The sequence below is a fragment of the Copadichromis virginalis genome, linkage group LG23, assembly GCF_057382275.1.
Source record: "Copadichromis virginalis isolate Kocher_CV1m ecotype Utaka linkage group LG23, C_Virginalis_male_GT1.1, whole genome shotgun sequence".
Taxonomy (NCBI): Eukaryota; Metazoa; Chordata; class Actinopteri; order Cichliformes; family Cichlidae; genus Copadichromis; species Copadichromis virginalis.
Genome location: NC_140639.1, coordinates 28,901,611 through 28,973,699, shown reverse-complemented (window position 1 = coordinate 28,973,699; position 72,089 = coordinate 28,901,611). Strand labels below are relative to the sequence as shown.

The 72,089-nt window shown below is 42.8% G+C and overlaps 1 protein-coding gene across 1 annotated transcript; it reads left to right on the top strand.

Moving 5' to 3' along the window:
- Nucleotides 1-14,940: 14,940 nt before the first annotated feature.
- prox1a (prospero homeobox 1a) lies at nucleotides 14,941-58,431 on the top strand. The gene is made up of 7 exons (XM_085448349.1): nucleotides 14,941-15,369; nucleotides 18,315-18,736; nucleotides 18,927-19,550; nucleotides 19,908-21,134; nucleotides 25,253-25,360; nucleotides 37,519-37,713; nucleotides 56,326-58,431. The coding sequence occupies exons 2-7, from the start codon at nucleotides 18,386-18,388 to the stop codon at nucleotides 56,509-56,511; spliced, it is 2,691 nt and encodes an 896-aa protein (XP_085304475.1). The 5' UTR covers nucleotides 14,941-15,369; nucleotides 18,315-18,385; the 3' UTR covers nucleotides 56,512-58,431.
- The last annotated feature ends 13,658 nt before the right edge of the window (nucleotides 58,432-72,089 follow it).

Below are 72,089 nucleotides of genomic sequence, written 5' to 3'. Positions count from 1 at the left end.
AACGCCTGTTAGGCGACAGAGAAAGATGACCTGCCAATTAAATACTTTGCAACTTTCACACTTTGACTTTTGTTTATTTTTGCCTTTTCTTTTCTAGTTAGGTTTTGGAACCAAAGCTTTCTTTTACAGGAAGATTGTACTTTGACTAAAATCACACATTTTCAAAAATGGCAGGCAGTCTTCCAGGCAGTCAAAGGTGACCTCCTCCAGTGTGCAACAATCCTGTCCACCATTTCCTTGAGTTAACATGATCATGCATGCCACAAGAATAATCACCAAAGTATATTTCCTCCAGTCTCAAGGCCATGCTACACACAAGATTTGTTCCCACTGAGTGATAAGAGCATTAGTGGGAGGAGACCTGGCTCAGTCTGCACTCCAGTTCAAACTAAGAACTGTGGTATATGGGTTCGTTTGCTTCGTGCATGGTGTATGGTCCCAATTATTCTAGGTGAGATGCATGGCAGTAACCTGTGATGTCAACATTACAAGAGCACTCAGAAAGTGCAACTCCCCCCAAAAGGCAAGGGCCAAAATCTTAGGATATCATATTGAAAAGCTCTGTCCGTGCCCTTTCGTGTGATACATTACTTGATATGGTTTCTTTTTTTTTCAAGGTTATCTATGAATTGGGTGCTAACAAGGTCACATGCTTCACCAACCTATGTACTTATGTCCCCCCAAGGTCCCGCATATGACCTTGGGGGGACATAATATAACGTTTTTGCTGAATTTTACATTTGGTGTGACCTTGACTCAATTTTCACCAAAGTTAAGTGAGCTGGAGCGGTTTTTGGTATTTACCATCACACAAAATTAGAAAATGATAATTGTGGATGCCAGACTGCTAACTAACAGACACACAAACAAACCAACAGAACCAGTTACATCCTTTCTTCAGCGGGAGAACAAGGGATTTCAAGTGGACTCATAATATACCACCGGACATAGCAGGATCACCCTGAATCTAACTGGATTGTAAGGCCTCAGAGGTAACGCAGATGGCAGAAGTGAGGATGCAAGGCAGGCCTACTCGCAAAGCCAAGGAAACAGCCACACACAAACCCCCGCTACCCCTGCAAGCATTTTCCTCACCGACACCATTTTGTTTATTTTGTCCACAAAATAAGCAAACTTGAGCTACAAATTGCTAGAATGTTACTATGTTTGTGACTGCTGTGAGATAATTATAAAGGAGACCTGGATACAGCCACTCATCCTGGACGCTACAGTACAGCTGGCCGACCGCTCCACCCACTGTTACGACAGGAACAGAGACTCCAGCAAGCGCAGAGGAGGGGGCCTTGTACATAATGAGTGATGCACTACTGGTAAGATCATTCTCAACCACCGCTCTTCTCACTTGGAATTAATGTCTGTCATGTGTAGACCCTTCTAGCTGTCTAGAGAGCTCACAGTGGTAACCATAACTGCTGTATATATATGTCGCACCTGATGCTAACATTAACACATCTCTTTCCCATTTGTACAAAACTATAAGCAGAAAACAGCAAGCTCACCAAGATGGAGTGCACATCACTGTTGGGTATTTTAATCAAGCTTGCCTAAAAACTGTGCTTCCCAAATTTCAATAACATGCACAATGTCCCACCAGAAAGAAGAACACACACTGGACCACATCTATTCCAACGTAAGGCATACAAAGCCTACAGAGCCCATACCGCTTCCACAGTTATAAGGATGGGTCAGAGTTGGTCTAAGGGTTCAGTTTCCCAGCTAAGGGTTGCTTTGCGCACACAAAGCTGATTGATGGTGAATACGAAAAAAGCTGCAGGACTTAATGGTGTACTTGGCAAGACATTAAAAGCTTGTGCTGACAGGCTATCAGGGGTTTGAACCATGATTTTCAATCTTTCCCTGACTTGAGCTACCATCCTATCTTGTCTCAAGTCAACCGGTATAATTATAACAGCCTAAACAACTACCTAACTTTGACCCATATGTCCATATCTCCATTGCCTTCCACTTAGAATACCCAAGGAACTACATCACAATGCTCTTTGTTAATTACACTCCCTCCTTCATCATAATCATCCCATTTAATGGATGACAAGCTATCTCACTGTCTCTGCTTGGATTAAAGACTTTCTTACCAACTGTTCACAAATTTACAGTTGCTGAGTCCTTAGCTGCACCACTTTACCAACACATTTCTTAAATTTGCTAAAAGCTCTACTGCAGCTGGGGTCACATCTGTTTGCCATGAGTCAGTGTACAGAGATACAGAAGGTGTCTGTGTGGTGCTCACCAGTAAAACCAAGGTGATGGTCAAAGACTACAGAAGTCTCGTGAATGATCTCTTGGGGTCTGCCAACTTTACAGCAGTAGTTAAAAATCCTCATCAGAGACCGCATCTCAAGTCTGGTGTTAGTGGCCTTCTACTGCTCCATCATTGAGAGTCTACAGATGTGCTGCATCACAGTGTGGTAAGCTGGAAAACTGCAGAGGGCTATCAACCATCAGCTGCCAACTGCCCTCGCTCGAGGACATCTCCAGCTTTCAGTGCCTCAGCAGGGCAAAGAAAATAACCAAAGCCCCTTTCCACCCTGGACAGCACTTCCTCAACCTCGTACCCTGTGGCAGGTGGTGCAGGTGCCTAAAGAGCCACACGTTTCTTCCCCCGGCTCATCAGAAATCTCGAACGCTGCAAATAAAAGAATGCAATACTTCTTCTGCAGTGAACACGGTCCCCTGAAAGCCCAGTCATGTCTTAAATATGCAAATGTGTGTCTCCTCTTCATACTCTTTTTTTTTATATTATTTATATATTATTATATAGTTTTAATGTGCAATGACAATAAACACTTCATTCTAGTCACTAGGTGGGATCAAACAACTTGTCAAAACCATAAAAATGGCTACAGATAAGGCATGTCCACATGTTACTGGCCTCATATATTGTTCTGTCTCTAATTAACCTCTCATTCAACTGGACTTTTACTCTTATTTTTTAAGGGCTTAATATCTCTTTTCATTCCCTGCATGGTATCAAAAGTTTTCCGTCTACCACTCCAATATTTTCCCATCTTCCCCACATTAAACACACAAATACCCCCCCCCCCCCCCCCACACACACACACACACACACACACACACACACATACCCTTATACACACATACTCATACTCAAACACACCGTGCCCAGCTCAGTCACCTGCACTGAAGGTAAATGGAGTGTGAGGTTTTACGGCGCCATGATTGCGGGGTTTGGCTCGGGAGGAAATAAGTGTTTCGTTTGTTTATGTACTATCAGACAGCAGGTGGCGGAGTCAGCACACTACCTCCCGACCTGTAGCGAGGGAGAGAGGTGGACAGAGGTGGAAGCAGGGATGGTGAGTCGAGGGTGGGACTCACAAAACTTAAGCCTAAACATCACTGTGACAAGAAGGAAAATACCCACCGGAAACATGGTGGAAAACTGACCCCACAATCCACGACACACTGTCGCAGAATCTCAACAAAAAGGGAATGTGAAGATAAGTGCGTGTCCATCTGGCAAAGAAAGTATGCGTGTGTGTCTGTGTGTGCGCTATTCGTGAATGCGTGTGAATCAGTAGGGGAGGTGCGAGGTTGTGAGGGTGAGGGTTATCCCACTGTGTCACAGAGAAAGAGTAAAACAGGGAGGGAGGGAGATCTCTTGCATGTGGAAAGAATAGGGAGATGAAAAATGAACGATAGATGAGTGCCGTGCGAGGTGGCTTTGTTCTACTGAAGGGCTGGGTTCGCCAGCAGATGAAGAGCTAACTCTTACCGGGAAATCACAGCTTGGCACAAACCTCTGTCTTTCATTTTTTTTGTGCTCTTTATTTCTGTTCCTATCTCTCAGTTTTTCTTTTACTTTCTGGTCTCTTTGCTAACCACTTTTAATTTTTCTTGCCCTGTCTACGTGTATTAATTTAAACTCATCTTCTCGACATCGCTATTCTTTCTGCCCTCATCCCAGTCAAACTCCATCAGCTTGTTTGTTCTCATTTTAATCTTGATCTGTGCACATCCGAGTCGACCTATCTTGCCTATGATCTACACCATTTTTTCTCTACTCAGAAACCAGACTTTTAAACTTGTTCATCCAAAGGTAGCCTCTATCGATCCCTCCACTCTTTTCTCCTGCCTAATCTGTACTTCCAATTCTTGCTAGAACCATTAAAGTGTCCACAGAGTCTCATTTATGGATGTACCAATTCATCTTTGCCTCTCTTTGTACAAATTCTGATACCTAAACTCACAGTATCTGGTAACACACAGTACCAGTCCAGTAGGTGAGGCAAATATTATGCACCAATATCATGGTCTGACAGGACATATTTCACATTAGAAAAATCACACGGCACACCACCAAACAAAAATGTCACAAAAAGCATATTGATATTTTTTCCCTGTCCACCAGGTGTAGCAGAATTGGCTCGGGTTGTCCCCAGTATACCTTTTTTGCTTTCTTCTGACCACTACACATGCTGGGGCCTTCATCTGGGTCAGAATTTTCTCCAGGACCCAGGTCAGACTGACTACTTTTCCTTTTCAAATATTTATCTATTACTATTACTCGCTGCGTCATCTCGCAGCATGAGTATTATGTAATTTCTTCTTCATCTTCTTCTGTTTTACTGGCAGTTGGCAACCCATTTCATTAGAGCAGGTAGTTGTACTGCCTTCTAGTGGAAGAGAATGTAATTGTTCTGTCCGTTACTCACGCCGATTGCTTAAAGTACTAATCAGGTGGAACCAGATAATCTTTCACGGCACACCTGATCATTTCTCTGCACAGTGGTTGGGGAACACTGGTCTAAACATCACATGGGAAAATTTTGTTTCACATCTGTGATTTCTCACTCTTATGTCATACAGAAAAAACAAATTCGATTTAAGTAAATTGGCTGTAAGAAACCTTTGGTTAATGACACAAATTCATATGCTACATTAGGATGTAAGCATGACTTGATATTCACATGTAGTCACCTAGACTTTACTAGAAAAGTTATTCATTGGCATTAAACCTGATAACAAGTTAAGTAAAGCATTAAATACTGAAAGCAGCTCTTGAAAATGTGCTTTAAACTCAATGCAACATATTCTTCTCTATGTTGGGACCTCTTTCTGAAACACCAAAATCCAAAGAAAGACTCCCCAACTCAGGAAGCTAGACATCTGCGCAGCACTTACCGTTATTCTGAGAAACCACAGCACTGAGAATTAAAGCTGCCCAGGTACACATTTAAACAGCAGGGGATCAATAAGTAAAGAAAATATACCAGGTGTCTTGACAGTGGGAAGAAACCATCTAGAAACCTTCACACATGAACAGTAAAAACCAAAGAAAACACAAAAAACAATAAAAATAAATTATTTGATTTTGAATACATGTTTGTTGTAGCTTGAATGTTCTCCAGTCATGAGTAGACGAGGTTCCTATTTAATAATTTCAGAAAGACAAAACTCATTGTCCAGATGAAATTTCTCTGATTAAAGTGAAATTAATGTAGAGATTAATAAATTCAAATATCCTTGTACTAAATAAAAAAAATTCATGGAACCTGCAACAAATCCCTCTGATCAGATTAATATAATTCCACATGCTAAATGAGGCTGGAATTAAAAGTAATGTGGAAAACATAACTCTGTAAATTGGTCGCAATGTTTCCTAAATGAAGCAACTATCAGTGTCATCAGCGCTGCCATTAATCACTGTCAAAGTAGCTACTATATTATGATAGATAGATAGATATGCAGTGAGATTTGCAGTAAATGAAAAAGGCCAACATAAAAAAATAAATTTAAAAAGCTGGAGTCACTGCGTTGGTAATGATGTGACCGTCAGTCACGATCTTAAAAGAATTCCTTCTAGACACGTTTACTTCAGCTACACTGAGCTTTACCATTTAACTATCGTGCTAATTCAGCTTATGTGTGTTACAGTTTCATGAGTGCCCATGCTGCTGCGTTTAATAACCTAAGAACCCCATTATTGGCCGTGTTTTTACCCCAAACTTCTCTGGGTAAATGAGAGCGCCGGGCTGCTTCGGATGAGCCCGAGGCCTTTCCTTGCGTGCTCGGTAAAAGGGGCGGGAGGTAAACCTATGTTATTCAATTTCAATTAAAGTAAAGAAGAAGAGGAAGCTTTAATTGATTGCCGCCATGCCAAAGCTCGCTCTCTCGCTCTTCCTGTGTGTGAGTGTGTATGAGAGAGAGAGCCATGCTGACTATAGACACACACACACACACACACAGATGTCCTACTTTTATCCTTGCTTGATTATACTCAGCTTGCTTCCTGTTTATGCTGGGGAACCAAGCGTGACATTTCAGATTACCACTGCATTTTATTTATTATAATTATATAATTGTACATGAAATGCAAGAAAAAAAATGTAATTAGTTATGTCTGCTTCGTGTTTTCTCTTGCCCCCCTCCCCACCCACATCTGCTAAATGACTGAAAAACGGCTCCGAACAGCGATGTGCACGAGATAAAAGAAACGCTGAGAGGTTAATTCATTTTTATCTGTTGTGATTTTTTATTAAATAAAAAGAAAAAAAGTCAACAAACTCAACCCAACTGTTTGTTTAAGCCTCTGTCCCTGTCCAGAGCTTATTCTAATGTGCCAAGGGCTATCATTATAATACCCCATGCAAATATGGCCATGGTATTACATCAAGTGTAGTTTGATCCCCAAAGTGATGGCGACTCAAAACATCCTGAAAGTCTGCCTGCCTGTTACATTGTTTGCAAAATGACACGGGTCAATAGGCAGATCTGAAACAGGGTAAAAAAGGAAGAGAGAAAACTGCTTTTACTAAGTTTGTTTTTGCTCTTTTTTTGTCTTTTTTATCCTTTGTTTGTTTGCATTATTTGTGCTGGGATTTTTCTATTCTGCACCTCCTCGTCCCTCATCGTGCTTTTTTGGCTGAGCTACAAGGTGTTAATGAAAGCGTTTCAGGCAAACATGTTGATTTTTGTTTCCATGGGGATCCAGAAGGCCTCACAATGTCACAGAGGCTTCGGCCAACAGACTGGCGAAAAGCACTGCTGTCTCTTTTTTTCCGCCCCTCTTTTATTCGCTGTTTCTTCTTCTCCACTCTCCACTCTCCATTTTCTTTTCTTCTTTTTTTTAAATGAATTCTTTCTGTTGGTTTAACTCTTCAGCCTCCCCCTCTGTGTCTCTGCCTTTACCGTTTGTTTTCGCTTATCCGTCTTTTTAAAGCATCTCTGTTTCTTTTTCGCTGCCACTTTTTCCTCTCACTCTTTTTTCCTCTTCCTGACCCTCTCTACTCCGCTTACCCCCTTTCTTCTTTTGTTGTCATTTATGTGTGAAGAGCACTGATAAATGAAGACAAACACAGCAGTGTCTGTGTGTGTGTGGGTGTGTGTCTGAGAGACGGACGCCAGCTCTCTGATAGCATTGTTAGCCTCTCCACCTCTCCTCACTCCACTGCACATCCAGCTACAGGCTTTCTTCCCCCCTCCTCTCCATCCATCCAGGCCCCGAGCCAAGAAGGCAGCTTTGGGGGCCAAGTCAGGCCAGGATGGAGGCTTCATTGTGGGGCTGCAGAGGGCGTTGGTGCTGGAGGATGAGGACCGGGGATCCAGGCCAAGTCCCAGACCCAAGACCCTGATCTGGCTTGCCAGTCAACCCACTAAAGGGCCTTCGTGGCTGGGCACAACATCAGGACAAGAGGGGAGGAGCTGGAGGCTGGAGGTCTCGGCAGCGGTAATGGCGGTGGCTAGATTAAGACCTTCTCTTAGAATCGGCACAATGGAGAAGGTCTACAGCGAAGCTCCGCGCAGACACACACACACATGCACACATACACAACGCCTCTATTCAGCTTCGTCCATGTTGCTCATCAGAGGCAGAAAAGCATGAATAAATACATGAGCAGCGTAGAGGCTCCATAGGTCTGATAAAAAGAAAGAACACACATGAATTACTGGGACTGAAAGAAAGAATGGTAAATTGAAAAGAGGAACAGATGAATAATTTCGATGGTTTTGTACTACAGTAATTGTAGAAAAAAAACGAGGGGTAAGGAGGAGGATGAATTATGAAAATCCTCAGTTCCCCTGAGCTCACAAAATGGAATAATTAGGAAAAGTTAGGAAAGAGCCAGTTTGAAAATTAATTGCAACAACAAACTTTCTGAGCTGTGGTGGAAGTTATATCAGGGTTACTGCAGCACACACACACACACGGACACACAACACTGGCTGCTGATGGTTGTGCTCTTCAATCGCAACATGCAGCTATTCTTTAAAAATCTTACTAGATGGTCCCCTGCGCTACTTATGACAACTGTAATCATTTTAACACAGACTAGTTCTGTTGCAAGTGTTATCAAATCGGTTTCTAATTCATTATAGCAGATAATGCAGTGTTATTTGTGCTGCAGTTCTTTCTAAACATCTGCTACAACCAGCACAGCTAATATAATTAACAGCACAACCACTAGCTTCTGCATCACTAAGCATGAGAGTATGTATAAGAATATGTCATACATAAGCAGAAAACTTTTGTCTCCGCACCGGCTTCCTGAAGACATCAAGGTTCTGTTTGGTTTCTGTCTTTCTGGATGTTTCCTAATTTAGCCCACTGTCCACTGCCTGTGGTACTTAATGTAAGGTACACTGTAAACCCGAAAAGGTTAGAATTTAATTTAGTAGCTTAATATGCAAAATAATTGAAATTGATCAATAATAATATGAAGTAACTCAAATAGAACGAAATGTTTGATAAACTATTTGAGTCAGTAGGACTGCTTTTTATCATCACTTAATTTACATAAGCATTGAGGTTTACAGTGTGTAAATCATATCGATTTGATATGGACTTTAAAAGTTAATACTTTAAAAGTAATGCTTTACATATTAGGTCTGTTACTTCATCCTTTTTGCGCATGTATTTACAGCAACACAAGCTTTGTGTTTGTTCGCTGCTTGAGGTTGTCAGCCTTTATGTTCCTATATAGTTCTACCTTATATTTTATCCATCACTCATCTGTTTGTTAAAGCTATGTATAACATACAGGGTTTATCTAAGAGAATCGTCTGCTATGCTTTTAATGCTGCCGCCGTTCACCAGGAACAATCCAAACACTTTTAGGAAAACCGGATACGTGAGTTTCACGATGCTTCCGGTTGGTAGCATAGCAACTACAGTGGCTGCAGACATGTTCACAGAACTGTGGGACAATTTGACACACATTTTGTATGTAAAGCTTTATATTCCACCATGTATTTCAACATTTACCACATGCTTTTATGTTTATTACTTAAAAAATACAACCTTTTGAAATCAGATTATTCTTTTTGATACACCCTGTACTGTTTATATGTACTTCCACACATGAACACATTTTGCAATAGATATCACGTCCACAAGTCCATGTGCTCTAAAACACTAAACCCTCTACCAGCTTATGATTTTAAGCGGCTTCCCTTGTAAGATCTTGAGAACTTCAGAGTTCGGCAGCTGCACAGCGCAGAAGTAACTGAAGCTACGTGAGCATTTTAAGTGGTGCAGTCGAGTACATCAAGTCTTGTAACTATTCGATCTACAACCATAAAAATATACGTGGGGTTTTAACATTGCACAGTTACTCTACTTCCACCTTTTGTTTCTGAGAACATGGGACAAGTTTTAGTCAGCCATCTGATTCCTGAAGTTTGATCTTCTTCTCTGTGGTTACAAACTTCTGAGGCTAACAGAATATAATGTATAATATAGTATTTAGACTGGACAAACAACTTTGTGAGCCTATTCACACATGCAACATGAGAAAAAAAAAGCAACTTTTGAAGCAAAAGAAACGCAAAGCTAAGTGTGTAAGTTTTAGTGTAGACAACCACAAACTTAGGACAAAGCAGTTTAAAAATGTTAATATCTAAACATCTAAAATAACAGTTGCTACTGAACTATGGTTAATTCTATATAAGGATTATACTGTTGCTTGCATGTGCCACAGTCAACATGAATTGGATTAGTATTAGTTTAGTTTACGTTATGATTCCTAGTCGAATCTTAGGATATTTAGTGATTTAGGATAACATGAAAATCTACATTGTATTTGCAGTATATTATTTGATCTTTGGACCCATACAAATAAGCTGTGGTTAGCTTCTGGGGAGCCCCATTTCACAAATAACTGTCTAATACAACAGGGGTGACAAAGACTCTGAACCGGCCCACGTGACTGATTGGGAAATGTGAAGGAAGGCATAAATGTTGGCCTTTTAACTGTATTTTGATAAGTCTTAAAGCTTTTTCTTCTGATAAAGACTCCTCACATAGCTGTTGGTATTACACCAAAGTAATTAAGTCATAGATAAACAAATAAATGACAGCAAGGGTTCTATTATTCCACTATCTACTATAAAAATGTGTGTGTTTTTTTTTTAAACAATGCATTCAAAGAAAAAAACAACAGGACATTTTCAGTTTTATGATTTATGATTGAGTTTTTTTGTTTTATGATTTTTTTTCTCATATTAAAGATGTCTCTTCTTTGCAGTGTGGAAGTGGGAGCTTCACTGGTCTGGAGTTTGACATGCCTGTTACACATTATCATGTTGGAATTTGTATTTTCCTTGATTTAAACTGAACTATTAAGGCATTCAAATTAGAAATAACTGAAGGAATCCAACAGTTTATGACACATTTAAGGCTGTCTGCATCATTTCTAGTTTACCTGATGAGTAGAATAAAGCAAATACAGATAAATGCATCAACACTGTTCCTAATTTGCTCACTTTGGTGCAACTTTGAATATTTTTAGATGCATTACGAGTGGCAGGATGAAGAAAACACGTGGAAAGCAAAGCGAAGAGAGAGAAGATCAGAAAGTTCACAAGTATAAATAGACCCGCGGGGACACCGTGTGTTGCTTTATTGAGCACTGTTCGTTTCCTTTGTGCCAGCTAATGTCTGTGTTTCTGCTCACAGAGGAGAGTAGAGGAGCCGAGATACCTGGTAATGTCTGCAATAAGACCTTTTCACCACCTCTTACCTCTTCACCTATACTATACGCTACTTCTGTAGTCAAAGTGTGCGTTCATGCTCGCGTGCGTGTGTGTGCGTTTGCATCAGAGCTCTCTCAGAAAGGACCCTGGGACCCTCCTCGCCAGTGAGAGCTTTTAGCTCTTCTTCGCTAATGTCCTGAATAATGGCATCTTGATGGAGAGGAGAAAGAGGGAAAGGGTGAGGACAGGGAGAGAGAAAGAGTGCGTCGGGAGGAGGGGGGGGGGGGACAGAATGAGAAACCTCTGCATCCATCTGTCTTTACCTCCAGACCTCCATCAGTAGCAGGCCTATCATTATTCCCTCACTATGCCCTTCTATTTTCATTATTCCCTTTTTGTGTATTTTTTCAGCGTGATGATAATCCACATATATCTTGTTCTTGCAAAAAGACACAGTGCCAGTGTGTGTGTGCACATAAGGAGTCCTTACATGACATAGCAAGCCTTTTAGCAAAGTGACATTTTGATGACATTCAAGTATTATTTGGAAGAAAAAGGGACTATGCTGTTTTTAGCGACATTAGCCGAAGCCACTGCAGCAAATCCTCCAGATGCACCTTTAATAACTGCTGCAAGACAAAAAATCTACCTCTCTACTTAAAGTGCAGAGGAAAAAGATTATTTTGTGTGTGCGTCCCCCACTCCACCCACACCTTTATTCTGTACATAATTTGGATCTCAAGATCTAACATAAGTCCACTGAGCAGCAGATCTGATGTCGCCGCTCCTTCAGTCTGTGGCTGAAACAGAAAAGTGGAACTGGGAGAAAACTGTCTGAGGCGTGCGAGATAACGCAGGTTCCTCTTTAGTGCCAAAAAGAAAAGTATCACTTTTTCTGAACCTGTGGTAAATTCCATTTATTGCAACAGTTTTCTTCTTCTTTAGCATCACCTCTCACATTAAAGACATGTACTCGCTGCTCTTTGACGACAACTAAAACTACAGTTGTGCTGTGACTCACAGAGCCAGCTTTAACATGTTGGAGCTTCTTCCACATGTTTGCCTGCAGACTCTGATTCCTCCACAGTGTCTGAGATTTACTGGTTTCAGGCTGCCTCAGGTGGTGTTTTCAACTATTTCCCTTCCCTGCCGTGGATCCGAGCTCTAAAGGTGACTTGCACTGTGGGCTGTTTGACCACGACTTGTGTTTGGACAGTCAGTTTGGCTCTTTGGCTAAATCCTAAAAAAAAAAACGCAGAAACAACAATAACAAAAAAACAAGCAGTGGGGTCAGTTTGATTAAAAGCCTCAGTGTTGCTGTTTGAGTTGTAAGGTCACACTGGGATGTACTGAGTAAACTATAGAGACTGATCATGGTGACTGACCGTGACCGAAGCACACACAGACACACACTTTCTCTTTCACACAGTTCACACAACTTCCACCTCCTATCCCCTCTCTCTCTCTCTCTCTCTCTCTCTCTCTCTCTCTCTGTTTCACTCAAGTCTCTCTCTCTCTCTCTCTCTCTCCCTCATTGAGTCTTCTCGCCCGTTTGCGCGCTCCCGCTCTCGCTCCAGCACCAGGCGCGCACACAACAGACACGAGTTTGGGGGGGTCATCGCCACATCAGGCAAGTAAATAAAAGGGAAGTCAGCGAGTTAAACATTAAAGCGTTTATTTTCAACCCATCGCAGTGAGAAACATGTTTCGTGTCTGTGTTACTGCTGTGGGTTTAAATGACAGCACGCAATTGCCACGATACGCCATCTAAAAAATATATATTTGTATTACTATATTAGTATTTCTAATTATTGTATTTGAAATTCAACAGCAGCTTCTCTCAGTTTGACATTTCTCCCCCGCTGTTTACAGTTTTCAGCAGCAGCACCGTCCCCTCCTCTTCTGTAAGATAAGATCATCATTCTCCACCTATTCTGGCCTCACACTGAGGATTTTTATTATTTTATTAATATTTTATTTTTTGGTACAGGCCAAAAGGGGTTTTTTTTCTTCTTATCTCTTCAACTTTCTGCTCCTGTGTCCGGATCTCCCAGATTGGCGCAAATTCGCGTGCGCATTTTCTTAAGACAAAACAATAATGTGGAAGTTAGCAAACTTCTAAATGGCATCACCCAGTGCGCCGTGGCTCAAATAGGTCACAGCTTTTACAGCTTATTGTTAAGTGTGTGTGTGTGTGTGTGTGTGTGTGTGTGTGTGTGTGTGTGTGTGTGTGTGTGTGTGTGTGTGAGAGAGAGAGAGAGAGAGAGAGAGAGAGAGAGAGAGAGTGGGGGTTGGTTAAAAAAGGAGATCTGTGTGCTGTATTCTGGTCAAGTTCAGCTGCCGTTTCTCTTTGTGCTTAATAATGTGGCAGCCGATCATTAGAAAAAGAAAAAAGAAAAAATGAAATAAGAGGCCCTGAATGCCTCTGCACGCGAGGACAACCCGCATGGCACGAAACACACTCCTGTCTCCTCGGGGGGGATTTCTTTTTTCTCCCTCTCGCTGATTTGTAATTTAATATTTGTTTGTTTTCTGCATCACGAAGCTGCCACAGAGCGCTTTGAATAATTGCGCCACGAATAAAATGTCCACTTCTTTAATTGAATTAAGTGACGCTGAGGTTTAATTCTGGGGGGAAACTAAAAGGCGGGATTTTGAAAAAGCACCTTAAAAAAGCAACTTTGGAGATGCAATTTTTAGAGAAGGAAATCTTTCACACACGAAACGCGTAATAAAAAGAGAGCGCAGGAATCTCCAGCCTCGCCTCAATCTAAGGAAGTTATTTTTAAAATGTTTTTTCAATCGAATTCGTCTTAAAACGTTTTTCATTATTATTGTTATTCTATTAAACCAAAAAGTTAAATTGTGTGTCTTTTTTTCTTGGGTTTAATTCAGTTTTTATTTTAAGTCCTCCCCTGAGAAATGATGTAGACTTCCAAACAGTTTAATACGCACTGTATAAAATTAAAAGACTCATTTTGAGACTCTTAAAAAATCTCTGGTGTTTTTCATTAACCTCTTGTGATTCGGATTTACTCCTCTGATCTGTGGAAACGGTCAGTGAAGTTCCGTGAACCTCCACACTGTAGGAACGTGACGGCAGTAACAAACACACATCTCCAACAGATTTTTCTTTCTGCAAATAATTTACACAGCTCGTGGCTTTTTAAAGGCCCACGTGCGTGATTTAAGCGTAGAAATATTATGCGTTCGCCCCCCGTTATTCTGTTTTATTTACAACTCTGCCTGCTAGAGGACAGACACCGGCACAAACACAGAGACCTCCAGCTCTTAAGCCTCTGCTCTGCTGAAGTGCCCTTGAGCAACAGCGCGTCCCTCCCAGCTCCAGGTGTTCCCTGACCTCTGATCTCTGGATAAGAAGGGAGTTTTCCCATCAACCAGCAGTAGCGGGGTGTTTGTCTGAGTCTCGGTAACTTTCTTTACCCTGAGCGGTACAGAGGTCTCCGATTGCGCACGCGCAATTAAAGATGAACAAAAAGTAGTAAATGAATGTTTTGGTTTTTTTTAATGCAGACGATGAACGCAAAGAAACATTAAACGAATTAAAGCCAGTGTTTATTGAATCGTTAATGACACAGCTGAGAACATCCAGCACCAAACCAGCTGTCACTCAAACTCTTTTTTATTGAAAAGCAAATTATTTTTAAATCTTGCTATTAACCATATTTAATCAATAAAAGTCACGTGATGCCTTTTAGATTGAACTCAAAGTATACATTTATTCTAGAAAAACTAAAAAAAGGAACTTTTGGAGAAAGACTGGTGAACTGACTTTCAGTTTACCCGCCGCGTGCTCCTCTCTCCTCTCCTCGCTCTGGGAGCGCGCTGTTAACCGCGGGGCTCCTTATAAATAAAATCCACCGTCCCCGGCTCCCCTTCCTTATTGGTCAGGTGGAGCCATTACCTCACTGTGTCGGCCGGTGACGCAGCGTCTTCACGTATCCTTCACGCGCGTCTCTTCTTGTTTCTTCACTGAGAGTCTTGCCGTCGGTCAGAGACGAGCCGAGGAGTGCAGGACGGAGCGGGTGCGCTCGATACTAAACACTTCCCATCCCGGGAGGAGAGCGGCGCTCTCTCTCCCCCCTCTCGCGCTCTCTCTCTCTCTCTCTCATTCTCCGCATCTCTCCTATCGCTCTCTATCGTGCGCACACTTCTCCGCGAGCGTCTCTCTGTTGTCTCCCTCTCTCTCCCGCACACACAGACACGCTCACGCCCGCGCGCGTGCACGCTCTTGCATACGTCTCCACTTTGCCGTAGTAAATTACGGCATTGATCTCAACGGCGAGCGCGGATCTGTCTCTCGTGTTCGCCTCCCGTTTCTTTTTTTTCTCCCCTTCTCGACGGAGCGACTTGGAGAAAGGCTCGAGAGAGAGAGAAGTAAGTACAAACTCTTATTCTCCGTGTTTGTGTCTGCTGCCTGTTAGGAACACGCGTGGCTGTGAATAACCCGAGTGCAACTTCACTCGCACTGCCTCCAGTTCATGGACATCTTTTGCCTCACAGCTTCGATCCAGATGGCTCAGTTTAATCTCGGGACTGTTTTACAATCTGCTTCTGCTGAAAAACAAAACACAAAAACAGGCCGACTGTGAGGAAGGACTTAAAAAAATGATACATGAAAGTTTGTTTGAAATTTGAACTCAGACTCTTGGTTTTATTTGGTTTTGTCAGCGCGTGTGCGCGCACACATTCCCTTCTTTCGCGTTTTATGGCAGGTTGATGGATAATTTTTATTTTTGAAGGGGTAAAAATCCAGTTTCTTGTTATCAGTTTTGCAATTAAAGCCAAACGCGGGCGGGTTTCTCTCTTCTCTCTTTGCTCTTTATCCAGTTTATCCACTTTAAACTAAGAAAATAAACGGCGGGGTGAGTGGAAAAGTCCGTGTCGTGTCATGATCGTGGGCTAATGGTTGTTTGGAATATGACTAAGATCTCTGTGTAAGTGTCGTCCACAGTCTGTTTCCCCCTCGGACTGTGCACGGCTTCGCTTTCCGCTCAGAGCGCACACAGCGAGCTGCAGCAACAAGCTGTGATCGCCTTCACTTTTTAAGTTTTCCCCGTTTTTAACTCAATCGAGACAAAACGAACTAAAAGAAGGAACAAAACAAGTGTAATATTTAATTGTTTGTAAGTATTTATGATTTGGAACTATTACATTTAAATTATGAAGGCAAATGTATTTAAACGGCAGTTTAAAGTTAAAAAGTCACCTAGCGCTTTGTATTCCTTTGTGAATTGAAATCTAACATTTACACGTATTAATCACTAACTTCCCATTTCAGTTCTCAAATACAGAGCCACATATTCCTGCCCTTTAATTTCAGATTAAAACAAAAGTTTCAGTTTTGATCCAAAAAAGCCACACACACTCTCACATCTCCTTTTTCTCCACCTCACCTTCAACAGAAGCTCATAAAAAAAAAGAAAGAAAAGTTCATCCAACTTCTATTAAAATTCATCTGTGAGTAGATGAACCTTTGGAGCTGCTGTGTATTTCTGAGGTGTCCCTGTCTTCTGTTTGTTTAGTGTTTTATTAAAGCGGTCAGACCCGGGCACTCTCAACTTGAACTAAGACGCCAGTTTCAAAATAGGTTGTCGAGCTCTTTGGACCTCACTAATGTAAACTGTTTGTGTCCCTGTGTGTGTGTGTGCATGTGTGTGAGACAGACCACTGCACAGAGTAATGCTGAAGAACCAATAATGCAAACACAGACCAATGTGTGTATGCATGCGTGCTCAGTATATGTGTGTGTGTATCTGGGTCAGTCCCTGGCTCTGTGCTGAGGGGACGTGTTTTTCCTGAACACCTAACAGCAGCAGAACTGGCATAAGTCATATTCAAACTAACCATTCTCATTTGGTAATGGCACCAGCAGGAACACGCCGGGGTCTGCTTTGATCGGCTGCTGTTGACTGATGCAAAAGCATCTTGTTTCTCCGAGCGTATGCGTGTGTGTGTGTGTTTAGTCTTTTTAAATCCTTTCTCCAGCAGTGTTTGAGTGTATTTTGCAGATCGGCCTGAAATCGTACCCGTTTCTGGCCGATGTACGAACTGCAGAACTGTTGTTGTAAAGCTGGACACTCTTAATTTGTGAATCATTTCCCTAGTCTAGAAACTGAAATCCTTTGCAAAACAGATGCAAACACGTAACATGGGAAACACTGTCTGTGTTCACCAGTGGAGGTACAAGTGCAAACAATTTGCGCCTGCTTGAAAACAGACAAGCTGAAATTTTTTAATTGTTTTTTTTTCCTTCACAGTTTGAAAACTTTGTGGTTTGCACTCTTGTGCATCTCATTTTGTGTGATTCAGCTATGAGGCGACTTCTGTAGGAATGAAAAGCAACCTATTGCACAGGTAGTGAAAGCTCTGGGTGTTTCCAATGCTTCAGCAGAGAAACTTAACCTTTCACGGTCACTGTGCGTGCCCCTCTTTGTGTTTGCCATATAGCAGATAAGCCCCACTCACACATGGCAGTACGAGAAACCCACTTTTAATTATTCAGCTCATACAGCATGTGTTAATAACTTTTTTTTGTGGGGGGGGGGAATAAAATAATTTCACAAACAACTAAATTCACTGCAAAATACAACATAAAAATCAAAAAGAAGCAGAAAAAAAATCAGGAAGATCATAAAGTGAGGGGAAAAAAACAGGTTTATTTTCCTTCACAGTGGAGTAGAATGCCCTCTGTCAATACGAGAGAGCTTGTCAATTCTTCACAGCTTCTCACAAGATGCAGAAATCAAGGTTAGCCCCCAGGAGACGAGGAGGAAATGGGAAATAATTTTGGTTATTACAGGCAGGTGTTCCTTCTCTGCGGGAATATCTCCTTGAACTATTTTAAAGAGTGGGTTGTTTCTAGCTGTGGTTCCCTTGGCTTTTGGTCAAGAAATGAACCGTGTCCTGTTTTTGTATTTCTCCAACTGTTAGATCAATAAAAGAAAGAGCTTCTCCTCTTTTTCTTTAAATTCCTTTAATTATTGTGTACTCTGATGCTTCATAAAGACGACAGAGATAGGTTTTTCTTGTTTTTTTAACAGCAGATTCCTTTTTTATTACCTGTCGTCATCCAGTGTCTCTAAAATGTGTTAAATTTACATTGTTAGTGTAATTTTCTAATTCAAAATGAAAGTTTATTTGGAGAGAAGGCCACTGATTTTTTGTCTTTAAATATAATTACCAATTTCAGCGAGTGGACTTCTTTCAGATCCTTCCTGTCTGTAAAACCGGAGCCACGTAAGACAGATCAGAGGTGGAAATGAGAAGTTTCATTAACTGCCAGTAAAAGGTGTTTCCTCCTGTTTGTTGTTGTTGATCAGGTAACTCCTCTGATCCTGTGTGCGTGTGTCTGTGAGGACCCCTGGTCATGTCTGCTTAGCTGCCCTGCGTGATGCCTGATCATGACAGCACCACCCTCCTAACAAGACAGACCAAGCGCCGACGTGTTGACATCGGGGTGAAAAGGACTGTGGGTAGCGCGATATTCGCCCGCGCCAGAGACACCCTGATCGACAGAATGAACCAATCCCACGGCCCCGATCAGGACGACGACTGCTCGCTGGTCGGTCACAACCACGGGGCAACCAACGGTGACGGCGAGAAGTCGAACGTTCTGAGAAAGCTGCTGAAGAGAGCGAACTCATACGAGGATGCCATAATGCCTTTCCCTGGGGCTACGATCATCTCTCAGCTCTTGAAAAACAACATGGGGAAGAACGGAGGCAGTGACTCGGGTTTTCAGGTACAGAGAAACACACGGAAACAGGAAGTAGTTAGAAAATGAATAAATGTCACTATTTAGACACTGTTTCATTGAATCTTTCTCTTCTTTTACCCTTCCAATCAACCAAGAATGTAGTCTTAAGTCCTCCTTCATGGATCTGTTAAATTATTCATTGTTATTAAGTCAGTGCTGCTGTCCTTCATCACAGGGGAGTGGTGCTCTGTCCAGTGGAGGCTCAGAGATCCAGGCCGAGGACGCCTGCAGCAACTCCTCCCGTGATCGGGACAGCCCGTCTGACTGCCTCTCTCCTGGGCCTCCTCTGCCCCCTCCATCTTCCTCCTCCTCCTTCGGGCGGCCACCCCCTCCTACAACCCTCAACTCCCACGCTCCCTCTCAGCCCCTCTCCCTTTCCTCCTTCGAATTGGACCGGCTGTCCGACGAGCACCTTCGTGCCAAGCGCGCCCGTGTGGAAAACATCATCCGTGGCATGAGCCACTCTCCGCTGGTCCGACCCAATGCCGGCGACCACAACCAAGAGAGCAACCGCGAAAATGAGAACAGCAGCAACAACAGCAACAGCAGTAACGACAACAGAGGCGATGGCAACGGCCACAGCACCAGCAGTCACAGCCGGAGCGACTGCCCCTCTTCTCTGCTGAGCTCGCCTGGCTCGCGGGGTGGCATGGTTGGAGTCGGCGAGGTCTACAGGGAGAATAAGAGAAAGCAGCGCCTGCCACAGCAGCAGCACAGCTTCACCCAGCTGGTGTGTTCCAGGCAGGAGCAGAGGCAGGAAGAAAGAAGGCAGCTCAAGCTACAGCTGGAAGACATGCAGGTTGGTAGTTGAGTAGTTACTAAAATATAACAAATACATTGTCGGTCCCTTCCTCTGTAGTTTTTATGATTTAAAACTAGGATGTTCACCAGAGTTTGAGGGTCTAGGCACTGAGAAACATGAAGCTTTAACCTTACAGTCTAATAAAGGGCCATTGTCTTTTAAGCATAACAAAGAATCAAACTTTTAATATATTAATGTCGGCTCCTTTGCTCTTTACGACGAGAAAAATAAAATAGGTGATGCAGAAAAACATTGGGTTACTTATTAGCTGATTAGGTACAAAACAGCAACAAGAAAATATTTTATGTCATGAGTTGAAGAGGTTCTTCTTTACATTCTCTTTCCTGTGCTCAGAAACAGCTGCGTCAGCTTCAGGAGAAGTTCTACCAGATCTACGACTCGGAGACTGAGGAGGAGGAAGACAATGGCGAGAACGGTGAGCCTGACCGAGGCGGAGAAAGAGAGGAGGACGGCAACTTGTCAGAGGATAGCATCCGCTCTGACGGCCTGGAGGAGCGGCACAGAGAGAGGGGCCGACGTGGCCACGATGACCTCTCTGAGCTGGACCCGGGTCTGTTCCTGGACCGGGCACGGGCCCTCCTCCGAGAACAGGCCTTGATAGATGGAGAAATGGAGGAGGATGTGGACAGCAGGGAGGAAGAGGAGAGGAACGGGGAGAGGGTAATGAAGAGGAGGGGGGCGGTGGGGGCAGGAGGAGGAGGGGGGAGGCAGTTAGCCGAGACTCTGAAGCAGGAGCTGAACTGTGCCATGTCGCAGGTTGTCGACACCGTTGTCAAAGGCTTCTCCTCGCCCAAACAGGCCATTAATCACCATCATGGCTGCCACAGCACCACGCCGGCCGCGCCTTCCTCTTCCTCCAACTCGTCCTCCTCGTGCCCCCCACCTTTTGGCCCCATGCCCTCCCTCACCCCTGACTCTCGATTTGGTGGCGGCGCTTTGGCCCTCAGTCTGAACGGCGATGGCAGTCCCACTCCTAACTACCACTCTTCCAACCAGAGGCTGCACTGCTTTGGGGACGTGATTGTCCCGAGCCCGCTGGATTCGTTCGGCGGGTTGAGCAGCAGACTAAGTGGTGTGCCAATGCCCAACGACCAAACAGAAGCACTGCCTCTGGTGGTGCGAAAGAGCGGTGGAGGAGGAGGAGGAGAGAACGCCGAACCCTCTCTTCCCCCTCCCCCTCCTCCTCACCATCCCTCTCTCCACCCCACTCCCCTCACAGCTTCGCTCGGGTTTAGCCCTCCATCCTTCCGCCACCCGTTCCCTCTTCCCCTCATGGGCTACCCCTTTCAGAGCCCCCTGGGGTCACATGGGGGTGGAGCCGGGTACCCTCCGGGGCCCAAGGACCACCACCGGTCCTCTCCCGATTCGATGGACATAACTCGGGAAACCAGCCTCAGAACCAAAATGGCGTCCCTGGCGGGAGGCCATCTTGGTCACCATCACCACAGGCAGAGCTCCCCAAACCAACATGGCCCAGAGGGTCTGTCGCTATCCCTCATCAAGTCTGAGTGTGGGGACCTGCAAGACATGTCTGACATCTCGCCCTACTCTGGCAGCACTGTATCCTTTTTCCTGAAAGGTTTAGCACTTGTGAGTCTGTGTGAGTGCCTGTGTTGCCTTACATCTGCAAACGCTTTAGCGCTAGAATCAAAAACATTGTGTTCATCCAAATTCTGCACCGGCATGAACTGTAGGCTGGTTTTGTGCATTAAAATTAGCAACAATCTGCCTACTTGAAACTTTTAATAGCAACACTTAGGCTTTAGAGTGTGTGGCTGATGGACGGTATAGTCCCACACTGCAGTGCACAAAGGAAATGAGGGGCTTCGTCAGTAGAAAAACAAAGATAGGATGAGAACAACAATGAGATTATTTTTTTGTTTTTCACATTTGATCTTATTTCTCTTTCCCACATGAGTCACATCTTCAGTCAACACTGTCAAACACGGAGACATGTTAGAAGCAGCAGCAGCAGGACGAGGCGGCAACAGTCACATAAATTCTTTAATATCAATTAATCTGCATTAATTGGTTCCTCGTCTGAGCCTCTTGTTTCCTAGCTGAGTGGGGAAGATGAAACGGACGCGCCCGGTCTTGCAAGAGGGGGAAGATTAAACAGGTCGCACGCTGCTCTCTCAAAGCCCTTTTAAGTCCATGCAGCAGGTTTTGGTGTTTAAAGGTGCTGAGAAAGGCTTGTGAGCTCCCTCTTCAACACACACACACACACACACACACACACACACACACACACACACACACACACACACACTGTTACCACTGTCTGAGACACTATTGTGCTGTTAGGTTCGCTTTCATCACAAAGACTTTGTACATAAACGCTCAAAGCAAATCATATTTCACTTTGTCTGTGTGTGTGTGTGTGTGTGTGTGTGTGTGTGTGTGTGTGTGTGTGTGTGTGTGTGTGTGTGCAGGGTAGGTAAGACTTCGTACATAGGAGCTCAAAGCTAATCATATTTCAAAGAGCAGGAGAGGGGAACAGGCAAATGCTTGGCCTTACTGACAGACACTTTCTAAATGTGTGTTCTTCAACCTTGTGGGCACACATAAGGAGAAGTGTAATATCTCAAATGTACACTTTAGTTTCCTTTTTATGATTGTTAGCAGGTTGTTCTGGGACACTCCTACTCACTTTCATTTGTTGGCCTTCGGTCTCGGTGGCTCGACAGCTGTGTGTTTTGCTTCATACAAACACACATGCACAAACACATCATCTTTCATGGCGTGTGCATGGGGACAGGTGTTTGCAGGTAGCTGTTTATCTTCTTGTTGCTAACCTTTCATATGGAGAGGGCTTCTCCCAGCCGCTGTGCACACAAACACACACAGTGACTCACGCATGCATGCATGCGTGCAAACATGGGGGCGTGCGTGAAAAACACACGTTTGAACAACAAAGTGAAAAGAAAAATAAGACTTTGAACCTGATAAAATGGGAACTCCTTGCAGCTGTGGTGGGGATTTGATCACAGCGTCGTCTTCAAAGCCAATTTAGATGTTGCTTTAATTAGAAAAAAAAACAAAAAGAGAAAAATATTTGACACGTCTCTTGATCCTGCTGAGCCGTTTCATTCCAAAATGCTCTCCCATTCATTTGGCCGAGAAAAAAGAAAAATCTTTGAAAGTGGACATTAGTATTTCAAACATACTGAGCACCACCCTTCAAACCCTCCTCTCTCCTTTCTTTCTTTAAACTATTCACTTTTATAAGAAATTCATCGTTTTGAATTTGACAAAGCAGAGAGAGCATTCACCTTGGGCTCAGGCTCACAAACTGTTGCTTTAAATAACACAGGAAAGAGAAATAAGACCGCGAGGACACGTATGTCTGTTTGTCAAACATACACATAATACGACAACAGTTCATAAAACAGATCTCATAAAACAGTCTGTCATGAATTTCAGTACGCAAATATAAAATAATAAAATCAGGCCATGAGAAGAATTTTGGATATTTGAGGATTAAACTCAAACAGTTGAGCTGCATTCAGTGAAAAAATGTATGTGTGCATGTAAGCGTCCAATTCTGATAGCTGATTATCCTTACACTTGCAAATTACACACCCATCCGCCAGCCTACTTAAATTATTTGTCATTACATACAATTAACAAATAATTACATACAACATTTACTGTGCAAATTTGCTGAAGCAAACAGGAATGAGCACCAGATGTGCCACCAGGCTAACACTTTGATTTTCCTCGGGTATAAATCTAAAGCATACTCGTGTCATGTATCCATCCTGATTGATTTGGAGTGGTGTTGCCCAGTTTTGGAGAAAGTGTCCACCTTTTCTTGAACATAATTGCACTCAACCAACGATGTCTGCAAGTCATGACCTGGTTAGCTAGAAAAAAAATCCACAAATCCTGCTGTGAACGGTCACATTTCTCAAATTTGCCTTTTTTCATGTTGTTTTCTGTGTCTAGTATAAAGCAGAGTAGAGACGACATGGTGAATGCAATCTTGGTAGCTGTAAGGTCTTAAGAAAGACTTGCCTTTGCACTGATAATAGCTAACCTTAAAGACTCGCATGCACACTCAGGTCTGTGTGTCTTTAAGCCTTTGTGCGCAGCTGAGCAGATGTCCTCCATTCATTTATGAATTTATTCCCTCCTCAATCTTTTCTCCTCCCAATCCCCCCATTCACACACCATAACACACATACACCTGGTAACAAGGTCAAGTTACACCTGATATGGTAAGCCCCCACGTAAACCATCTCTGTCCCTAAGCAGAAGTGGCAGGTACACACGCACGTGCACGTATAGAAAAGGAGGAGGAAGAGAAGTGAAAGAATAAAAGAAAAAATGTGTTTATTCAGTGACTCACTTTAGCTACTATTACATGCACACAAACACACATGCACATCACTTGGCATTTATTCATTATTATATTGCTTCACACTGTTTACTCTGAGTCATGTTGGGTGTGTTTAAATGTGTATGCGTGTCCACAAAAAATAAGACAAAAAAAAAAACAGTTGATCTAAATGCACACAAACAGTGACATGTTGGCATGAATGTTAACTAAGTGATGGTGTTGTTGTCCGCTGACCGGACGTATCTGCTGCTAAATGAATGATGGATGACAGCGAGGCTCACCTCTAGCTTCTGATATGGAGAGGCCTTTTTAATCGTGTTGTTGGGTCATGTTAATTAGTAGCACGAAGTCAGGACAGCTTTTTAGGTCGAGACAGACGACGGTGTGCCTTTCTTTTATTTTTTATTTTTTATTGGCCGTTGAAGGTTGATGGGTAGATACAACAACAAATTGCAAAAAGCTGACAAAGTTAAATCTCTTGTCCCAAAGCTGCTCTTTTTCTTTTCTTTTTTTCCACGTTTTTTTTTTTTTTTTTTTTACACTTTCCACTCCTGATTGCTGATGCTAGTCTCTCCCTCTTTCCAGCCATATAGGGCCCCTGGGGTTGTCTTTATGTGTGTATGTGTGTGTGTTTCTCTGTGTGCTAATTGACCTTGCAGGGGGTTCCATTGATTGCCTCATCTTCTCTGATAGATTATAGGGCTGTTAATGTGGTGGGGAAATGGCAGCGTGGTGGGGCACAGCTGTTGTCACGCACACACACGCATGCAAACACACACACGTGTGCATACACACCCACTCGGACACACGGATACTCTTGGCGCCCCTACAACCGGGGCCTGCACAATTATTATTTTCGTTGTTGAGACAGTGGGATGGGCAGAGTCTGCGAGATGCTGGGATTTGATCAAAAGCCAGCAGGTGCTTGTGTTTGATTTTTGCTCCACACCCGTCGCAGAAGTGGCTTTGACTTATCAGAGTTTCTGCATTTAAAACTAGTCACTCCTTCCTCACAGTGTGGTAGTGAGCTTTTCTCACAAATGCTTTTGAAAAAAGAAAATCATCCCCCTCTCATTGGTCGCTCTACAGTTATAGAGTTTGTGTTAGAAAAAGGAATACATACACACTGAAAGGTTTTCAGACTTCAGGTGGGTTGGATGTTACATTCACATGTAACGAGTGTGGTCTCACTGCTGTCGTGGCAATTCCTTAGCCAAGCTTAGACAAGCATAATGTGGATTGTGTCAGAGGAAATGTCCCTCCACTGTGTTCCTCAAAAGCTTTGGTCCCCAAAAAACAAACTGTTTAATGGTTCCTTGACCCTGTTAATGCTCAGATTCAAGAGGGCCTGTCTCCGAACCACCTGAAGAAGGCCAAGCTGATGTTCTTCTACACCCGCTATCCCTCATCCAACATGCTCAAAATGTACTTCTCTGACGTCAAGGTAAGACCTCTTTCCTCACTTTTCTTTTCCTTCTGTTTTCTTTAATGAACCTCCTGCAGCTGCTCTCTACAAATCATATTTTTCTCTTTTATGTCAGTCACATTCAAGTCCCCTGCTCAGTTTGTTGTATCATTTAACTTTAGTGATTACAACACTTTTTCCCCACTGGATCCACAGTATGTACTTCTCTTGGGAATCTAGGATAATTATTTTAGTGAGGGCTGAAACTCCAAACTAAAGACAGATTATAGTTTGTATTATCAAACTGATCTGTGTGCATAAGACTTTGTCTAAGTTGTTCAAACTATGCAAAATAAAAGTTGGGCTATGCGCTTTAATATGTTTCTGAATTCTCAAGGTGAAATCCTCAAGGCACACACATGTAATTGTCAGGAGAAGAGACAGACAAAGGCAGAAAAAAGTGAGTGGCTTTAAATAAGAAGAGCTATGAGTACTGCAGTCGCTCTCACGTCAAATATGGACGTTAATGTTGGGAATGTAACGGCATCCTTAGAGTCCGGGCTCCAAAAACACACTGGTGTATTTTTCTGACTTGTGTGCATTTTTCTGTCTGATTATATTCAGCTATATTGCACCATTAAACTGTGTGTGTGTGTTTGTGCGGTGAGACCCTGGAGCGCAGATGGGTGCTCCAGTCTGTCACGTCTTTGTAGCATAATTAGAGTTTCTGGCCTTAATCGGCCAGGGGTAGGAAGGAGGGGTGCTAACGCCCACTTTCCCTCTCTTGACACACACACAAACTGTAAGAGGGCCCCCCCCGTAATACTCATTTTATCTCCCTGCCACCCACAACCCATGCATATACACTAACGCTTTCACTCTCACTCTCAGTAACGCAAAATGAGAAGCTGAACTTTTCTTTAAACACGGACACGGAAACAAGCACTGCGTGTGCGCTCTTTTGATATTTGATGGGATATGAACGGAAGTAATAGAGTAAAAATGATCAAGTACATAAAGTCAAGAAAAAGAGAAAAAAGTAGAAGACAACGTGTGTGTGTGTGTGTGTGTGTGTGTGTTGGACGGCTTTGAGAAAATGACAGAGGGGAGGGGAGAGCAAAATGAAATGGATGACAGAATAAGAGAACAACAGCTTTAAAACAAAGACGCCGATTGTTTCGTGTTTACAGGCTGCTACGTGTTTTGCAAAGGAGCATACGGCTCCTCGACAGATTCAGGACGCTGTATTCAAATGAGCATAAACGCAGACACACACACCAGCTGGCCTTTGGCTCATATCTGCGGTGACCACTTCCTTGTGGCAGTGCCACATCCTCATTGGCTGCCATGGCAACAGGGGTCGCCGGGACACCAGGTTGCTAGGCAAACACAAGGTTGCTAAGTCTACCTGCTCCCAGTGTGTGAGACTGTGATTTGTCATTAGCCGATGTACCTTTACTGTCGAAATAAAAGCAAAGAAAGGAACATTTTATCAACGTGCTTTAAAGGTTTATCATCTCTCCAAGAGAATCTGTCACTGATGAGCCTGAACATGTTCTCAGAACTTACAAACATTACAATATTGCTGATTTGGCATAAGCTTCCAACAATTTCTTCTTTGCAGATTTTGATTCTTTTAATTTCCAAGTACATTGCAGGAAATAAATAACGGGGCAATGTAAACAGTTGCCTCTTCTGTGAGAGCCAACAGATCTCTCTGAACTTTCACAATAAAAGTGTAGGTTCCACCACAGAGATGGTGGAAGACATACAAATAAATACAATTTAGCTGCCTGTAATATAAATGGTGACCAATCTAATCTTATAATCATATATACTAAACTAGGGGTGTCAAACATGTGGCCCGGGGGCCAGAATCAGCCCAGCAAATGCTCTAATCTGGCCCATTAGACGGCTTTTGGATCATCTTAAGATTCCTGTGAAGGTTTCTCTGAATTAATATAAATTATGTCTGTGCAGAGAGCTACCAGAACTTTACCTGTTTTTTCAAGTTCTCTGATTTATTTAATTTACTGCAGCAACATTTCTTTATCGTGTAGAAAAACTGATGAAAAACTGATGAAAAAAATCATACTTCTTTTTCTTAAATTAAATGGGATTCAATGTGTAGTTAAACATCTTTACACTGACAGAAAGAGGAGTTTCAGTATATGTCCCACGATGTAAAAATGAGTTTGGCATGGCTGTACTAAACAGGATCTTCTTCCTGTGAAAACTCTACATTCAAATGCATCATCCTAATAGGAGCCGGTGACTTGACAGGGGGTGTATTATAAATCACGTTCAGCGAGGTGCCTTCAGGTTTAACTCGGGGTTTAAAGTGTCATAGGAAGGGTTTGCATTTTTAAGGTGGTACACTGTCATCTTTACTTGTGCTGAACACCTGTACTGCTTGAGGACAGCTAACAAATCGACACATATGAAAGTGCAGTGCACTGATGGTGCATTTCTAATAATGGGATCACTATTTGGAGAAGAACTGTGGGTGGATTGTGAGAGGCTCAAACAATGTGCATCTACAGCTTTGGGTGGTATAGATTCTTAGTTAAGTAAACTGCTTTTTTTGCAAGCTTATTTAAGTGCTTGATGATCTCAGAAGATTTGCAAGTAAGCCGACCTTCCTATGTAAATTATGTTTTTACAGTGCCGTTTACCTACACCAGGGTAAAAGTGGAGTTAATGTCCTACAACACATAAGAATACACAGATGTAAATACAGTCAAATCTACTTCTGCACTAATAATGGTTCATACCTTATGCTTCAACACGTCTTTGTACTTTTCCAGCTCTGGCTGCAGCAATTATGTTGCTTTTAGCTGGTTTAGTATTTCTAAATTCCTCTGATTTGTTGTTCTTTTTATCAGAAAAGTGCAGCTCAATCCGGACAATATTTGCAGTTAATCATCTAGCGGCAACAAATACACTGATTGATTCGGGAAATTTGGCTTTTACTTGCAGATCTGAAAATCCTCATCATAACAAGGCTTAGCCTGATTGCAGTTTTTAGGTTTAATGAAGCCAGATGAAGCAGAGATATCACGGGTATTTTCAGCTTGCTTCATAGTACAGGTGCCTGGGTGAGTTAGCTAGTGCCACACCCAGAGACACACAAACGAACAAGAAGAGACAGTTTAAAACAGCTACGTGCTGACATCGATATTATTCTATAATCAGCTTAACTCATATTTTCAATTATCTGAGTAATATCCTCAATATTTATGTGGCCAGTAAAATCTGGCTTTGGGGTTTAATTTGGAAAATGAATAAATTAGAACTAATGAGTTAATGCATAGCTTTGGTTCACGAGTTTGTCTTTTTGAGATTGATATTGGCTTTTAAATTGAATCTACTCTGCAATCTGTGGGTTTATCTTCAAAAAGATATCCAATTAATCTCTTCAGTCTCAACAAACATGGATTTAGATTAGGAGACGTTTGCGTGCAGATACAGTATTTGAGTCTCGAACTGTAAGTCCAGTCAGAACCGCAAACAGTGGGAGTTAATGCAGTGTAAAGATACAAGTTTGTTGGCTGTCAAGGGACAGACTGTCACGGCCGCCGAGGCGAGCCGTGTGGAGTTGGAAGAAGGACCCAAGATGCAGGCAGTGGATGAAACGCTGGTGAGGTTTATTAACAAAGGTGTAGTGGCAAACAAGCAGTGGGGCATGACAAATAACTGAAGACACCTAAACTGGGAGAACTAAAAATAACAGACCTGGGAGCATACGACAAAGGGGATGAGAAGCAGAGAGACGCAGACGAGGAACAGGCCACTGTGGAACACAGGGTAACGCAGACTGACACGACGTAACGCAGACAAACCAGCAACAGGCAGGAGAACACGCAGGGCTTAAATACACACACCAGTAATCAGGGGATGAGAGACAGGAGGGCAACACAGCTGGGAGAAATCAGAGCTGACGGGACAGGGGAAACGTAAACTGAACACACTCACATCAGACAGAGACCTTCACAATAAAACAGGAAACTCAGACACGGGGAACCAAACAAGACACAGATCTAAACAGACAGCTTCACAAACAGATGGGGTGACACCATAGACAGACAGAGACACAGACTCAAAGGCAGACCGAATATAACACATAGAACTCAAACCATAATAATAATCATCATCATCACAATAAACCAGAAAATGATAACTAAAAGCGCTGGGTCACCGACCCAGGACCATGACACAGACAGTATGGTGTGTCATTGTCACATCACAACAGAGCCCTGCTGGAAGAGCTTAACATTAGACTTTTGAGAAGACTCCATACCTTATTTCCTGACATCCCTCGTGCAATGTGGAACAAAGTCAACAACAGACAAATCTGCTGCTTAGAGAGGTAGTTACTGAATGAAAATGCATTGGATGGCTTTTACAGCCAGACTGATATATCAGCAGAACAATATTTTGGCTGATATCATTAGTCAGCCGATATATATATATATTGTGTCAGCTTTCATATTGGTCAATAAATGAAAATTGAAAAGGCAAAGAAGAAACAGGAGACACTATTGTATCACAGACTTCCAATCAGGCAACTTGTTGTGACAAAAAAGCAGGATTAAATCGCACCATCACATTATCTTAGTAGGCACTTATAAATAACAGCAGACAACAAATTTTAGTGTAATCTGGGTTTTTTGTGTTTCTAAAAGAAGAAAAAATATCAACTGATATATCAGGTTTTTAAACGACAAAATATCGGTATTAGTATCGATCTTAAAGCTCCTATTATGGTTGGCTCCAATGAAAGTCTAAAGGATGCAATATTTTTATGACAAAAGAAATTCTCATTGTATGAAATCCAGTTTAGAGCGAAATCATCAATCTTGCATGACGAATACGGTTATTTTCAGAAAGGCAACACAAAAACTTGTAAAATGGTGCAGATTTTTCAGGACCTGTGTGTGTGTGTGTGTGTGTGTGCTCTGTCAAAGAATTTGATATAACTTGCTTTCGTTCCCAGACGGCACTTGTTAGTGAGATCAATTTAAGGGATTTGATGACAGTAAAAAGTACACATCTACAGAGTTAGCCTTTAAGAAATTATGGTTTCCTATTCTTCATATTTTATGCAAATAATAGTTTAGTCAAATTTTGTTTTAATTGAGTCGTAATCCCACTTAATCCAGCATATTTCTGAGTGGGAGACATTACATTGCTTAATCAAAATGAATCATGGTTAATCCTATTTGTGATGAGTGAAGCTGTTCTTTTCAAGCCTTTGCTAGTGTGTGTGTGCGTGGAAGACTGAGTGAGTGAGCACACCCTGTTGCTGTCTGTCTGTGTGTGTGTCCTGTTTCATTGTCCCACTGCATTCATTATCCTCATCATTACCATGTCTCTGAAATCCGGGTCAGTGTCTCTTTTTCCTTTTTTTTTCTCACCCTCTCTTTTACTCCTAGCGCCCCCCGATCCTTCCCAGGGAACAATAAGTAGCATGTGTTAGAAGGATCAGGCAGATTCACTGTAAGGGAATTAGGGCCCTGAATGGCTTTCCCTAATTGGACTTGAATGGACTTTGTCTATGGGAAACTGGTTCTTAAAGATGAGCCTCTTACACACAATTGTCTCCTCTCTCGGTGTGGGAAGTGGGTTGAGCTGACAACTGTTTTAGCCACAGATGAGCAAGCATGCACATACACATGCACGCCCGGGACATTAATTGCATTGTGCAAAACTCTTGCCTTCTGACCAGACAATCACACATATAAGCACAAGACGCTGAGGTCGCTGCCGTCTCGTCTTCAGAGAGTCAGCAAGAATAATTAAGACCTCGTTAGGAGTGGAGGAGGATTAATTAGACGCTGGCTGGCTCGGGGAGCTCCGTCTAACTCGCGCACTCTCACTTGCAAGTTGCCTGCCAGCTGAGGGTTTTTAACACTCTCGCTCGCTAATATGCATGTGCACACACACATTTATCAGCGAGAGCCCTGAAGACTCTTGCCTTGAGAGGCTGAAATGATATCTGGATGCCGCCATCTCAGCAGGAATCAATTAGTGTCCAGCCCGCCTCTCACCCGTCTTGTCAATTAGTTTCACGATGAGCAATACGGCCAATTTTGCCTTGTCAGGATATGAAGAGGGAAAAAGCTTTTTTTACTGATGCTGTTTAAACTGAACATCAGAAATGAACAATTTTATGAGCTTACTTAAATCTTTCCTAAGACCGTTTAGTTACATTGAGCTGATGTTAATTCAAAACTGTGTAACAGGAAGCTGATTAACTATGCTTTTCATGATCTAATCTGTCTTTAAGCAAAGAATTTGCCACAACAAAGATTAACCAATCAAAACTGGATACAAGTGATTAAAAATTCTAAGCGGCTTGTTGCTAAAGCAAGGATTCTGCACACTATTCCTTAAGCAGCTGCAGTCCCTACACTGTGTGCTGTATGGTAAAGCAGAAATGACCTACAACATAAATTGAACAGAAAGTTCCTACAACAGCTATTCCTCCAGGAATCACGAGACACCTTCAGTGCTACGACTCGCAGATTTCTGTTGATTGTGCACATTCACGCCGTCCTCGGCAGAACTTGCCGAGCTATGGTGAATCTGGTTGAAGCGGGGGCGGGGGGGCAGATTCTTAAAGGATGTGTGTGTTTGCCCTTCGAATGTGGCCCGGGGGCGGGGGGTGGGGTGTCATGGACCATCAAGGGAACAAGAGTCGGGCCACCCTGACACTTTCTCTGACACTCTCTCTTTCCCCTTTTTCACTGCAAACAGAAAACGGCATTCCTCCACCTCAGCGCTTTTTCTCCTCCCCCCCTTCTGTTTTTTGTGGTTTGTGCTGATTGTGATGAGCTTTATGACATAGTGGGTGGATAAGAGGGCAGGTGGTGACATGACTACATCTGACTACATGTGAAGTCGCTTCTACGCTTCTGATTTCAGGCTGTACCTACCCAAGTTACATTTTGTAGCCACCAGCATATTTATAAACTCTACCTGAGGTGGTTTTATACATTAAAACAGAAATGTAAAAAATTAAGAATAAACCGTTTTATCAGTGTTGCATAGTTTGCCAACCAGAGGTCCAAGCAGAGTCGGGTCAGACATAAATGAATATACCATGACTTGTTGTGATCAATTATTTTTATATAGCACCATCATGTTACCTCAGTATGAACTCATAAATAACAAATCTGTTTATGTTTCATGTTTCTGAAAGAAAAGAATATCCTACATTGGCTTTATTTTCCAATGAAAATCTAAAGGATGCATTATTCTTAAGTCCAGTTGTGGAAGCAAAACTAATGCACATAAACAAACAAAAGGTTTGTAGTGAAAATAATATGAAAATGATCATATCTATTTTCAATTACTTTGGGTAATCAGGCTTTTTGAAGCACCTCCCACATTTGATTAGTCCGATGGGAACTTGTGGTGTACTGTTCCCACACCAGCTCAACAGAGCTGGGATCCGGTGACTGTGCCGACTTCTCTTTTTATATGCAAAATACCCCCGACTGCCTCTTCTTTAACCTCCTGAGACCAGACCTCTTCTTTGGGATGCATTTTTAATTTCTTATAGCTATCTATGATTAGTTGGAGTTAGGGCTGGGCCATATTATACCGTTCACGGTAATACCGGTATAATTTTAGGCAACGATAGGAAAATGAAATATCGCGATAGAATGGGAGTAAAACGCGCATGCGCAGTGCCTTTGTTTTCATACGCACATGGCCGATTGTTGAGTGAAACAGATGAACCAGAATTGGTTTGTAAAAATGGTGCAACTTCAGTGATGTGGAACTGGTTTGGTGTTTGTCCGTCAGATACACAACAAAGCACATTTTTTTGCAGAACATGCAAGCGGCCGTTGTTATTGTCATATTTGTCAGACTAAGATGCTCTTAAATCTGGGAGTAATCTGGGTCCTAAACTCTGAAATCTTCAGGTCAAACAACACTGCAGCATCACTTAGAGTTAAAAACTGTCTAAATTCTTTCATCTTTAATAAAACGATCAGCATTGCTGCTTTACCAGGTGTAACTATAAAGTTTAACTTCCAGGCATCCATGAAAACAAAAGTTATTACATTTAACGGAGTTAGAAGTTAGCAGGAAGCTAGCGGAAGTTAGCTCGCTAGTTTCGCTAGTTACCTAAGCATGATATAGCATGTTCTGACGGAGAGATTTCTGAAAAAAATCAAACGTACAGCTCTGCTATCACTTCCAACATAAATGAAGACAGGAAACTAAACAGCAGTGACGTTTGTAGGGTTACTGAAGTTGGGCTAGCTGGTATATAATGATGTGCTACGTGATCGCTAGCGACACAGCTATGTTAGCATAACATAAACAGTGAAGCTGGAGGACGAACACTAACACTTTTCCACTTATAAAAGTTAACGTGAAGGTTCTTCATGGTTAGAGACAAATGCAATCGCATGGCAGGATGCTGTAAACGGACCAAACTTCAGTCAGGAGAACAACTGAGATAATCCATCCACAATACGAGGTTAGTCATTAATATACTGCAACAACATGGGAATAGAGCAGCTGCCAGAGAATTCAACATTAATGAATCAATGGCACAGAAGTGGAGGAAGCAAGAAGAATGAGTTTAATAAAGTTTGATTTATCTGACTGCTTTGTTTCGCTTAATGTGCCTTATAATCCCGTGCACCTTATGGTGCGAAAAATACGTACTGCACACTGCAGTTTAATGTTGCAAAGCACCTCTTTTTAACTTCAGTGGATATTATACATGGTTATGCTCAGGATATGTCAGCCCATTTCTACTGGAAATGCCTTTTGGTTAAACTTTCAGCAAGGAATTTGCATTTGCACTGTTACATTTTTATAAAGCTTTAATGTACATAAAAACCAGCTTCTTGTTTAAGTGAAAATAAATGGAAGGTTGTCTTTTTGTGCTAGTAATGTTGTGGAGTTGTATTTTGTCTCGCATCAATTATATCGTCGGTTATATCGTTATCGCAAATTTTCAAATATATATCGTGATAAATATTTTTGGCCATATCGCCCTGCTCTAGTTGGAGTCATTAAGTATAAAAATACTAAGCATCATCTTAAATATGGGTTTGTTTATATTAATTCATTATAGACAGCATAACATGATAAAGTCACGACTGTTAAGGATTAAACACTTTATTAAGCAGAGTGGAGGATAAGGTTTGGAAAACCCAAAATGTAATTTTGATGACGCAAAGTTTAAGGGGGAAATTTCACCAGAATCAAGTGTTGGCTGTTGATGCTGAAGTTGCTGATTTTTGAGTACCAGTTAACAGAGCTGTTTCTCATACTAGACTCTCTGATGTACTCAGTTATACACTGATTAGAAACAGTTTGTGCCATTTTATTTTATTATACTGTCGTATAAAAAATTCACTATTTTAATCATTTCTCACATTTCTTAGAAGAAAACTACTTTTGTTGACCTTTGTGAGACTGTAATTGAAGTCTGATGTTCTCCTTTAGTCATCAAAGCTGTTCCAACATGGCTGGAAAATGGCTTTTATAATAATCAATTAGCCTTTTAACACGCTATGCTTACATTACGTAGCCCAGTGTGGCACTGGAGCACGGTGTGATGGCTGCATGAAAATGACATATGAAGCCCATTAAAAGTCTTAACCACTGTCAATGCCCTGATTATTTTTTATTGTTAATATTATTAAAACCAAAACTTTGATTACACAAAAAAAAGAAGGCGATTTCTAAGTGACCCCAAACTTTTGAGTGAATCGTGTAATTATATTTGAGACTTTGTAAAATGCTGGCAATTTGAATTCAAATTGGGACTTAAATGATTATTTAATTGATGCCTATCACCTTTTACTTCAGTGATCAGACAGTGAAGAAGCAAAATTTAGGTTTTCGAAAATTTTGCTGGATTTAAAATTCTTACATCAGCATCCTCAGATAAACTGTGATACATCTTCCAACTTCTTAGGTGGATCATATCTGGAAGCCTGTATGGTACAGATACACAAACAGTTGCATAATTAACCTTTATTTATTCGTGAAAATAATAACTAAAATATGTTAATTATTAATGTGGGTGTCCTTGTTATCCTACTTTGAGTTTGTGGCAGGATGGTTATGTTTTGTTTTTTTTTACAAATGACATCTTCTTGTATGTGTTAATTGCTGAGTTATCAGATTCCCTTCATGCTACTCTTTTGTGGGTCACCAACACACTCACACACACACTCTTCCCTCCTGTCACTATGCTCTTTAAAACCAACTCCCTTTCCTTCTCCTGCACACACACACAGCACCACGCTCTATTATGCTCCATTATGTCACCCCCTCTAACCGTTCCTGAAAAAATATCTCTTTCCCTCGGCCGTCCTCCGCTGCGCTCCCTCTCCGTGCATTCCTATTTTTTTCTCCACGCTGCCTCGCACCATTCGGCTCGCTCTCCCCCGTCTGTCTTTCTTTCCCTCTATCTCTCTCGCTCATCCCTCGCTCCTGTGAGACAATGTCTTGTAACAATACTGAGCTTAATCTCTGTGTCAAAGCCGTTTTTCCCCTCCACTGAGCACACACACACAAACACACCACATACACTTTCACTGAGCTGTCGCTGTGCTTTTTAAAAAACATTAATGTGTGGGGGGTTTTATTTCTTTTTCCAGAGAACGATGAAAACTCAGACATATTTTATATGTAATGCTGCCTTAAAAACCTCCAAATGATTCTCTTAAAACTTACAGAAATCTCTTAAAATATGTTCAGCCCTTCAAGTTTGTTGTGCATTTTCACACACAGTGCTTGCTGTACGCACTGATACTTTCCCTTTTCCTTCCTTTATTCCTGCTCTATATCCTGTGATACAAATACACAAGAAGTTTATCTATTTAAAGGTGGAAAATTATCAAAAAAGAATCATTTATTGGTGCAGGAAAATGATGATTTGCCAATTATGTGAAATTGTAGCTGTTTGTTTCCAAACTCAAATTAGTATTTGATATCACTACAACTAGCTTGATGTTAATTTAGTAAAAGCTCAATTATTTAATAACATTTTGGTAAAAACAACTTCGCTAAACTAAAAAACTGGATCGGAACAGACGTTTTCCGCAGTGGTCGTAAGGCTGATGAGGATGAGGGTTTAACGACTTGTTAATGTCAGTTTGGCTCTGTGTGAAAGCCCGAACTGGCATAACAATAAGTTAATATTTGGGATATTCTTGTGTGATTGCTGCAGTTTAAAGAGATGTTTTTTCTCCAGCGAGGAGCCTAAAGGTGTTCGTTGTACTAGTGGCTAATGAGGAGGACAAATACAGACGTGTGGAGAGGGGGTGGTTGATTGGGGCAATAGTTCCTGTTTTTCTCTAACTTCCAGTGTACGTATACACACCAAAAAATTCAAATAAAAAACAACACTGTCTACATTCCTTCTTATTATTTAGTCCCGGCACAGTGTTGACATACAATTAGAGCTATATTTGCATAGACTTGCATGGAAAATGTAGGCTGCAGAACAAAAAGCAAATTCATCTGAACATGTAGTGCCACAATGTAATGTGAGCATTCATACGGAGGCCCAGTTCAAGGCAAATTTGATGATAGAGCATCAGGCAAATAAGTTCCAAAGAAAACATCAGCTGTGCTATGATACGTCTACATCAACAAACAGGAAGCAGCAATAAGCAGTCCGTCTTCTGCCTCTTTTTCGAAGATTTGTTACCTTACAACCAAAAGTCATCAAAAATTTCTGCACAATGGATCATGTTAATTGGTATGATTCAACAAAAAATACTTTAACACAACCTGATGCTGCTAAAAAGAGAACACAAACATAAATAACAAACTCCCTGAGGTTCCTTCCTGTTAAATGGCAGTTTATCCTTCCCACTGTCGCCAAATGCTTGCTCATAGTGGGTTGAGTGATTGTTGGAGCTTTCTCTGTATTATTGTAGGGTCTTTAATTTACAATATAAAGCACCTCGAGGTGACTGTCGTTGTGATTATGTAAATAAAACTAAATTGAATTAGTTTTAATTAGTTTTAATTCAATTTAGTTGAATTAAAACACACAACATTAGAGGACATGTTGTGATTTTGCTATTAAGACCAACAGTTCTATTGCACACATGCGGAAAATCCCAGCTCTACGGGAACATGTGCATGCGGTGGAAATGTAATGTTAAAGCTCTTTTTTTTATATTTATGATGCTCTTCTCGTACAGTTCAATCGATGCATCACCTCCCAGCTGATCAAGTGGTTCAGCAACTTCAGGGAGTTCTACTACATCCAGATGGAGAAGTTTGCTCGGCAGGCCATCAACGAGGGTGTGACTGCTGCCGAGGAGCTGACTGTGGGGCGAGATGCCGAACTCTTCAGGGCACTCAACATGCACTACAACAAGGCCAACGACTTTGAGGTAAGCTGGGCTGTCCTTTTTAGGGGACGCCAGGTGTATTAATTTGTATAACAGGAAGTAGACGTTCCACTCAACGACAGAAAATATGGAGAGAAAATGGCAAATAGGGAGGGAAACTCAAAGTAAGCAACAGTGGGAAACTGTCACTCTACAGCACGTCTGTACTACTTGATATGTTGTTTATCTATGATGCTGCATTAGTATCAGAGTAACTAAAAAATAGTAATACCCTTAAAAAGACAAAAAGCAGAACTTGTGTATTTATTCACTGTATCATGGTGTGTGTGTGTGTGTGTGTGTGTGTGTGTGTGTGTGTGTGATATTTGTTTCATTTAATCAGCTCAATGATTTGCTTTGGTCGGCTGTCACTGTTTACCATTGCTTTAGGTACACCTGCACTAGTGTGTAGCTCACATATTGAAAGTTGAAGCAATAAGATATATCGCTGCTTCAATATTGTGCTCCACCTTTAATGGTAAGCCCTCTTAAACTTATGTTTTATCTTTAGTGGTGTTCTCTTGCAAAGTTTGGTGGTTTAACTTCTCTCTTAAACCCATACAAAATCTTCCAAAAACATGACATTTTTTGGAAAAGGTCTTTTTTTTGTTTGTTTGTTTGTTTTTTAATAAAAAATATCTGTTTGCCAAACTTTGGAATGCAATGTCAGGTTGCCTTCAGTTTAATTAAAGTACCATTTTTCTCCAAACATTTCAGAAATCAAAAGCCTCCTCGATCTAGTAAGACTGAAAAGTTTCCCATACTTTCTACCCGTTTCTCTCGTTACCGGATTAAAACTGAATTCAGCGTAGCTCAAACACACTCACTCACACAAATGTCCTCCACCAAGTCAGCTGTTCAGAGTGCAACAGTCACCTCACAATTCTGCTGAGGTGTGGATGTTGCTGTGTGTGTGCTCGATGAGGCGAGAGAGGACGCCGCTCGAGGCACGGGTGTCCTTGTCAAAGCGATTTGCAGAAGTCACATTCCCTCTCTCACTTTTCCTCTTCCAGTATTGGTCTAAGGGGACCTGAGGGCCCTTAAACTATCCAATGTAACATCAGCAGCATTTAGATGTCCATTAGCTTACACCTTATCGCTGACACACACGCACACTTCGCTTTTTCTTTTTTTGCTTAAGGATACAAATGCCAAAGCTTAAATGGATAAAGAGACTCGCAGACACGACACACCCTCATATTCATGCTGCAAAGGGTTTGTGATATTGAAGTAGGCTATTTGGAGAAATGAATAGCAAATGCTTTGCATAGTTTGCATAACAAGAGTCAGGTAGCATTTCACAGGTGTGTATGAAAAGAGCATGTACAGGAAGCGGACACACGCATGCAAATAATGAGTATGTGTGATTATTCATAGAGATAGGAGGGTCAGGTTTAAAGTTCAAACTGGGTCCAGAAGACCTTTAAACCAGGGCTCAGTTGCACTTTTTTGGCCAAGAAGACAATCATATTTGACTTTCTAGAGGAAGTAAAAGTCACAACAAGGTTTCTGTAGGTGAACCTGTGGTAGGATCATTACTAGCTGTTTTTTTTTTAAATCATCAAAAGCTTTCAGTTAAGCTTTTGATGACAGAAAGTGTTTGATTTGAGTTTGTACCGTTCATGCATTCATTAGTTGCATCCATTTGACTGCACAGTGCAGTTTGAAAATCAGCCCACAAACTCTTTAAACCTGAAACTGAGCTATTAAAGCCATTAAACACGTTTTGTTAAGAATTAGCATGTGATGTTGTGCACTTGTAACCAAACACTGTTAAAAATGATCTTATTTGTTCTTAGCTGCATTTGATTAAACTTTAAAATAAGGGGACTACATTAAAGTACTGGAAAAACATCATTCAGTGGCTAGGTTTTCGCGTACAAGACAAACACAAAAACTAGAGCCTTATCGAGACCACAAACCTTACGTAAAAGATGGAGTCTTGAGTTGAGCGTGCTCAGTGGTATGTACTAGTTTATTGCCAATTAAATAACATATATATTATGTACCGCCAAAGCACAACAACAGCAACCTCAAGGATCTTTATATTGTAAGGTAAATACCCTATAATAATAAAGAGAAAACCCCTAAAATCAAGTAACCCCCTGTGAGGAAGCATTTGGTAAAAGGGGGAAGGAAAAATTCACTTTTAACAGGAACAACCAGACACAGGGAGGGCTGAGGGAAAGAGTCAGCTGATAAACTATATTTTACTGCATCTATTTTAGTTTAACTGGGACAAATATTACAAAATGAGTTTCATATTGTGTTCATTTTTCACTTTAAACTCACAATTGATAGACAAATAATAGAGAAATAAAACCCGGTTTAGGGTCATAGTGGGGCTGAAGTCTAGCTATTATAGTGAGGTGAGATTCACCCTGAACAGTTCCCCAGCCTGTTGCAGGAATAACACATTCACACTAATGGCCAATTTAGAAGTGCCAGTTAAACCGACCCATGCACGTCTTTGTACTGTGGAGAAAATGCAAAATTCCACACAAAAAGACCCCAGCTGGCCGTTAGATTCAAACTCACGACCTTTTTTGCTGTGCCAACTGACTCCAATATACAGCGGGTTTGAGAGGTCAAATGAACTGCACCTTAAGAAAACACCAGCAAATAGAAAAATGCTGCAAAAGCCCACAAAATACTAAAGAATGTGAATAAAACACAACAGAAGTGTTTCTGGGGATACAATAATGGGACGGACAAGCCGCGGAAGTGACAAGAAGTAAAGAATGCAAAGGATTGAACTTGGTATTGACACAGTATAAATCAGTGTTGTTAGGGAGAAAATGATGCATTGAGTATTTTAATCTTATGGTTCATATGAAATAAAGCTGTTTGCTCTTTGCTATTAGCCGTTTGCTGTTAGCTTGTTGTTTCTGCCATGTTATTGTGTCCCCAAAAACACTTGTTTTCTTATTTTTGTATTTTCTTAGCATTTGCTGCGGGGGTTTTTTCTATTTCCGATGTATTTTATTCATCTTTTGTTTATTTTTTATCTGTTCCCATTATGTTTTTTGTGCTTTTCAGTGCATTTGCCCTCTCAGGGCCACCGTACCTATGTGATCTGCCTAATTTTTTGCATCGGAGTAGCTGCCCTCTGCTGGCCATGGGAAAGAATGCCGATTATGACAGGTTTTTGCAGTTGAAGGCAAGGGGTGTGATTTTTTTTGTATCCGAAGCTTCATTTTACATTTGTTGTCCAGCTGTTTTGGTCACATGCAGCTACACAGTGCGAAGAGCGAGATACTTAAAACATACGCCAGATGGGTCCAGCACCTTGGTCTGGTGATTCAGCTTGTTTGGTAATTAGATGATAGATTGTTCTTCAGACCTGGAGGCCACATCCAGCTTTTATATAAAGTCAATAACTTATTATTAGCCTAGTTGGTCTTAACAGATGTCTGATTAAGAAGACTTGTGGTGAACAGTAAATATAGTAAATCAGTATAAATACAGATTGTGTTAGAAGTTATGAAGGTTGATAGTTATACTATAAAGCTATAATGCTTGTAAGGACATTAGAAAAAGGTCGAGTGTTCTCCAAGCAATGAAGTGTTTGTAACTGTGCATATACATTTTCTTCCCCTACTTTGTCCCCTTTCGTGCCTGCCTCTTCCTCCTCCTCCTCTCCTCACCTCCCTCCTTCTTTTCCGCCCTGAGGGAACATTACTGGCTAGGGACCCTCTCGCTCTCTCTGTCTCCTTCTCTTTTCCCCTCTCTCTCTCCCCCTCTGTCAAACTCAGAGGCGTGAAACTGGAACCACGGCCGATTCAGCAAGTCTCCCGACATGTACACACACACACACACACACACACACACACACAGAAGTCTTCTCCTTTCGCCAAATTTAGCATCATCAGAGTTCCACCTTGGTTTGTCCCCATCGCACCTCCCTCCCTCCTCTCCTTCCTCCACTTTTTGCTCTTTCCTTGCTCCCTCTCCTTCCTCCCCCTCTTCCTGCTGAATGTGTCCTCTATTGATATGGTCTCTTCGTCACCTCCTCTCCTTCGCATCCTCCTTTCATTTGCCTTTGTCCTCTCCTCTCCTCCTCTTTCTTATCGCCCTCCAATTCCTCCCCGTTGTCCCCTTAACTTTTCCCTCCACCTTTGCTCTAATTTTTGTTCTTCCCCTCCATAATCCTTCCATCCCATCTTATGTCTACTCTTACTATTGTGTCATCATCTTTATTATTGTTACTTTTTACATCTTTGTACTTCCAAGGTTATGTTTTCCTGGTTAAAATGGAGCCAAATCTTAACTAAAGCTCTATGTGGTGAATTTTTAAAATGGCCCATGCTTCGGTTGAGGAAACAAAAAAGCCTGTCATTAGTAAAGTTACAGGGCCAGCATTTTAAATAGTTATTGCAGTGGAAAGGTAAGTGATGTGTGTGTGTGTGTGTGTGTGTGTGTGTGTGTGTGTGTGTGTGTGTGTGTGTGTGTGTATGTGTGTGTGTGTGTGTTGGCGTAAACAGGCCCCAGTAATTATAGCACCTTCATTAATTACCTTCTCCTCCAGCCACATTCTTTCAACTCTTCTGTCTTGTTTACCTCTCCCTCTCTCTCACTGTCTCTCCATCCTTACTCTCTCCTCACCCCCCCCCCCCCCCCCCCAATCTCTGAAACAATTTTGTGCTAATTGCAGCTCTGCCCACCAACTAATGAGGAAGGCGAAAAGAAGAAGGAAACTGGAGTAAGGGAGAGAGGAAACAGGAAATAGTCTCATCTTCAAAAACCAAACAAAAAAAAGACAGAGGGGTTTTCTTTGCCAGGACGCTCAGGGAAAGGTGTCAGCTCCTACCTTCTGCCAGGAGGGAGAGAAATGTTTCCTCTTTTTTTTAATATACCGAGAACAGATTGACGAGTTGTTGGTTAAGGCTGCCAGCAGCATTAGGCGCGCCGCTCCTGACTTGCCTGAGAGTGTGTGTTTTGAACTTATTAAGGATTTATGCTTTGGTGGGTTAGGCCTGCCAGAGCAAACGGGAGCACATTCCTAAACATGCAGACTGACTCCACCAGTACCTGCTCAGCTCGGCTCGTCTCGGCTCAGGCTTTAGGGTTTTCCATTAGGTGGTAGTGCCTGGTACCAGGAACATTTTTACCCCTCAGCCATAAAAGGCTGATGAGGTATTCTTCTCACCCTGCGGGGCGGGCAGCTGGGTGACTTGGACACCCAAGTTGGTGAATGCGATAAGTTCAGAACAAAGTGACATAGGAGTTTCAAGTTGATGCCACAGGTGTATCTACTAAAAATCTCAGACGAGCTTGAATCTGAGTGACCTTGACCTTAAGGTCAGAGGTCAAGTTTTTTGAAAATCTTTTGAACACGATAACTCAATAAGGAAGTCACATAGGACTTTGATACCATAGGCGTATCTACTTGGAGGCTGAGGCCAGAGTTCCAAGCGAGCTGAGTCGGTCTGAAAATGTGGCGTCAGCAGACTGCTCGCCACTGATTGGTGGCACTCGATGAGTCGTGAGAGCAACAAGAAAAATGACAGCATCGCCTTGATATCTGTGTTTGTGTCTCATACAAATGATGTCACGGGACTTTAATCGCATTGCTGTAACATCTCTGCACACATTAGGTGGTACACAGTTGAAATGGAAAATGTTGGAAATTGGGTCGAGTCCAGCCGAGTGGGAGCTAGTGGAAATTATACTTATCCTTACTGTCTCTGTCAGCACAGCTGCACATCACACACACACACACACACACACACACACACACACACACACACACACACACACACACACAAATACACACAGATACTCATTTGTATTTGTCTGAAAGGAGCAGAGATGCCCTCCCTTGAAGGGTGGGTGTGGTTTCTGCTAAAATCTACCCTTTGACTTTGAACGACACATACACACACTCACTCACAAACACCTGGAGGCCACAGGCTGGTCACACACTCACATTTCAGGGCTATCCGATTTCATAAGCTGTGCACTTCATGAAAGGCTAAACTCCTCATGTCTTTCTCCGCCGTTTTAGATTCTTTGTTACCCTTTCGCTCTCGTTATTCATCTATTCAATCGTCTTTTCCGCTTCTTCTTCACGTGAGCCCGGTGAAAAGGGGGTCTGAGCTCAACTCCCAGGAATCGATTTTGGGAGGCGTGTTTCTCTTCACACTGGTAACAATAAAAAAAACAAAACCCTGAGTGCAGATTTTTTCCCCCATTTCTTAAATATGCGTTCTCTGTATCAGCGTCAACCTTAAGTTTGTCATTGTTCCCTTAATTTTAATCAGTCTGTCTGCCGTCCTCACCTCTTCTAGTCATAACCTACCCAGAAGGGACAAACACACACACACACACACACACACACACACACACACACACACACACACACACACACACACACAGTAATTCATCAGCCCTTTTGAGAGGAGGTGAATTTCAAAGACTACACCTGTCCTGCTTTCTTTCGCTCTCCACCCTCTTTTTTTTTTCTTCTCAGCTCTGATCTCTGCCTCATTCTGCATTCAGAGCTTTGGACTTGGTATTTAAAGTACGCTCGCTGTGCTTCATGTGATGTTGGGTTTTGAGCACTTCTAGAGACACCAGCTTTTAATTTGACACCACCCCCAGGTATTTAATGTTTCCCGCCCTTGTAAAAATATTAAAAGAACAAATTAAAATACAAATGTTTAAAAGGGCGTAAGGGAACCAGCTCAGATTAACAGTACAAGTGTTAGTCCTCTATGAAGCTGTTATACCATACTTATTTGCTTTGCTGTGTATATGCCTGCGTAGGTCAGGGTGGAGGGGGATGGGCACTACAGAGGTCGGGACAGCGACACCTGACACCAGCATCCTGTAACACATTGTGAACTGCAGGCTATTGAAACACTTAGGAAAAGATCTGAGTCGTGCTAAAAGGTGAAGTCAAAACACTGAAGTGTGTGTCTAATTATGAGCAGACACAGTTTAACGAGAGTTTCCTCGTGACTTCACTTCTCTACAAAAGCCTTGAGGTTTTGAAAGGTGCATTGTTTTAATTACTCATTATAAGTTGTATATGTGGGACTGGGTTTCTGTGCGACACACGCAGATCCATAAATCACATGAACACACACTCTCGAGGCTGCTGTCATTCCAAGAATGAGCTCCGAGTCTTCCCCGGCATCTCTTGCTTTCTATTGCTGGTTGACAGAGAGCGGTATGCTGCAGACAATGCCACCTGCCAGTTTCTGTCACTATAATTATAGCTATCTGCCTGCAGTGTGTGTGTGTGTGTCTTAGTATTCCAGTTGAGAAGAAGAAGGCATCATCTTTGTCACTGAGCCTGATTGGAGTCACGAGGGGCGGTTTATGTGTGTGTTTGTGCATGTGTGTGACTGTGTATGGTCTTCCTGTAACTCTGTGTGTGTGTTGAGCATGCAGTGATTCCCTTCTCCTACCCCAGCTGTCTCCTTAGCTTTAACAATAGGCCTGGTAACAAAGACGTGGCCTTCAGCCTCTATCATGTGATGCTAGTGGTCTGCAGCCTCTCAGTCAGATGACCAAGGCTATTGTTCTTTATGGGTGACACACATAAACGTACGCACACAAGGAAGACTACACACACACACACACACACACACACACACACATCTGAGGAGGAACAGCACGTGTGTGAACAGGCACGCGCGAAACCGGAGCAGGCGGAGAAACGAAGACGCTTGTAATGATAGCACACAAAACGCAGACACTGATGAGATAGTGACAACAGACACACACACACACAGGCCCAATCTCAGGACGCAGACCCTTCCTCTCAGTCACATGCCGTTTGAACAAAGAGAAACGTTATTGTCACTGTCCTGCTGACAGTGAGATCAGTGACTGATTGACAAAAGAGCAGCTGAGAAAGGAAACATATTGCCGATGTCCTGGAGGAGCCTCCAGTCTCCACTCTGACTTCTAATGTCACACTTACTGACTAAAAGCTCACACTCAGGCACTCACAACTCACATTGTTGAGAAACAGATGAGACGCATCGATATGCCGTCAAATTGATATTTATTCACCTGTGTGTGAGGAAGCTGTGAATCAGCATCATGTTTCCTGATTTACGTGGGAATGGCCGCTACGTGCCCACTGCGAATTTCAGTGACTGTGTCAAAGAGCAACTTAGGTAGCTCTATGTTATTTATGTGAAGTGGCTGGGAGGCTGAATGGTGTGTGGCTTTTTTTCAAAAGCTCCTAAATGTTCGGGGTCCCCAAACTCACAGCTTCTAAGGTGTGTCACGCTAAAATTATGCAACCAGAGGGCAAGATACAGACGCAGGTGAGCTTTAGGAGGCTTCTTTCTTAATGATGAACGGATGAGTTTAAATGTAGGAAAACAAAGGAATGCAGACACAGATGGGATAAAAAGTCAACATCTTAGGGCACATATAGCTCACTAGGTAGTGCAGGTGACCCATATGTCAGTAGGCTCAGATTCAAGCCTGGCTGGGACCCTTTACTATGGTTGTGGTTCCCTTTGTTTCACTCTCTGCACAGTTCGGTCAAAAAGTTTATCTTCCAGCCAATATCTCTGACTCAGCGTTTAACCAAACGTTAGTCTTACAACTATGCTGAACGCTGTAACACTAAGCACCACAAGCTAAATCTAGACCGCTGTGAGATCCACCACAGGAAAATATGAAATAAAAAAGATTTTTTTAAGACTGAGCCAGAGTTAACAGGTAAGATTCAGGAATACCCACCAGCAAATGTGTCCGTCTGCATTCACGTTTCCTTCCAGATGTTGATTAGTTGACGAGTGGGTCCTGATAGAGAAGGGGGCACCAGTGGAGCTCATCAGGAACAGGAGATTTATTCTCTATTGCAATGGATTGACACTCAGACTTACCAAGTGCCCATTTTTCCAATTTAAAAATGCCGTTAGATCTTTTTCTATATGTAGAAGAAAAGGAGATTCTACTCATGCATAACATGGTCAGAGCTCTGGACAGTCACATTGTCTAACATTAAGTAACATAACTTTGTGATGTGTTGGGCTCCCAGGCGTCTTACCACTTCCTCTTTAAAGCTTACCTGCTTTGGTTTGGACTTTTTTCTTTCTCCCCTCAGCATACAACTGCTGAAATGCTGAAACAATGGCTAGCGGTGATGCATACATCTACCAAACTTTTACTTTTAAACTAGATTCAAACGCTTTAAAAACAACAACAACAACAAAAACAGGGCAGCTCTGTGTCATTTGGATGTCTCTTAGACCTCTAATCAACAGAAAATTGCACTGAGCTAAAATACAGAATGTTCCTGTCGAAGGAGAAAGGGTGACAGGAAAAAGATGTAGAGGGAGAATGGACTCTCTTTGCTGGCTGTGTGTTTGTGTGTGTGTGCCTGCACGTGTGTGTGTGTGTGTTTGTATTTTCCTGCCAGGGTGTGTGTGACAAGAGCCAGGTCTGATAGCAGTGAAAGCGAGAGAGTGAGAGAGAAGGAAAAAGGAAGCAGATGCCTGTGTGTTGGCACAAAAAAAGATACGTCCACTCAGTGCCTCACACACACACACACTCATATAACAGCATTTGCTCAGTCCACAGAAGGAGCAGCACATGAAAGAGTTCCAGTATTGTCTCCATGATAGAGAAATACTCCACTGACCGACAGCACAGTGGACCTCAAGGCCACAGAGCGAATTAATAGCAAAGAAGAAAAAGACCGTGAGTGTGTGTTTGTGTGTTTGATGTGAAATTAAAGAGACTAAGGAGGAGGTTTGAAAAAGACAAGCAAGGTCAAAAATGATCAATGATCAAGCAAAGCACGCAAGTGAAAGCATTCAAGCGAATCTTGAATCAAATACAGACATCTCCTTCACTGACGGAGCGAAGCAGACAGACTTACAGAAAACAGAAGGAACAACACACACACACACACAGTCTCTGTTTACACACCTTCATAGTCAAACATATGGTGTTTGTATAGTGATTTCTTAAGAGCACAATCTGTCTGTTTCCTCTTTCTGTGCAAGACGGCGAGTGAGGATGGAAAGGAAAAAACAACATAGATAGACGAGCAGAAAACATGGAAAGCAGAGGCAGCTGAGGACATGAAGACACAGACACACACACACACAGAGCATATGCATCACTCTGGGTCTCATGGTGACAACATGAAGAGAAAAGGCATTAATCCTTCTGGGAGGATACGGGGAGTCAGAGGAAGAGGAGTGGCTTAAATTCAGAGGAAGAGGGAGGGAAAAGGAGAGAAAAGAAGGTGAGCAGGTGATGAGCGATGCAGAGGAAAGCATAAAAGGATGGAGGGAGGCGGTGCCATCAGTGCTGCTGAGTGACTCTGATGTCCCAGTACTGTCACAACATCAGTGATATCAAATCAGTGACCTAAATTCATAATTTTCTGAACAACTGCCTATTTGTTACCTCAGTTAGATGTTATCTTGCTTAGTTTTTATGCTAAAGACTAAGTACTGCCTGTTTTTAAAAGCACACCCTCGAAACAAGGATCACATCCTTTTGTGTCAGCGGAGGTCGGTGGATTTTGCCAAATATGGATAAACATCGGCATCACATTGTAGATGACAAGGATGGCAGACCATAAAAGAAAAAAGAAAAAAAAAAACAGGAAGCAGAGGGCTAGAGCTGGTAAAATACGCCAAAGACTTCTTTCTTTGGAACGACAATGGCGTGACGCTCTCGTTGTTCTGATGCTGTCACTGTGGCCACCCGTCACCAAGCAAATGCAGGAACAGTTGTTACCAAAGGTCTTCCTGTTCAACAGCATCCCCGAAACTTCTTTTAGGAGCCCTAAAGTAGGTGTACTAGGTGCAAATGTAGCATCTTAACACAAAAATGGCCTGTAGAGGCCTGGATGTCGGAGTTTTGATTCATAATTTGTGTTAAATTGATTTTCTCCACTTGTTGAAAGCACAAGGTCACATCAGGCCTCACCTTATCTTAAAGACCTCATAGTACCATATCGCCCCATTAGAGCATTTCACTCTCAAACTGTGGGTTAGGGTTACTTGTGGTTCCTAGAGTATTTAAAGTAAAATGGGAGGCATAGCCTTCAGCTTTCAGGCCACTCCGCTGTGGATCCAGCTCCCAGTTTAGATTCAGGAGACAGACACCCTCTCTACTTTTAAGCTTAGGCTTAAGACTTAATAAAGCATATAGTTGGGGCTGGACCAGGTGACCCTGAAGCTTTCATGTTTTGAATGTGTTAAAATGGGACAAAATAAACATAAAAAAGTAACCCACTTATGAAGGGCTCTCCTTTATTCTAAAAATATTTGAATGCAACCTTGCCCTTTTGTGCTCGTGGCCCGCACTGTTAAAAAAGACTAAATTAGTAAACAGGCGTAACTGTTGCTAAGTGGTTACCGGTCGTGTTCGTGTTTTCAGGCCGGGGTGCTGACATTTTCTTTCGCTGGTGATCTTTCCTTTGTGTTTTCAGCCACAGCAGACTCCACTATGTTTGCCAACAGCACAGTTATCCCAATCTGAACTAGAGATGGCACAATACCACTTTTTTATGTCCGATACCGATACCATAAATTTAGATATCTGCCGATACCGATATGAATCCGATATAGTGTTTTTTAATCAATAAAACTGTTTTTTTTAATATCTTGCTGCATATTGTATAAGTTCATACTCAAGTTTAAAAAAACAACAACACTAAAGCTATTCTGTTATACCTGTATGTAAAAAATACACTGCACCCAAAATATTTCATAGTTCAGCAAAACTGATCAATCTAATGAACTTAAACCTACTCCATCCTTCCTATTCTGGTATTTTAAAGAGTAAGCAACCTAACTAATAGGGTTACAAACTTCCAGCAAAAAAAAAAAATAGGGAACCACCCCCCACCCTCCACCTCATGATGCTTAATCGACGTAATCAATTTTAATTTTTTCAACTGCAACTTGATGCAGTGTGAAAAAAAATGCACAGAAATAAATTATTTTTCAAGAATAATTAAATAGATTCAACATCTTTCTTCTACAGAATTGCAGACTGCACAGATCATACCTTCCCAAAGGAAAAAGTAGTATAGCTTACCAGGGTATATTAGACTTAACAGTTACTATATATAGTAATGGACTTCTATATATTTTACATAAGATTAAAACTTTGGGTGTAAGATTCAGACAATTATTTATTAAAAGCTAGACATTTTAAACGAGAATAAGAAAGAAAAGTATGTCTTTGTGCCCCCTTTTCCCTGTTAATGCCCTATCGGCCCCCCTGGCTAAACTTTGCTAGATCCGCCCCTGCACAGTTACCAGCCGTCAGCTACGTAGAAAAAGATCCTGGTGTAGAAAGTAATATTAAATAAATTCTAACAACAGATTATCAAGTTTAAGCTGGTTTGGTAGCGAGGCTACAAATACACACAGCCGCTCTATCACGTGAGCACACTGCTCCGACATGCTACGGTTATGAGCCGAGTTACGCCATGTTGCAAGTTTTGTGAGGTGCTTTTTTGATATTTAATGGATCGATTACATTTTTTTATTTCTCTCCGATATCTGATCCAGTAATTTACATCAGTATCGGACCGATCCGATATTACGTATCGATATTACGTATCGGTATCGGTCCGATACTGATGTAAATTAGTATTGCTTTTACCGCTACTAGAAACACAAAACGCATCAGATTTAGGAGAAAAAAAATTCAAATTTTTTTGGGAAATCCCTACTTTTAAACTAGTATAGAAATGTACAAATGAAAGAAGAGAATAGATGGACTGCGATTAAATGTGTCAACAAAAGAAAAACAGCAGTTCAGATATTCACTAGTCTCTATAAGCGAGGGTGATGAATTTGCCTGACGATAAACACTCTGATTTCTCATAAGAATAAACTTCCAGGAAGAGATCAGGAAAGGATGAGCCTGTGAGGCGGATGATGAAGGGATAGAGTGAGTGGATGAGAGAAAAAGGAAGGAGACAAAAAAAGAGAAAAAGCAGGAGCGAGGGCGTCCCAGTAGGCCTCTTTGTTGGGCAGCGATTTAGAGATTTACAGGCTCTTGTCCTTCTGTGTGTGTGTGTGTGTGTGTGTGTGTGTGTGTGTGTGTGTGTGTGTGTGTGCACATCTGTGTCTGTGTGTGTGAAGAGAGAGTAATTGAGCCTCCCTTCATCCAATATTTACCCACCAAACCGGAGCAATCATGCGAATTATGTTTACTGGGAACGAAGTGTCTTTCTTCCTCTTTAGCTTTCTTTCTCCTTCCCACTTTCCCCCAATCCTCCGCCGTCTCTCTCTCTCTCCTGGCAACTAGATACCAAATCAAGATCCTAGCCAGGAGTAAATCACAAACACACACGCACACACACAGGGAAAACATGCCCATCTGTATTGATGATGGCCTAATTTAGATCTCTTTATTGGACTGATTTACGATGGCCAGACAAATCTGGGCATCTGGACCGAAGTATGTGTCTGTGTGTGTGTGTGTTTGTATATGTGTGTGTGTGCGTGCATGCGTGCGCGCAGGGCTGTCCAGTTAAGCCGACACCAAACCGGACACACAATATCCTCCCTTCTTTGTTCCCTTCTTTTCTTCCTGCGTTTCTCCCCCTGCCTCTCTTTGAGTCAGCGGTGTCCTTTTTGTCGTCTTGCTTCAGCACTTTGAGTTCTCTCGCCGCTGCCGCGATGACACGCGTCATCCCGAAAAACACACGGTGATCATCAAGCTGAAGAGGCGCCCGCAGCAGGGCACTTATAGGTCAAGGTCAGCGAATGTCTCGCAGTGCAAGTGTGCAACTCGACAGTTTTTGCGATTTCAGATCATCAGTCACAAACAGCAGACGTGGGAAAACATTTCATTAGGTGCTAAAGGTGCATCGGAGACTACGACAGGCTCTACACCACTAACATACATGCAGAGAATATAAATGTCAGTGCGGAAATGCAATTTATGCAAGGAGATGTTGAAACGGAGGGGATCTGTGTTGGTTTAAGATAAGAGCCGATTTTAACAACTAAAGGATGAAGGGATGTGCTCTGGGAGGGAGAGGACGCCTCAAAGGCACATTCATCTTAAAGATCAAGCTCAGGTTTCAACTTTTATTTGTCCCACGGGCAGTTTCACAGCAACCATTAACCAGCATCTTGACTTAGTGGTTTTCTCTGATTTCCTGCAGAGCTAAAAAGCAAGTATGTAGTTGTAGCACCTCCCGAGGTTTGATGGTATAATCTAGTTTTTGCTATGAAAGGGAATTATATTGTATTCTTTATAAATGATGTCATGGTTATAGCTTCTGTCTGTATTAATGTGGCTAAAAAGACTAAGAAATCCAAGATGATGTGATGGTTTTAGACCTGTGAGGCTAAGCCTGTACAGGAGCTGTAAAAGCAAATTTAAAGTATAACAAAAATAGTTTTAAACAGTCCAGAAAGTTTGATCTACTGCCCTTTTTTAAGAAATGCAGACACAAAGTTCTGCTAAGAGTTTGTTAATAATATTTTTAATGAACTGCTTTTACCCAGTTACAGTTTCCACTAAAAATAACAGAAAATAATAAATATATTATTCCCAAAATGCTGGCTTTAACAATTTAGATTAAAGTTTCCATGTATTTCTGTTATACTTATATACATAGTAATGTAAGTAATGTGAAATGTGAGATTTAACAGAATCTAGTCAAATGAAATTTACTTGATTGGTATCCATTCTGTTTATACAAGCACATTAATAACATATTTGACTCATTATTAAATAAAAAAAAAACAACTTTGATTTTATATCTTTCAGTTGCATTTTGTTCAAATTGTACATGTTTATTGAAGATGGAGAAACTTTTCTTTTCTTTTTAGTGCAGATTAGATTAGAGTCAGCTAATAAAAGTATTGCTACAAAGCCAATAAAATGCAGTTAAAGTCAAACTAGAACTGGAAAAAAAACTGTTTCAAGATACATGAAAAGCTGAAAGTGTTTTCTTGTGTTGACTAATTAATGTGGAAAACCCAGTCACTAAGTGGTTATTAAAATGTTTTCAGAATTTGCAGATTGATTATGATTCAGCTCATAAACCATGACCCACTGCTCTCACCTACATAAGCTTCCTGGTTAAAGGTATCGGTACCGGTATCGGCAATACTGGCTTTGTATTTGCTTGATATTGGATCGATATCAAAAGCTGTGCTATCGCACAGCGCTGACTTTCATTCAAGCTGGAAAATGTCAAGGATTTCCAAAGTTTATCCAAGCGTAGTTTTTAAACAGTTGTTGATGAGCCTGATGGAACCACGTCAGGAAAGCAAGAGTGAGAGTTTGTTCCATCTCTGCATGCGATGCATCATGAATTTGGGAGGAGGTGGGATGTTTTGGGCTGTTTTGCAGGTGACACTGCTGGGGACTGATTAAGAATTCAATAGGCTCTCATCCAAACTGGTCACAACAGCACTGTGCAAAAACACATCGTCTCATTAGGTTTGCACTAAGCGGAGCCATCATTTCTTTTTCCAACAGGACACACCTCCAGCTGTCCAGTGTACTGTGTGTTTTTATGGGTCTCAAGGCGTTTTCACCCTCCCTAAGCTACAGGGCTTTCTAACTTATGAATTAAGCACTGAATTGAAGGACAGTTTAACCACAGAGAGTGACTGTGCACTGCATCTGGCCTCCACTGCAGAGTGAGGGGAAAAGCATCCAACGCAAGTGCACCACACATGTGGACGTTCCTTTAAGAGTGTAAGGAAAGCATTCCAGGTGATGACCTCATGAAGCTCTGAGTGGATGCCAAGAGTTATCAACATGGAGGCAGCTACTATGAAGAATAAGATGTAAAGCATATTTTGCCCAAAAACTTTGCTTCCTAGAAAATTCTGTGCATTATGCCACTTTTTATTTCTTCCACAGTGAGGTGGTAGGAGACCAGAATCAAAAAAGAAAAAGCAGATCTGATTTTAGAAGTAGACTCCTTCACTGTGTTGTAAGGACTGGTAGATGCTTCTTAAACAGGTAATGCTGATATTTGGCTTGTGCCAACTGTGCCAAAGTCTTTTGTTCAACCAATAGCATCACTACAACTTGGGCCCCAATCACACAGGCCTAACAGACCAGGCAACCTCTGGTCGCTAGGGAAAAATGTGTATTCCCTGACTGACTCCTGGAGATTAATGGCAGCAGGGAAGTAAAACTGGTCTGAAAGATAAATATCGTAACATACCCGCAGACCTCTATGCGATGAAAGCTAGCAAGTTGCGAAGGTCTCCAAGCTAAATAGTCAAGTTAGACACAAATCAGAAACAGAGACTGTCTGCCTTCAAAGTGAAAATGTAAAGGTGAATCTTCCTCATTTATGGTTCGTGTTGAATGTCACACTCAGTAATTGGTTAGTGTCTGCAGACAAGTTAGCTTCTTCTATGCAAACTACGGGAGACCAAATTTTTCAGTGCAGACTCTCTGTGTAGGTAACAACTTGCAACCACTTGCAAACCAGTTGGGGAATGGTTGGTTGACAGGTGGTCTCTGACCTCTGTTACTGTGGCCTAAGTTGTAGTAATTCAAAAGGTTGAAAAAAAATGGCCATCGTCCAGAAGAGCATAGTTGGAATAATTTGTGAAGCCAAATATCAGCATTATTCCATAGCAAACAGTCTCAAGGCCTGTGTGACTGAGGCCGTACTTCCCACACAGACTCTCTCTCTCTCTGCTCTTTATATTACTTGATATGGTCTTAAGTGACCTGTGATTGGCTAAAGTCTCACCTATATGCTACATTTTCTAAAGCCTGAAAAAGACCTCAGTAGAGTTTTGACTACCCAAGCTTTAATCTACTGAAGACTCTTTACTGAGTAGGTGTGTCCAAACTTTTGATACCATCCTGGAAAGTTTTAACTTTTATATGTGTGTGAGAGTAAGCTTGTATGTCGTGTGTGTGTGTGTGTGTGTGTGTGTGTGTGTGTGTGTGTGTGTGTGTACAGTAGCGTCTACACTAAGACAATGACAGAGGGCCTCATTGAAATAACTGTGGTCTCAGGGGGCCAGCTAAAAAAGAGAGAGGGTAGGTTAGGGTAGACAGAGTATATGAGAGTCCAGGGAATCATTTAGACTGCGAGTGTGTGTGACTGTGTATGCGTGTGTGTGCGTGGAGTGATTCATCCGTTCTGGTGGCAGCTAACCTTGGCATGTCCTGCCACGCGTGACGGGGGTTACACCCAGACAGCTCTGTGCCGTCCTCCACGTGTGTGTGAGCTTGTTGGGGTGTATAGGTGGGTGTACCTTGCCTTGAAGAGTCAGCTGTGTGTGTTTGGGTGTGTGTGTGTTTGCATCTGCATACAAGAAAAAGAGCCAAAACAGAAGAATAAAAGGAGACAGGGAGGAGGGAGGAGGGGGAGTATCCCAGTCAGGTTGTTTAGTGTCTTTGTATGATCTTGCCCCCGGGAGAAAGGGCAGGAAAAAAAGACTGAAAAATGTGTGTGTGTGTGTGTGTGTGTGTGTGTGTGTGTGTGTGTGTGTGTGTGTGTGTGTGTGTACCTCTCTGTGTGCCATTGTTCTGTTGTCAGAGTTACAATGACACACACACAGCATTAAAATCTACACACACACAAACACACACAGTCTGACGGATCACACACCACTGCTCACCTGTCATCGTCAAAGACTGCGTGTTTGTGATCTGCCATTATGTGAGAGTGTGTGCGTGTCCACAAGGAGCATGCATGCACACACACACACACACACACACACACACACACACACACACACATACATCTGGGAGTTGTTAAGAATGGGGAAGTACAGGGAAGGGAAGTTCTGAAGAACAGTTTACTGACAGGAATAGTAATATTTGGTCACCTGAAACAGCCGCACGCTTAATTCTTCATCATTTTGCGTCATCAGCATTCTGGAAGCCGGCCTGCTCACTATTTAAAGATTTATACATGTGTGTTGTTTTTCTCTATTTCAGTTCTCCCTTTTTTGACAGCGTATTGTTTAGTATTAGTCACGGCACATGTGTATCATGTCATATGGCATAAACCAACCTGTTCAAACAGTTACGCAAGAATGTGTCTTTTTTTATTTTGAGTTCTTCTTCATTTATTTTATGGACTTTTATGGCCACAGAAATAAAATGATCTCATTTATAAAGCAAAAATAAAATTAGTTGATTAACTATAAAGTATGCGCATGACTTAAACTGAATAAAAACATTAAATAAATAATTTGCAATAATCGCCAACATGTACGTGTTTACTCTGAATCTCTGAGCACATTTCAAGTTCAAGTTCACGATCCTCCGTTTGTGCTGCTGTATTTTTTACATAAAGACACGTCTCAAGTTGTCCTGTGATGTAACAGGATTTAATATGAATTTAAGATCAGCTACAATATTAACGCCCCTGATTCTCCTGTAGCTGTTCCTGCAGCAGAGCGCCAACATCTGGTGAGGACTGTTACAGCGGCAGATTAATATCCATAGTTTTGGCACTGGATACTACAGTCACATCTGGCTGCAATGTTCTAATGTCCACATCATTTTTCAGTTACTTTCCCTCTTGCACTCCAGGTTTTCTGAGGTGGAAATATGCTGTGCTTGTGCAGAAAGAAATGCAGAAACACAAGTGGGAAGTTTTTCCTTCAAAGATCAAATTGGTGATATCACCCATGATTTATTTTTTTCTCCTTTCAGGTTCCTGATCGATTCCTGGAGGTGGCCCAGGTGACCCTTCGTGAGTTCTTCAACGCCATCGTGGCTGGAAAGGATGCGGACCCATCCTGGAAGAAGGCCATCTACAAAGTGATCTGCAAACTGGACAGCGAGGTTCCTGAGGTCTTCAAATCCCCCAACTGTCTACAAGAGCTCCTCCATGACTGACTAGGCCAAGGGAAGAAGCAAAGCAAGCTAGACAGACCTCCGAGGACAGTGAGAAGACTGTAGGAAAATGCCGCCAAATGCTCGGAGTTAGACTAGTCGGAGGTCTGTGATGAAATGCGATTGAAGGTTTGTGACGTTCATAAAGATATGAACAGGCAGTTCTGTTCGGAGGCTGCCAGAGAGCTTCGCTTATGGTTATCATTTGGTCAGCCCGTCTTTTAAAAACAAGATGTTCTATGAAGAAAAAAAGCTTTTCCTCTTACATGAGGTGCCGGGCTGCGACCCAGAGTGCGGTTATGCTCAAATTAACATATTTTGTTGGGGAAATGAAAAAGCAAAATGGTGAGAAACAGAATCCCATCGAACTGGCAGAGAAGCTCCTCGTCCTTGAAAACCCTCGTCTTCTCTTTTTCCTCCGCCTTGTTTAAACTTTTCCATCCTTCTCCGGAGGAACAAAGGTGCGATGAAGATGACGATTTGACCTGTGACTTCGAGTCAGGGGGCAGACTAAAAATTAAAGAAGATAATATATGAAAAAAAGATCTTTTTATTGTGGATGTTTTTAAGTTACATGGACATTTTTGAGACAAAAAAGTGGTTTGTGTATTTTTTTCTTTCCTTTGTATAAGCTTACATCCTCTCTTCTACGACATGCACACAGATACACCCCTCATAGGAAAGCACAGTAGCATTCCCAAATCCTCACCTGAATCCAGACAAACTGGGCAAAAAACCCACTTAGTTGTTGTTTATCTGATTCATTTCCCCTCCTGTTTTTACTTAAGCCTCCTCTTATTGTACTGAGACTTACTGAGTGTCTATATTGACTGTGTGGCTCTCTCCCTGCCCCATCGCTCTCTGGCTGCCCCCTTCTCTTCACATATCCAGAGCATCAGAGATTCATCAGTACTGGGTTTTTTAGCAGATGCTAGAATTGACAGCTGCAAACATTTCAGATGAAAATCCACAGTAACTAAAAAAAAAGTAAAAATCTGTTCTAATGCATTAATTCAGCAGCTGCATTTAGGTCCTAATGTCAGCAGACTGAAATGTTGCTGCTTTTTAAAAATGTTTTATTTGTTTGTTTGGACCAACCCTGTATCTCCATATGCTGTTTGCGCAGGCGTTCCTTAAATTGTCTTTATTTGATCTGTACATGATCTGTACTGAACAGGCAAATAATCATTTTAGTTCCCTCTGGGGGACAAATGATATAATGCACGTTTCCTAATCTGCTGTTACATACGCACCAATGTCAAAACGATAAGATGAGTCACTGTTTTCTTTACAAAACTTAAAAAACGTGGCACTGATTCATGAAACAAATTCTTGTGATATGTTTGAGGCTTGGTTTTGTCCATGATGCCCCCCTTAAGGCCTTCACTTTAAACCACTGTGTCACATTTCTTTTTAATTAAAAGTGTTGAAGATGTTCATAGATGCAAACAAAACAACGGTATGTCTCAGATGGTGCTTTGGCCACAGACTAATCTTTGGAAAAAATTGAAATCTGTGTTACACAATCATGATTTTTTTTTAAGTAATCATTAAATGTCCTGATAAGCACCAAACCAGTTCCCCAGGTACTTCCTCTCTGCTCTGGACAGCTGAGAGGGGGCAGCTGCACCGGCCGGGTCATGTGTGAAGTGTTTAAGGTTTTAACAGCTGAAGAAGAAAAAAAAGAAACAAAGCAAAAAAGAAAAAAAAAGAGACAACAAATGCTGATATTTGTAGCTTGTATAGATGTAATAAATACTCTGATCACTCTGATATTGTTATTATTTATAACTGAAATAATTATTCCTTTTAATGTTATTCTGATGATGACGATTATTAATGCTTGCTACAGATTTGACCAGTGGTTTAATCATGTTTATCCATCAAACTGCAACATGAAATAAATTATTCTTTGAACAAAAATCAGTCGGAGGTCGTTTGTAAGCTCGTCGCCACTTTCTTCCTGCTCTGTTTGCGCTCGGCTGAGGTGCGGAGGGCGTTGACCGCTTGAACGCACCAGCTCGCCGTCAACCCAAGCAGTAACTAGGCAACGCGATGGCCACTTTAACTCGGTCCATGCCCTCGTCCCCTCCCTCCCTCTCTCTCTCTCTGGATCCTGTATGGGGGGGGGGAGGGGAGGACATGTGATCCCTTGTTGTTGTTGCTGATGAATTGAAAAGAGGAGCGCTGTGTGATTATTGTCAGCACAAAAGCCTCAAAAAGCTGCTGACGCCTAGATTAGGCAGTACAAAGACGCAGGGACACACACGCACAACACACAAAAAGACATAGGTACAGGCTCTCAGTTGCGCACACAAAAACACGGGGACGAGGCCCTCGTTGCCCTACGCTGCTTCTCACTCCCTTGTTCTCTCCTCCGTTCATCCTCTCACACCCCTCCATCACTCCATCGCTGATATTACTCTCCTCCTCCCCTCTTTTATACCTCTACTGTCTCCTCTTCGCTTCCTATCGCACAGATTTTATTTCATCTACCCTCCTCTAACGCCACTTACCTCCCTAACACACACAAACACACACCATGCCCTCTGTGTGTTGGCGCCAAACACTAACTGGCATCACACAATGCCAACCACCATCACCAGCATGGGATTAAGTGCCAGCACTCAATGTGCTTCTTTTTTTCCCCCCTTTCTTTCTTTCTCTCACCGACGCACACACGCAACAAATAAATACTGCCAGACTTCCTGCATAATAAAACAGTTTATAATTCTGTGAAGCTATGTCTCCTGTAATAATCCAGTCTCAATTAACATTTTTTGCCTCTATGTAGAAGTCAGAGGGGATTAAATTAAACAAAACAAAAATTCACAGGAACATTTGCCAAGCACGAAAATCTGAAACCACAAAGATGGAGGTGGCTGTCGCTGGCTTTAATGTGACTGCTTTGCATTCAGCAAAACCAAAAGTACCTTCAAGAAGAGGCTGAATAGCCACAAAACAAGGCCATCAAACGCCACTGTGACGGGGACGCTGTGTCCTTCGCCAAAAAATGGCCGCTTGCTCGACAACAGAGACTTCAGCCGCAGGGAACGTCATTTCTACAATCGTGTCTTTGTTTTTTTAGCACAGCGTTTGATTGACAATTTGGTTGTGAAACATCTGATCAGACAGCCACATTAAACACAAACTAGAACTACCAGATCATTTTTTTAATCCTTTCAAGGATATTCAAGGTTTTGTGGGAGTTGGACCAACCAGTCTACACATTCTTTAGTGGACTTGGGCAGGGCATTTGACCAGGTTCCTCAGGAAGTGTCAGAGGGTTTCTACTTCGGTGGTTGCAGGATCACCTCATTGCTGTTTGCAGATGATGTGGTTCTCTTGGCTTAATCAGGTGATGACCTCCAGGTTGCAGCTGAATGTCAAAGGGGCGGGAATGAGACCAAGTCTGAGGTCCTAATGGAAGGGTGGAGTGCCATTTCTGGGTCAGCGAGGAGTTACTGCTCCAAGTGTAGAAGCCTAAATATCTAGGGGCTTTGCTCATAAGTAGAGTATGAGATTGGCAGAAGGATGAGTGGGGCATCATCAATGATGCAGACAATGTACCAGTATGTTGTGGTGAAGAGAGAGTTGAGTGTGAAAGCACATCTGTTTAGCTACAGTCCTACAAAAAGAAAGAATGAGAAGGAGGGTCCAGGTAGAGGTCTCTGCTTAAAGTGCCAGTATGACATCATACATCATAAGCCGCTGCAGTATTCTCCTGAACAACAGGTGTCGCCACGCAGACAATACCACCACATGAGCGTTGATGAAGGAAGAGAAGAAGCCAAGAAAAGACTTTACCGAGTGTGTTCTTTTCCCTCAAAGTCTCAAGTTTTCGAACTCTTGCAACATCCTCCTCTGAATATCTGTATGTCTCTGAGCTTTTGTGCTGCAATATTTTTAAAATGGCAATAAAAACTGACACAATCGTACACTCGTGTCGTGCGATGGCTAGGTTCCAAATATCGAGAGGTGCACGACCAGCCAAAGCACCTCAAATACTGTGGTGCATGCCACATGATGGTGTAACATTCAGAGAGCATAAAAACACCCTTAGACTGCTACCCTTGCCACCCGGACCCACATAAATGGCAGAAAATAGATGTCATCCAACCATTCATTCATACATCTTTTTAAATACTAAACAAAAAAAATCAAACACATTTGTCATTTATATGTCATGTTAACATGTCAGTTATACCCATCACATCCCCCTGCACTATCACTGTGCACAACGGCTGGTTTGCTCAGTACAACATGTGCTGTTACAAGAGATGAGATTAAAAGTTTGATTCCACTTTGCAGGGGATGTTTTTTCTTCATTTTATTGCTGAAATTTGCAACAACAAAAAAAAAAAAATCTGTTAGTAGGTTTATTAAAATGTTGGTAAACCAACTTGCTAGGACATCTTGGAAGGTTGTCCAGCTACCCTCCATCCTGGCTGTTGAGGGCAAAAAGAGCTTCAAAGCAAATACAACATAAACATTTGACATCCTAATATTTTGAGCACATTCAAACCTTAGCAATGCTAAGAGGTTGGTGTCATGCAAACGAGTTTCTTTTAGCTTTTGCAGCATCTGCACCGCAGATGGGGTTAATAAAGACACATTAAACAGAAACTTGCAGATTTCAGCTTAAAAAGAGCACAACACAGATACACGCGCAAGAAGGCGAAGGGTATCTTGTGCATTAGCTTACTCTGCCAAAGCTTTTCATTTGAACAGGAGGAGCTGAACAGGAGGTGGGGTCACTCTTTCTTCTATATGATCATGTACGCGCACACATGCCGTCTGCCTGTGAAAGCACATCTGAGCAGCGCAACAATAAAACAGCTGTGTTTGTGTTGGCCTGATGATTGTTTCATTCTCAATCACCCCATCATAAGCACAAACACACTTACGCAGACACAAACACACTTACTGTCCACAGAGATGGCATGACAGTGATTCATCTTGGGTAATAGCTGCTGTTATGGAGTAGGGAGACAGTTTATTATGAAGAAAATCTCTCCTCAACATTATTCTAATAGCTGCATCTTCTCTATGTTAACTGCTATTAAAGTGGACTGCAGTGTGTGTGCATGTGTGTGTTTATTCACATCCACTGCAATACTGGGAGATGGATGCACTAGTCTGGGATGTAAGAGGAATAAAAAGTGCAACACTTAGATTGAAGTTGCAGTTGAAGATAGATTTTTTACACTCCAAAAAAACGAAAAACCCAAATTGTGCCCAAAGTGCTGACTTTAAGTTATTTAAGAACATGAAAATGAAAAATTTCCAAGTAATTTTGTTGCATAAGTACAATTTAAAAAAAATTAATTTAATGGAATCTGGTCAAATACAGTGTATTTGATTGACATACATTCAGTTCATACCAAGCATGTTTTCTTTAATTGTTTGACTAAATAAACCTTTAATTTTATATAGTTCTGAAATATTTCACTTGCATTTAACTCAAAACTATTGATGTATACAGATGGAGAGAAACTCTGTTTTCATCTACCAAAATTAAATGAAAGATTATTACTTTTGATCGTTGTTATAGCAATGACTGTGTTCATATTTCAGCTTAACAATGATCAAATACCAGATTTTATATGTGGGTATCTGAATTATGATCAAAACGTTTTGACTCCACCTTCAAGGAGCAGCAATAAAATGCTCCCACTGCTCATTCATGTTTATGTCGGTCCCTGGTTGTGCTCTGCTGACCACTTTCACGTGTGTGTATGTGTCAAACCCACGTAACCTTCATGCTGAGGATCATCACTGGTAACAAAAGCTGTTTCTGCAGCCGGAACCCAGAGGCCAAACAGCCGTTTTCACTGGAAGAGTCTGAAGAGTGCAAGCTTTGAGGTCTTTGGTAGCTGCGGCTCAGGAAGTAGACGAGGCCATCTACCAACTGGAGGACAAGGATAGAACTAGTCAAAGTATCCATGAGCAAGCCCTGAGTTGTCTCTGATGTGTGTGTGTGGGTGTGTACACATGCTAGACAAGGAGCTTAAGTATAGAAAAAAGCACTTGTATGAATGGATTAATGAGGCTTGTAGTAAAAAGCACTTTGAGTGCTCTGTTAGAGTAGAAAAGTGCTGTATAAGTACCAGTCCATTTACCAGGAACAAGCTCATTGCTTTTGGTTTCCAAAATCACAGCGTTGTGGACCATGAATGTCCCCCCATGTTGTGACTGTGAGTGTGGAGTTCGACTCTGAGGTGTCTGAGGGAGAAAATGTGGCACAAACCACCTCGATGAGGGCTGCAATCTTGCCATAACTAAAACTCTACATAACTAAAAAGTCTTTGCTCATCACCACCTTACTGTCCACATTTATCTCATAAGCAAAGAGGCTGCAGTTTTGACACGATGGAACAGATCGAGTGCACACATGCAGAAGAGGGCTTCCAAGGAGGGATTTACAAACAGCAGCTGCTTGAGAAGTGCTCTAGGAGACAACATAAAAAGCACAGACATTTCATTACCATGTTATACAGCTGGTGAGGGACCTAAAATGTTTGTCCTTATATTTTCAGATCAGATAAAGAAGCACCACCACCGCTGAATCACCCCAACCAACCAAGACAGACACACGAGCAGTAACGAAAGACCAGCATCTCAGAGACAACACAATCCCCTCAACCTCGAACTGGCAGATGGCCGCCCCTCCCTGAGCCTTGGTCTGCTGCACGTTTCTTCCTGTTAAAAAGGAGTTTTTCCTTCCTACTGTCGCCAAGTGCTTGCTTATAAGATGTTGTCGGATTGTTGGAGTTTTCTCTGTATCGTTTTAGGGTCTTTACCTTTCAAAATAAAGTGACTTGATTTGAAAAATCAGAAAATGTAATGACAGAGAATCTTTTTTACCTTTAGAAATAAACAATATACAGCTCTTCTTTTCTCTTTAGCCTGAGTAAAATTACCCAATAATGACTTTTACAAGTGTTCATACAGTCACTTTCTTGATTACATAATTGTGTTCATTTTTTCAGTATATAATAACAAAAAATGTAACTTCTGTAGCATAAATAATGAATCCGGTTATTAGTTGGACCCCCACAGTCTAGTGAACTTTGAAAATAGATCATAAGCATGGAGAACAACACTTCAGCTCTCAGCCCCTTTAAACTGTGATCATGGCTGCCAATAAAGATGATGTAGTTGGAAACTGACAAGTGTATTTCTTTGTGTAAACTGTCTCTGCTGCACCATTGCAGAACAGAGGTGGCTCTCCCATCGCTGTTTGATACTCATTTCATTGTCTTTTCAGGCAACTCAGGTAGAACCTTGGCACCGTCTGACCTCAGTCTGACCTGTTGGAAAGCCAAAATCAGACTCTAATTATTACTTTAACAAACTGACATGAAAGCATCACTCAAATAAACGGCTGACTTAATCGGACCATCACAGCATACAACAATCACTGTTAGCTTGTTGAACAGACTTTAATCAGCCAGCTCTGCAGGTTTATTTGCATCAGTTCTTTAAGATGGCACCCAGGTGAATGGAGCTAATTGTTGTTTGGAACAGCTGCTGTAAAGCACTTTGACTTCTCCCAACACGCACCGCATCCCTGTGTTTCTCCATTAGGTTGGGCTCCCTTTAACCCCAGATTGAGTCTCTTTTCCTTTGTACACCTTTCCTGTAGCATTTTTTTGTCAAACATGACTTGTGTCTGAACAACCCTAGTCTATCATAAACTTAGAGGAAAAACTTTAAGTTGAAAGCATGCATCTCTACATCAACGGGCCTAACGCTTATCGTAATCCACCCATCCATACTTGAGTCATGCGATCCATCCTTTTTTCCCCCTTTCCTTACAAACCGGAATCCATTTCCCCCTCCCTCATTCTTTCCTCCATCCCTCCTTCCATCAGCGGTCTGTTCGCTAATCAAACACCATCTGTCCTTCCATCCCCAACCTGTCAGGAACAGCTGCCAGCCGCTCTCTTAACAACACTTTTAACAACCCTGCCGCATCTTCCACAGCCCGCCGCCCGCCACCTCGACCAGGCAGACGTCGCCAGCGAGGGCCACCGCCTCCTTTACGGGCGCACGCGACCGCAAACGACAGGATCGGTGGTGTGCGAAACCACGCATGTGTAACCTATTAAGAGATCAGGGTGTGAGACTCGCAGAGGAGAGAAGCAGTTATTAAGCAGAATAAAAAGGAGGTGAATGAAAAGGTGAACAAAGAATCAGTCCTACTGACCTCTAATTGAACCTAAGTGAGATGATTATGAAGCACGAGCAAAGAAAATAAAATTCCAGAGAAAGAGGAATAAAGGACAGATAAAACCAAAGAGAGATGGTGCTCAGTAAACGAGTGCAAGTCCAAATAGTAATCAAGGGAAGAATCAGCCGCCTGCTCAAAAAAAAAAGAGTTTAGAGCTAATGGTGGGAAGTAAAAGCTCCCAGCACTCACACACAAGAATACAATTTCACACACAAATACTGTACAATCACCACTCACGCACCGGCATAAGAACGCAATTAGCTTAAACTCACAAACACGTCTTGTTGCGCAAACAATTCAATCATCCCTCACAAACACACATATCTTGAATATAATTAACAATACATGTTCACCCAGAACACACACACACACAGACACGCACACACGCTGCACAAACTGCACTGCTGTTGTCGTGAACATGCCAAGACATTTTCAAGTGTTATATCCTGAGGAACTTCCCCAACCAATCATTGGCACATAGGCCAGATGTTCACTGGTGCTTCAATGCAATGTTCTCCTGGCACTCGCATGCATTTATACACAGCGTAACAGTCGCTGGCTTCTTTGTCTGTCTCCCTTTACGCATACGAGCTTTTGAAATGAAACTGAAACGCCAAGGCTGCACTTTTTCATTGCATAAAGGGAAGAGAAAAATGGGTTTAAGGGGAGAAAAATAGGAGGCAACAATAGGACAGACGAAAGAAAACCTTAAGAGATAGTCGTGAATAGAAGTCTAAGAAACAGAAGTCAAAGGCAGAAAGGATTAAGAGAAAAAGATTCCTACTAGTAAGTACGGATGCAGTGGTTTATGTGGGGCGTTCAGGTAGGTGCTAATACCTTTCCATACCACCAAGAAGGAAAGTTCATGTACAGCCTCATAGCTGTTAATGATTACAGTGAACCGTACCAATCAAAGGTTTGGACATACCTACTCGTTAAAGGGTTTTTTTCTGTATTTTTAATATTTTCTGCATTGTTGTACAAAACTGAAGACATGAAATGAAATTGTCACGGTCCGCTGTGACGGACCGAGTGGAGAATGCGTGTAATGGACCCAGGTGCGTACACAAGTGAGCAGACGGGAGTGAGTTTTAACAAAAGGCGAGCCTTTAATATGGCTGAAAACAAGGTGTGCAAATACAGCAGGGATGGCGTGGCTAAACAAAAACCTAAACTGAGAACAAACTATGGTGAGGCTATGGCTTGGAAGACAACAGACCAGGCATGGAAACACGGAGGGTGGGAACACAGACGACGCGACACAGACTGTACGAAACACAGAGACTAAATACACATGAGGGATGATCAGGGGAAGTGGATGCACACGGGGAACACAGGTGACACTGATAATCATAACAAGACACGGCAGGAGTGAACGTAACACTGATGGGAGATGGGCAAAGTAAAGCAGGAAGTACACAGAGGTTCAAACAGGAGGAGAGAGAGCACGGGGAGAACGCAGACATAACGGGCTGGGGAAAACATAGAATAAAGCACAAAGAGAGACGAGGGCTCATAAATACACAGAGGGGCACACAGGGGGTAAGAGTCACGAAGGGAAAACACATAAGGAACAACGTAACAGATCAACCCAGGAAGCATGGCCTAAATAAAGAACAAAATACAAAAATACATGAAAACTAAGAATACTGGGCCCACATGGCCCAGGACCATGACACCACCCCCCCCTAAAGGGCTGGCTCCCGACAGCCCAAACCCGAGAAACAAAACACAAGCGAAACAGAAAACACCCCACCCAGGGCGGGAGGCGGGGGACCAGGACGGAGGGAACAAAACGAACCAAAAACAAGGAGCACGAGAACAAAACTGAGTCCACAAATACACAAAAGAGCCCAGAACAGGAAGGCGAATGTCCAAAGAGGCCCGAAGGCCAACCCGAGAGGCGACAACACAAAAGTCCAGTCCAACCGTTCCGGAGGCCGGCCACGGGAAAGGTGGCCACGGTGACAGAACAGATCCGGAGGCCGGCCGCGCGGAAGGCAGCGGCGGCGGCGAAGGCGGAGCAGTTCAGGGGGCCGGCAGTGCGCAAGGCAGCGGCGGCGGCGAAGGCGGAGCAGTTCAGGGGGCCGGCAGTGCGCAAGGCAGCGGCGGCGGCGAAGGCGGAGCAGTTCAGGGGGCCGGCAGTGCGCAAGGCAGCGGCGGCTCTCCAGTGTCAGGCGTACTGGCCGAGGCCCGGTGGGCACAGGACCAGTCGAGGCGGGACCAGTCAAGGCGGGACCAGACGAAGCACAGGCTGAGGCGGGACCAGACGAAGCACAGGCTGAGGCTGGGCCAGGCGACGACTCTGAGGCTGGGCCAGGCGACGACTCTGAGGCTGGGCCAGGCGAAGCACAGGCTGGAGCTGCAGCAGGCGAAGCACAGGCTGGAGCTGCAGCAGGCAAAGCACAGGCTGGAGCTGCAGCAGACGAAGCACAGGCGGAGGCTGGACCAGGCGTGGCAGAAGCAGGAGCTGGTGCTGAGGCTGGACCAGGCGTAGCAGAAGCAGAAGGTGGCTGGATGGGCGGCTCGGGCCCCCCAGCAGACGAGGCGTGAGGCTGGATGGGCGGCTCGGGCCCTCCAGCGGAGACAGGCGGCCGGACGGGCCCCTCGGACCCTCCAGTTGACGAGGCATGAAGCTGGTGCGGTTCTCCTGAACCCCCAGCTGACGTGGAAGGAAGCTGAACGGGCTCCTCAGGCCCTCCAGCTGACGTGGAAGGAGGCCGGACGGGCTCCTCGGGCCCTCCGGCTGACGTGGAAGGAGGCCGGACGGGCTCCTCGGGCCCTCCGGCTGACGTGGAAGGAGGCCGGACGGGCTCCTCGGGCCCTCCGGCTGACGTGGAAGGAGGCCGGACGGGCTCCTCGGGCCCTCCAGCTGATATGGCTTGAGGCCGGACGGGCTCCTCGGGCCCTCCAGCTGACATGGCTTGAGGCTGGACGGGCTCCTCGGGCCCTCCAGCTGACATGGCTTGGGGCCGGACGGGCTCCTCGGGCCCTCCAGCTGACATGGCTTGAGGCTGGACGGGCTCCTCGGGCCCTCCAGCTGACATGGCTTGGGGCCGGACGGGCTCCTCGGGCCCTCCAGCTGAAATGGCTTGAGGCTGGACGGGCTCCTCGGGCCCTCCAGCTGGAAGAGACGGCTGAAGCAGAAGGCAGTCTGAGGCGGAGAGAAAGCTCACGCCATTCCTAGCAGGCTGAGAAGCAACCTGTACAGCAGACGTGTGGTCCCCTTTCGCCGTCTCCTGAACCTGGGCTTCATGTGGCGCGACTGTGAGAGCAACGCTAGAAAAAATCCTGGATCCTACAGAGTCAGGAATATGGTTTGTGATTTCATTGTGCGTTTCATCAAAACTGTTCCACACAATCCTTTCATTATCACAACCCGACTCTGACTGGCCCTTAGTCTTAACCGGAGGTACAGTGGGGCAAAAAAGTATTTAGTCAGCCACCGATTGTGCAAGTTCCCCCACTTAAAATGATGACAGAGGTCAGTAATTTGCACCAGAGGTACACTTCAACTGTGAGAGACAGAATGTGAAAAAAAAATATCCATGAATCCACATGGTAGGATTTGTAAAGAATTTATTCGTAAATCAGGGTGGAAAATAAGTATTTGGTCAATAACAAAAATACAACTCAATACTTTGTAACATAACCTTTGTTGGCAATAACACAGGTCAAACGTTTACTATAGGTCTTTACCAGGTTTGCACACACAGTAGCTGGTATTTTGGCCCATTCCTCCATGCAGATCTTCTCGAGAGCAGTGATGTTTTGGGGCTGTCGCCGAGCAACACGGACTTTCAACTCCCGCCACAGATTTTCTATGGGGTTGAGGTCTGGAGACTGGCTTTGCCACTCCAGGACTTTCAAATGCTTCTTACGGAGCCACTCCTTTGTTGCCCGGGCGGTGTGTTTTGGATCATTGTCATGTTGGAAGACCCAGCCTCGTTTCATCTTCAAAGTTCTCACTGATGGAAGGAGGTTTTGGCTCAAAATCTCACGATACATGGCCCCATTCATTCTGTCCTTAACACGGATCAGTCGTCCTGTCCCCTTGGCAGAAAAACAGCCCCATAGCATGATGTTTCCACCCCCATGCTTCACAGTAGGTATGGTGTTCTTGGGATGCAACTCAGTATTCTTCTTCCTCCAAACACGACGAGTTGAGTTTATACCAAAAAGTTCTACTTTGGTTTCATCTGACCACATGACATTCTCCCAATCCTCTGCTGTATCATCCATGTGCTCTCTGGCAAACTTCAGACGGGCCTGGACATGCACTGGCTTCAGCAGCGGAACACGTCTGGCACTGCGGGATTTGATTCCCTGCCGTTGTAGTGTGTTACTGATGGTGACCTTTGTTACTTTGGTCCCAGCTCTCTGCAGGTCATTCACCAGGTCCCCCCGTGTGGTTCTGGGATCTTTGCTCACCGTTCTCATGATCATTTTGACCCCACGGGATGAGATCTTGCGTGGAGCCCCAGATCGTGGGAGATTATCAGTGGTCTTGTATGTCTTCCATTTTCTGATGATTGCTCCCACAGTTGATTTTTTCACACCAAGCTGCTTGCCTATTGTAGATTCACTCTTCCCAGTCTGGTGCAGGTCTACAATACTTTTCCTGGTGTCCTTCGAAAGCTCTTTGGTCTTGGCCATGGCGGAGTTTGGAGTCTGACTGTTTGAGGCTGTGGACAGGTGTCTTTTATACAGATGATGAGTTCAAACAGGTGCCATTCATACAGGTAACGAGTGGGGGACAGAAAAGCTTCTTACAGAAGACGTTACAGGTCTGTGAGAGCCAGAGATTTTCTCTGTTTGAGGTGACCAAATACTTATTTTCCACCCTAATTTACGAATAAATTCTTTACAAATCCTACCATGTGAATTCATGGATTTTTTTTTCACATTCTGTCTCTCACAGTTGAAGTGTACCTCTGGTGCAAATTACTGACCTCTGTCATCATTTTAAGTGGGGGAACTTGCACAATCGGTGGCTGACTAAATACTTTTTTGCCCCACTGTAGGTCGGCCACAGCATGGATGTTTATGAAATCATGGTTAATGGTGGAGCGGTCTTTGGTACCAGTTTCTTCGTAACTGGGCCCACAAAAGGGTAGCCCAGTACACTCCACTATGACAGGCTCATGAGATGAGAAAGCACAGTCACTCACCTCCGTTATAGGAGGAGTCTGGGACAGAACTAGGACGGGTGCGGACTGGACAGCTGCTGCCCCCTCCTCTCCAGAGACCTCAGCGCAGTACAGACAGTCCTTAGTCGCTCCCTGAGGAAAGCTAGGCAGTCTCTCCTCAGACTCGGTAACTTGTTCACATAACGTTTCAAACCTGGCATGAGGTGGCGTAGCATTTGTTAAATTGTCAGAGGTAACAGAAGTTACTTCTTGATCACCCGCACAACTAGGGCTGCCCGCTGATGGTTTCGACACATTAATTCGAAAGTCACATGACACAGAATACTTCGAGTCTGAACCTTTACTCCCAGCATCCGACATTATTTCAGAGAAATCCACCGACTGCAGGTTCACTGTGTGAGACTTAACGTCCTCATCACTAGTTAACTCAGTAAACCCCTCTGACGTGGTAGGAAGACATAACACAGAAGTACAATGGTTGGTGGCTGTAAACAATGGTGGGTTGGTTATTACAGCGTTGCACTTTACAGACGATCTGTCCTGTACTGCGCTAAAAGCCTGTGTAGAGCTGGGTGCTAGGTTAGTGCCGGCGGGCACAGACACCTCTTCATTAACGGCAATATTAGAACTGTTGCTCATAGTACCAGGGTTAAACAATTCAAGAACAATACAGTTATTGTTTGCATCAGCACAACATTTAGGTTCAGAAGTCATGACGCTGAGGACACAGTCATCTTTATTGCTGTTAGGATTGTTAACTGGTTCATGGATGCTGTAACCTGCCGAATCAGCCGGGTCACAGTCAGACAAGAAGTCTTTATTCACAGCAGCCCCTGAAACACTCTCCTTTGACTTAAGGTCTTTGGCTATGGGGCTAGATACAATGTCAGAAACTGAGGCAGTGGTACTCACGACTGGATGGCTGATGGAAGTCAAAGCCTCAGATGGCAATAACCGAGGCTAAACAAAAACCTAAACTGAGAACAAACTATGGTGAGGCTATGGCTTGGAAGACAACAGACCAGGCATGGAAACACGGAGGGTGGGAACACAGACGACGCGACACAGACTGTACGAAACACAGAGACTAAATACACATGAGGGATGATCAGGGGAAGTGGATGCACACGGGGAACACAGGTGACACTGATAATCATAACAAGACACGGCAGGAGTGAACGTAACACTGATGGGAGATGGGCAAAGTAAAGCAGGAAGTACACAGAGGTTCAAACAGGAGGAGAGAGAGCACGGGGAGAACGCAGACATAACGGGCTGGGGAAAACATAGAATAAAGCACAAAGAGAGACGAGGGCTCATAAATACACAGAGGGGCACACAGGGGGTAAGAGTCACGAAGGGAAAACACATAAGGAACAACGTAACAGATCAACCCAGGAAGCATGGCCTAAATAAAGAACAAAATACAAAAATACATGAAAACTAAGAATACTGGGCCCACATGGCCCAGGACCATGACAGAAATGAAGTTACGAAATTGAAAAGGTCTCCAGATCGATTGCAATAAGTTCTCATCATCTGAAATTCTCATTGTGATGAAAATCGCTGATGTTACTCTGACAAAATGTTCTACGTTTAATAGCCTTCCCTGAATGAGCCATCATTTTAACAACACCCCCACATTTTCACAACCCCAGTGGAAAAAGAAGTACACCATCTTTCAATTCTAAAGTTTTACATTTCAGGATATAAGTTTTTAAAAAATCTGATCTTTACTATGTTCTAAACTAATATCACATTATCCAAGCTAGAATCGATTTTAATCGATAAATCGATAATCAAAACCCACCCCTAATCACAATCATTCTGATTAATAGGTACATAAACATTTTGTGTACTAAAATATTTCTCGAAGGAAACACGTATTCAAAGGGCAAAAAGTGGTGATGTTGTAAGGTGTTGTAAGAGGGAAGTCAGCACCACTAAGGCGAGAAACCAGGAGAAAGTCTGACTGAAGAAACTGAAACAATCGTGCCCAAGAGGAAGCCACAGAAGGTGCAGATTTCCAAAGTGTCCACCATCACCAAGAGTATGATTGAAATAACAGAAATTCTTGATATAATTTCCCCTGAGACACTCGCTATGGCTCAAGTAAAGAAAAAAAAAGACTAAATCATGTTTTCATGTGGAATTTCCGGTATCTCTCACAGTAAAGCAAAGAGGTAGTGTGGTGT

Excerpts from the sequence above, each read along its gene's own strand:
- prox1a (XM_085448349.1), top strand. The coding sequence starts at position 18,386 with ATGCCTGATCATGACAGCACCACCCTCCTAACAAGACAGACCAAGCGC. Across the intron at positions 18,737-18,926 it reads GCAGTGACTCGGGTTTTCAG|GGGAGTGGTGCTCTGTCCAG; the intron begins GTACAGAGAAAC and ends CCTTCATCACAG. Across the intron at positions 25,361-37,518 it reads TGTACTTCTCTGACGTCAAG|TTCAATCGATGCATCACCTC; the intron begins GTAAGACCTCTT and ends CTTCTCGTACAG.